Source organism: Oryx dammah, unplaced genomic scaffold (genome assembly GCF_014754425.2).
Source record: "Oryx dammah isolate SB20612 unplaced genomic scaffold, SCBI_Odam_1.1 HiC_scaffold_18, whole genome shotgun sequence".
NCBI lineage: Eukaryota > Metazoa > Chordata > Mammalia > Artiodactyla > Bovidae > Oryx > Oryx dammah.
The window spans coordinates 86,404,600-86,476,688 of record NW_024070202.1 but is presented as its reverse complement, the minus strand read 5'-3'; the positions used below and the strand labels follow the sequence as shown (position 1 = coordinate 86,476,688).

The following is a 72,089-nucleotide window of genomic DNA, read 5'->3' as shown; positions in this document are numbered from 1 at the left end:
TGCTCAATGTTGTGTGGCAACCTGGATGGGAGGAGAGTTTGGGGAAGAATTCATATATGTGTCTGTATGGCTGAGTCTTTTCTCTGTTCACTTGAGACAGTCACAGCATTGTTTGTTAATCTGCTGTACTCCAATAAAAAATTAAAGGTTTAAAATAATTTAAAAATGAGAAGAAGAAACTTTATGTCAATGACATTTTCCTCTCAACATATCAGCAGAAATGAAGTCAAAATGGCATGCCTTACTTTAGTGTGCCATTTATTAATTCAGCCTGCATTTTCTCACTGTCCTAAGGAAAGTATGTATACTCCCCTTCTTAGCTTGAAGATCATTCTTTGTTATGAACAACTGGAAACAAAATTAATTTGATGGGATCTTGGTGTCCAGCACCTTTTCACTTGAGGAAGCAGAAAATTGTGTCACAGAGAAATAAAATGGCTTGCCCAAGAGTGATATTGAGTCAATAGCCTTTTCTTTCTTATTTGTTAACATTACATCTTAAGCCCTGAGACTGTTTCTCTTTCTTTTCACTTGGAACAAGCCATGAGCCTCATCCTGTTCAGTGAGGACTTCAGTCTTCCTGATACTATTCATACAAGTTCACACTAATCTTTGGCTTAGTCTTGGTCATATGCCCACATTCCGTGGCTTGTTCTAGTTCCTTTTAGAAGATGTCTTTACTTGCTTCCCTCCTTACAATTTTAGGGCATCTTAAAGTGATTACTTAGTTAAAATTCTTTCCCTCCAGTCCATTCCAGATTATTCCTGTTATCACAGAGCCAATCTTTTTATAACAGCCTGTTTTTGCCCTAAATTTTTGAAATATATTATCTAAAATAAAAGTAGAAGTTTCCCTTCCCATACCTTACTGTTACTTGGTAATAATTGTTGTTACCAAGTCTTGTGTAGCACTGTAGCCTCTACCCAATGTTGCCATTTCCACATTGTCAATTTGTTCTTCAATGATGACTAAAATTAGGTAGAGGTGATGATAGATTGGGATTTGGGGACTGACATGTACACACTGCTGTATTTAATACAGATAACCAACAAGGACCTACTATATAGCACAGGGAATGCTGCTCAGTATTGTGTAATAACGTAAATGGGAAAAGAATTTGAAAAAAGATAGATCCATGTATGTCTATAACTGAATCACTTTGCTGTACACCTGAAACTAACAGAACATTGTTAATCAATTACACCTGTCTCGAGGGTTCTTTCCCATTTCTGATGTTTCCCAGCAATGCCTGTGATGGGGTGTGTAAATCTGTCTAAGTGTACAGTTCAGTACTGCAAACCTTCCCCTTGGATGCTGACATAACCCACATTCTCCACAATCAGCTTTATTGGTAATAAAGATGGTATATCTTTATATTTTTTCCTTTTCTATTTGTGTTCTCTGTCTAGCTCTTCTCTCTGTTAGCTCAGGCAGAGGACAATGGACATTAACACTTGAGTTCCATCAAACCCAACACCTAAGAACCATGTCTTGAAACACTGAATACAACTCCAATGCTTCTGGTAAAAGCTTGTTAGCCAGCCACTTTGATGTTCCTTAAAGATGGCTCTGACGGACTGTGTGGCCGTGAAATGAGGAAAGCTCTGTTGATGGAGAGAAGACGAAAAGGAGCTAGCAAATGAAGTAGGAAAGGAAGGAATAGATGGAAAGTGAGAGATGGTACAGGAATTTACAGATACACAAAGCATACAAGTTCTCCAAATAGCTTCAGATGTGTTATATATTGTGCATGTGATGATTTTGATGGTAAAAAAAATAAGAAAGATGAAAAGGTAGCCAGAAAGGCTATTAGGACAATAGATGCTCTAATCTTTTTTTTTTTTTCTAAGATAAAGGATATTGATAGAAGGAAAGAGTCCATGAAAGGAAGTATTTTTGTGTGAGTATGTTGTTGTGTGTGAGGGGGAGGGAGAGGGAGGGAGGGAGAGGAAGGGGAGAATCTTACATCAATGTTTATTAAGGTAATTTTTAAATTCAGATTCTTCAATAAGCTCAGGGATCTATCTGTATCTTAACACCTGTGAGTGCTAAACACACTAGAGATTAGTAACTATCATTTAAGTGTCTTGGAATGGGATGTAATTTTGTGTTTACTGGCAAGAGATTAGCTTTAGATAAGAAGTAAAGGCCCTCAAAATTCTCCAAGCCAGGCTTCAGCAGTACGTGAACCATGAACTTCCTGATGTTCAAGCTGGTTTTAGAAAAGGCAGAGGAACCAGAGATCAAATTGCCAACATCTGCTGGATCATGGAAAAAGCAAGAGAGTTCCAGAAAAACATCTATTTCTGCTTTATTGACTATGCCAAAGCCTTTGACTGTGTGCATCACAATAAACTGTGGAAAATTCTGAGAGAGATGGGAATACCAGACCACCTGAACTGCCTCTTGAGAAATCTGTATGCAGGTCAGGAAGCAGCAGTTAGAACTAGACATGGAACAACAGACTGGTTCCAAATAGGAAAAGGAGTACGTCAAGGCTGTATATTGTCACCCTGCTTGTTTAACTTATATGCAGAGTACATCATGAGAAACGCTGGACTGGAAGAAACACAAGCTGGAATCAAGATTGACGGGAGAAATATCAATAACCTCAGATATGCAGATGACACCACCCTTATGGCAGAAAGTGAAGAGGGACTAAAAAGCCTCTTGATCAAAGTGAAAGAGGAGAGTGAAAAAGTTGGCTTAAAGCTCAACATTCAGAAAACGAACATCATAGCATCCGGTCCCATCACTTCATGGGAAATAGATGGGGAAACAGTGTCAGACTTTATTTTTTGGGGCTCCAAAATCACTGCAGAGGATGATTTCAGCCATGAAATCAAAAGATGCTTACTCCTTGGAAGAAAAGTTATGACCAACCTAGATAGTATATTCAAAAGCAGAGACATTACTTTGCCGACTAAGGCCCGTCTAGTCGAGGCTATGGTTTTTCCTGTGGTCATGTACGGATGTGAGAGTCGGACTGTGAAGAAGGCTGAGTGCCAAACTATCAATGCTTTTGAACTGTGGTGTTGGAGAAGACTCTTGAGTGTCCCTTGGACTGCAAGGAGATCCAACCAGTCCATTCTAAAGGAGATCAGCTCTGGGATATCTTTGGAAGGAATGATGCTAAAGCTGAAACTCCAGTACTTTGGCCACCTCATGTGAAGAGTTGACTCATTGGAAAAGACTCTGATGCTGGGAGGAGTTGGGGGCAGGAGGAGAAGGGGACGACCGAGGATGAGATGGCTGGATGGCATCACTGACTCGATGGATGTGAGTGTGAGTGAACTCCGGGAGATGGTGATGAACAGGGAGGCCTGGCGTGCTGCGATTCATGGGGTCGCAAAGAGTCGGACACGACTGAGCGACTGAACTGAACTGAAAGGCCCTCTGACTCTAGATGGAATGAGGACAAGATAGAAATACGTTTAATATATGGTGAAGTAAAAAAAAAAAAAAAAGATATGTAAAAAGGTACAAGAAGACCTGTGTTACTTATGTTGCATGGTTTTTTGCTCTTATTATTCTTTTAAAGAGAGGAGTAATTTTCTCTGTGTATTAGTCCCTGTGCATATGTTCTCAGTCGTGTCAGCTCTTCATAACCCTATGGACTGTAGCCCTCCAGGCTCATCTGTCCATGGAATTCTCTAGGCAGGAATATTGGGTTGGGTTGCCATTTCCTTCTCCAGGGGACCTTCCCCACCCAGGGCTCAAGCTAGCATCTCCTGTGAACCCTGCATTGGCAGGTAGGTTCTTTTACCCCGTGAGCCACCCGGACAGTCTGTTAGTCTCTGTGCTTGGTACTTTGTGTACCACTTTGTGTTAGGCACTCAGTCATGTTTGATTCTTGGCAACCCCATGGACAGTAGCCTGCCAGGCTTCTCTGTCAATGGGATTCTCCATTCAAGAATACTGGGGTGGGATGCCATTTCCTACTCTAGCTTGGTACTTCTATTCTATGCCTTAATACTCAACTGTCTCTATAGAGTTGACATTATTTTCTCCTTTGTCTTGAAAAGAAACTGAGATTCACAGAAATTGAGAAATATGTCAGGATGACACGTTCAAGTACTAGTAGAACTGGGGTCTGGTTTCAAGTAAATCAGGCAAATCTATCTCCAAATCTCCAACTTCTTTAGTATAAGGCAAGGGTCATCAGACATTTTCTGTAAAAGGCCAGGGAGTAAAGGTTTTATGTTTTGTGGACAGTTACTCAACACTGGTACTGACTGCAAAACCTGCCACAGATAATAAGTAAATTGTGGGCATACCTGGTTTAAGAAAAGCTTTATTTGTGGATTCTGAAATTTATAGGAATTTACAGATATAGAAATAACACAAGTTCCCCAAATAGCTCCAGATATATTACATAACTGTGCAAGTGGTGATTTTGATGTTAAAAAATAAGAGAGATGAAAAGGTAGCCAGAAAGGCTGTTAGGACAATAGATGCTCTAATTTTTTTTTTTTTAAGGTAAAGGATATTGATAGAAGAGTCCAGGAAAGAGACTAAAAATGTCATGTCAGGAAGTATTCATGTAATTTCCATATATAACAAAATATTTTTCTTCTCTTCATGTTTTTTTCAACCATTTAAAAATGTTGAAACCATCTTAACCTTGTGGGTGGTACAAACCCAGATGGTGGGCCATATTTGGTCCATGGGCTTATCAGCTCCTGGCTTAAGGCTCTGGCTATCAGATGCATGCTCTCCACATCATTCTTCCAAACGCAGGATCTGAGATTATCCAATCAGAGCAAAAACTCAGGTTAATAGTGATAAGGAACTTTCTGAAATAATCATTGCTTTTTTGGGAGGAAAAACATGATTTTGTTAGTTCTGTATCATTTTCCATCTTTTGAGCCTGGATCAAAAAAAGAGAAAGCAGACTGTAATGGAGATTATGTTGCCTGTCATCTATTTGCTTTTCAGATTCTTTTCCCCCACTGCTCTGAGATGGAGGAGTCTTGTCTGTATGGATGCCTCCTTATTCTCTGGCTTTTGCATAGTGTTGGCCAACAGGAAGCCCTGGAAGGGAATGAAAGGGAGGGAGGAGAGTCCAGCTAGGATCTTCATTCATCTACTCCCTCCCTAACAGGCCCATGCAGTTTGGATGTTGGCTCTAAGGTCTCAGCTCCTTTTCAAGCATCTCTCTTTGTGGTACACCTTCTTCTCAGGGTCTAGAAACCAGTCTCCCCCTCTCTACTTCCAGTCTAGGAGGAGTTCTTGTCTCCTGCGCTACTACCCGGGGGGGGGGGCTGCACTATTTCTAAGGCTTTTCTCCATATCTTTCTTGTACCTTTGTATCCAGTCCTTTTATTGCTCTCTTCCTATGGTACACAATTTGATTGTGCCCTGTTCCTTGTGAGAAACACATGAGGTGAGGACCCTGTCTAATACACGAGATTGTGCTTGTAGCAATATCTGTTTAAGAGGCTTCTGCAGAAGGTCTCATCCTCTGCAGGAGAAAAAAAAATGACCATTCTTTCCTTTATGTCCACACTGTACCCTGTAATATATTTTTCATAGCTTTGTTGAAGTTTGACATACAATAAATTGCACATATTTAAAGTAAACATTTTAATGAGCTTTGATATATATGTGTACCCATGAAATCAACATCAGAATCAGGATAATGAGTACATTCATCACACCTGAAACTTTTCTTGTGTTTTTTTCTTTTTTTTTAGCTTGATCTCTTTCTTTATTGCTCTCCCTCTCCTGTTTGACCCCATCCTCAAGCAGTCACTGATCTACTTTTGGCTATTAAAAATTCATTCATTCTTTTAAGAATTATTTATATCTTAAGAATCATTTTAGTATGAATTTGGTTGTTTTTGGTCCAATCTCTTTCTCTTGACATAAGTGCTTCTTATAACATATTCAGTTGTCATATTACAAACTGTTTATTGCCTGTACATGCCAGCATATCTATTTGCCTCTATTTAGACTTCAAGTTCTTCAAAGTATGTTGCACTTGTCATTGTATCCCTAGAACGTGTCACAGCACTTGACATAGAGAAGATACTCAGTAATTAGGGAAGGAAGGAAAGGAGGGAGGTATGGGATGGCACCTAGCATCCATCCCCTGAGAGCTCTTTGCTTCTCTAGCAATGAAATTTCTTAAGTAGCTCTGTGGACAGTGTTTAATGATCTGTTCAGAACTGAAGTCTGTCAATAGGACTGGCTCCATCAGGAGATGAAGCAGATGACTTTCTTCCTCTTTTACAAGCAAGCTATCATCTTGCACTTGCCTTGTCCTTCCTTTCTCCAATCTCCTCTATAGAATCCAGAAATCTACCTGTCTGTTGTATGTGGAGGATGTACCCGTGATATCTCACCACCCAGGCCAGCAGGGGAGAGAGGAGGAGTGGAGAGGGGATTCCTGGGGAGGAGTGATAAGGTTAGACAGCATGGGATTCCAGGGCTGAAGCAGAAATGGTCTTACGTGTGTGGGGTAAGGGTGTGGATGACATACTCCTATATAGGTACTTCTCGAGAGAAAGGAACAGAAAATACATTTTCGTAATTTCTTCTGCTATCATTTTGGGCTAAATCTGTGGAGTCTGAAGGACCTGGATTGCCTTTATTGAGAGCTAAATAGTATGATTCCTTCCATTAAGTTTCTGAACTTTGAGACAACAAGATTGATTCTGCAGGAAAGCACAGGCCTTGAACAATCAGCTTTGGCCTCGGGCTACAGTGAGTACATGAACTGGTTTGGTTCAGTTCAGTTCAGTTCAGTCGCTCAGTCATGTCCGACTGTTTGCGACCCCATGAATCGCAGCACGCCAGGCCTCCCTGTCCATCACCATCTCCCGGAGTTCACTCAGACTCACATCCATCGAGTCCGTGATGCCATCCAGCCATCTCATCCTGGGTCGTCCTCTTCTCCTCCTGCCCCCAATCTCTCCCAGCATCAGAGTCTTTTCCAATGAGTCAACTCGGTTAATGGTCTGAAAATCCTGTGATAGAACCCTCTCCCCTCATTCAGATCGAGATGTCTATCTATGTTAGTCCATTCAAGTTCAGGCATAGCCTGGAAAACTCCTCCTCTATGTTCTCTTCTCCCATGGGTTTATCAACACTGTTAACATCATGCCTTTATTCTGGGACACAGATGAACAATAAAAGTCCTACAGGATTAAAAAAGGTAAGTAATTCCAACTGCCTCTTCCATCTTTTTTAAATGCTTCATGGTCTTCTTTCATCAGCCCCTTAACAGAGTCAAGACTGATTATTTACATTTTAGTGTGATTGAGTTCTATACACAAGCCCAGGCTTGCTGGGCTAGCAGCCAGCTTACTCCCAAGGCATCCTGGTGCCATGGAGTGTGTGTAACTAAAATCCCAGGCTATAGATTTCAAAAGTATTGCTTCCAATTCTTTACAGTTACATACATATAACAATTTATACAAGAATAAAATAGATTTATGGGTTACTCTGGAAACTTAACTGCCATGTGTAACATGTTATAGAAGTTTCCTTCTATTCCTTCTTTGCTAAGAGATTTCTTTAAAAATCAGTAACTATCTCATGCCAGTCAAAATGGCTGCTATCAAAAAGTCTACAAACAATAAATGCTGGAGAAGGTGTGTAGAAAAGGGAACCCTCTTACACTGTTGGTAGAAATGCAAACTAGTACAGCCACTATGGAGAACAGTGTGGAGATTCCTTAAAAAACTGGAAATAGAACTGCCATATGACCCAGCAATCCCACTGCTGGGCATACACACCAAGGAAACCAGAATTGAAAGAGACATGTGTACCCCAATGTTCACTGCAGCACTCTTTACAATAGCCAAGACATGGAAGCAACCTAGATGTCCATCAGCAGATGAACGGATAAGAAAGCTGTGGTACATATACCAATGGAATATTACTAAGCTATTAAAAAGAATGCATTTGAATCAGTTCTAATGAGGTGGATGAAACTGGAACCTATTATACAGAATGAAGTAAATCAGAAAGAAAAACACCAATACAGTATATTAACGCATATATATGGAATTTAGAAAGATGGTAACGATGACCTTGTATGCGAGACAGCGAAAGAGACACAGATGTAAAGAACAGACTTTTGGACTCTGTAGGAGAAAGTGAGGGTGGGATGATTTGAGAGAATAGCATTGAAAGATGTATATTGCCATATGTGAAATTAATCGCCAGTCCAAGTTCAGTGCATGAGACAGGGCACTCAGGGCTGGTGCGGGATGACCCTGAGGGATGGGATGGGGAGGGAGGTGGGAGGGGGGTTCAGGATGGGGAACACATGTACACCCATGGCTGCTTCATGTCAATGTATGGCAAACAATAACCCTGTATGTGAGACAGCAAAAGAGACACAGATGTATAGAACAGTCTTTTGGACTCTGTGGGAGAGGGAGAGAGTGGGATGATTTGGGGGAATGTCATGGAAATCTGTATAATATCATATGAGAAACGAATCGCCAGTCCAGGTTCGATACAGGATCCTTGGGGCTGGTGCACTGGGATGACCCAGAGGGATGGTACGGGGAGGGAGGTGGGAGGGGGGTTCAGGATGGGGAACACGTGTACGCCCGTGGCAGATTCATGCTGATGTGTGGCAGAACCAATACAATATTGTAAAGTAATTAGCCTCCAATTAAAATAAATAAATTTAAATTTTAAAAATGTATGGCAAAAATCACTACAATATTGTAAAGTAATTAGCCTGCAATTAAAATAAATAAATTAAAAAAAAATCAGGAATGGATGGTGCCTTTTTTCAAATACTTTTCCTGAGTCTTACTGAGATTATCCTGTTATTTTCTCTTTTGTTTGGTGATATGGGCAATAACACTGATGGATTTTTGAATGTTAAATCAACCTTGTATTTCTAGAATAAACTTTACTTGATTAACAAGTATTATCCTTATTTTTGTGGTATCTTTTTTTAAATTATTATTATTTTGCTGAGGATTTTTTCAGCTATGCTCATGAGGGCTACCCTCTGTGATTTCTGTTATGTTTATGTCTGGTTTTGGTATCAGAGTAATACTGGCCTCATTTAGAATAATTGGGAAGTATTCACTCATTATCAATTTTCTGGAAGAGTTTGTGTATAATGTTAACTCTTCCTTCAATGTTTGGGAAAATTCACCAGTGAAACTGTGCCCAGAGTTTTCTTTGTGGGAAGGTTTGTAACAAAAAACTTAATTTTTAAATGGAAATCTACTGTTGTGTCTTTGTGTATTTCTCATTGAAGTTTTGTTTTTCATTTCATGCAGTTTGAAGTTCTCTTACTATTTGTATAAATGTCTGGGATTATTATATCTGCTTCATTAACTGACCCTATTTACCAATAGGAAATGACCTTTTTCTGTATCTGGTAGTATTCTTTGTTCTGAAACTTACTTTTTCTGATATAAATATATTGATTTCAGCTTTCTTTTGGTTAGTGTTAACACAGTAAATCTTTTAACATCCTTATACCTGTAATTTGTGGGTTTTTTTATTTGAAGTGCATTTCTTATAGGCAGCATAGTATTATGTCTTATTTATTTATCCTGTTGGAAAAATCTCTGCCTGTTAATTGGGTGTTTAGACCATTTACATATTTTGTGTTTGTTCATATGATTTTGTTTACATTTATCATTTTGCTACTTGATTTCTGTTTCTTCCACCAGTTCTTTATTCCCTTTTCCAACATTTTCTGCCTTCTTTGGGATTAACTGAACACTTTTTGTGATTTAATTTTAATTATTCCATTGGCTGAATGGCTGTAAATCTTTGTTAATTTTAGTGGCAGCTTTAAAGGTTATAGTATACAAGTTTAGCTCATTACAGTCTACCTTCAAATGATACTATTCCACTTAATCAATAGTATAAGAACCTTATGGGATTTCCAGGTGGTACCGTGGTAAAGAATCCATCTGCCAATGCAGGAGACACAAGAGATGGGGGTTCAATCCCTGGGTCAGGAAGATCCTCTGGAGTAGAGTGGCAACCCAGTCCAGTATTCTTGCCTGGGAAATTTTCATAGAGAGAAGCCTGATGGGCTACAGGCCATGGGGTTGCAGAATTGGACATGACTAAGCATACAAATCTTATAATGTACTTCCATTTCTTCTGTACCAGCCTTTGAACTAACACTGACCTACATTTTACTTTTATATTTGTTATAAAGTCCGTGATACATGGTTTGTACTTTTGTTTAAACAGTATCTTCTAAAGAGCTTTATATAATCACACAAAGCTTCCTCATCGTTTACCCAAATACATATGAGGTTATGTATTTTCTGGTGCTCTTCATTCCTTGTGTAGATCAGATTTCCTTCTGGCATCATTGTTTTCTGCCTGAAGGTCTTCCTTAACATGTCTTATTGTGCACGTGTGTTTGTGATAAATTCTCTCAACCTTTGTATAATTGAAAGTTTTTATTTAGCCTTTGTTCTTTAAAGATATGTTCTGCATTTTTTTCTTTCAGCCTAATAAAGACATTTCTCTACTGTCTTTTTCACTTGCATTGTTTCTGGTGGATAGTCCTTATCTTTATTCCACTTACATGGTGTCATTTTTTTCCCTGACTGCTTTTAAGTTTTGTTGTTTTTTGTTTGTTTCGCACAGGTTTTAAGTAGTTTAATTATAATATGGATTGAGGTAGTTTTCTTCATGCATATCATACCTCAGACTTATGAATTCTTCAATTTATACAATTATAATTTTCATCGAATTTTGACTATTTTTAGGCATTATTTCTTGAAAAATTAATCAGTCCCACCCTCCAGCTCTTCTTCTGTGATTCCAATTAAGTGTATATTAGGCTGCTTAAGGCTGAGCACCGAAGAATTGATGCTTTTGAACTGTGGTGTTGGAGAAGACTCTTGAGAGTCCCTTGGACTGCAAGGAGATCCAACCAGTCCATTCTGAAGGAGATCAACCCTGGGATTTCTTTGGAAAGAATGATGCTGAAGCTGAAACTCCAGTACTTTGGCCACCTCATGAGAAGAGTTGACTCATTGGAAAAGACTCTGATGCTGGGAGGGATTGGGGGCAGGAGAAGAGGGGGACGACCGAGGATGAGATGGCTGGATGGCATCACTGACTCCATGGATGCAAGTCTGAGTGAACTCCGGGAGATGGTGATGGACAGGGAGGCCTGGCGTGCTGTGATTCATGGGGTCGCAAAGAGTCGGACATGACTGAGCGACTGAACTGAACTAAACTGAACTGAGGCTGCTCAAAATTGCTCCACAGCTCACTGATGCTTTTTCACTTCTTTGTTGATCCCTTTGCCCTAGATATTTCCTTGCTGATAGCTTTTATTGCCATGTCTTCAGTATATTACTTTTTTGCAATTTATTCTATCTAGCTTTTTAATTTTAATCTCTATAAATTTATGAGGGTCTTTAAATTTTTTAAATATCTTCCATGTCTACATACCTTTTGAATACATGGAATACAGTTTAACTGTTTTAGTGTTCCTGTTTGATAATTCTAACATAGATGTCAATTCTGGGTTGGTCCTACACAATGGAATGATTTCCTCTTTATGAGTCACATCTTCTTGCTTCTTTGGGTGCCTGAGAATTTTTGATTGACATTGGGAATTTCACTGGGCATTGTGAACTTAACATTGTTGGATGTAGTTTATGTTTGTATTTGTATAACTACTATTGAGATTTTTCTGTGATGTAGTTACATGTCTTGAGAAATTGATTATTTCAGGTGTTACTTTTAGGATTTTTTATGGACCAGAGCAGCACTCATTTTTAGACTAATCATTTTCCATCTTCAAAGTAAAAATCTTGTGTGTACTCTACTTACTGTCTCTCTATTTTTTACAGTTATTCAGTTTGGGAGGTGGCAACAGGCCCTATGCCCTGCCTTGTGTGAGCACTGAACATTGTTTTGTTCTTGTTTAGTCACTGAGTTATGTCCAACTCTTGAGACTCCATGGACTGTAGCCCACCAGGCTTCTCTGTCCATGGGATTTCCCAGGCAAGAATACTGGAGTGGGCTGCCATTTCCTTCTCCAGGGGATCTTCCTGACCTAGGGAACGAGCCTGTGTTTCCTGTTTGGCTGGCATATTCTTTAGAACTGAGCCACCAGGAAAGCCCCATAGGGCATTGTTACTGTTAGTTATTTTGGGCGGTTCTTTCATGACTCATGTAATTTCCTCAGTGAAATCATAGTTCAGCACACAGGTGAATACTTACAGGGGACAAATTACACATCACTTATGATCCTCTCTCTGTTTGAAGTTTCTCCCTTTGCTACTCTTTCCTGAGAACTCCAGATGCTTTGTTCTTTCCAGATGGTCAGTTTCATCTCCTCAACTCAAGGAGTGTCCAGTCTCCACCTGGTTTCTTCCTTCCTGCACTATGGTTTGGAAACTCTCAAGAATGTCATAGGGCTCATCTCATTGTTTCCCATCTCTCAGGGATCATTGTCTTTTCTTCCCTGATGTCAGTGCCTTGCAAGTCATGGTTTCATATGTTTTCAGTTTTTTGTTGCTTTGAGTGGAAGGATGGAACTTGTTCCTATTTCTCCATTTGGGTGTAGGCTGATGTCTGTAACGTTTTTATAAAGGGAAAATATATTAACAATTTAGAACAACTGACTAGGGATAAATTTGGAAGCATCAACTGTTTTTTAGTTAGGTATTGGCTATATAATCAGTTCTTTCAGAATTAGAAAAAAATGAGGAAGCTAAGATAACTTTCACTGTATTGAGCAATAAGATTTGTTTATAATGAGAACTTTTGATACTTAAAATAAGCTGAAATATCTTTTGAGATATCAAAAACATGTTAGGCTATTTTAGCAAAGTTTTACAGTTCCAAATTATCTTGCATTCCAATAAATAACTCATATTATGCATATGGTAACTCTCACTTAAAGAGGATGCTTGTATCATTTTTCAACTATTTAGGAGAAAGTCCAGCATGGATTATCCTAAAGGTTTTGATCATTTTATACTATTTTCTTACAAGTTTATTTTCTCTTCACTCTCAGCTCCTTCTGGGTGGCTTTTTTTTAAATTAGTATTAATTGTTAAAGCAAAGATCATTGTATTGAGTTTTAGATCTGGTAATTTTCCAGTTGCTCATATAAAAAGCTATATGAACAACTTGAAGATTCCTGGCCTGCTTGAAGCACCAGATTGTGTTTGGAAATATGTTGATGACAAAAGGAAAGAGATTAAATCTAAAGAAGATACCCTATGCCTGATATAATCTCATTTGAGGTCTGTTAAAATGGGATAGGTGCAAAGCAGAGTTATACAATCATAGACCATAGTATAGGGCCATATTCCTTAAAGTGCCAGTTCATGATAAAAAGCTTGCATGGGAATGCAAATAAACTCACTAGATCCTTTATTGGGAAAGTCTTTTTTAAGCCTGTATTGAATTTGTTGCAAATTTGCTTCTGTTTTATGTTTTGGTTTCTTGGCCGGGAGGCATGTGGGATATGGCTCCCTGACTGGGGATTGAACCTGCACCCCTTGCAATGGAAGGTGAAGTCTTAACAACTGAACCATCAGGGAAGTCCTGAGAAAGCCTTAATATGGGAAAAAATGTCAATGGAGCTAGAGCGTGTGCTTAGTAATGGTAACAGACTGAGTGCTTATTTTCCCCCGAATTGATATATTGAAATCCTAACCCCGAAGGTGATGGTATTAGGAAGTGGGGTCTTTGGGATGATGAAAATACAAGAGAAGAGCCCTCATAAACAGAATTGGTGCCCTTATAAAAGAGAAAACTCCTTTGTCCCTTTAGTTTATGTGAGGTTATAGCAAAAAGACAACTCTATAAGTGAACTTTCACCGGACACCAAATCTCCCAAATCTTGTTCTTGGATTTCCAGCCTTTAAAACTGTGAGAAATAAATTTATATTGTTCATAACCCAGTCTATGATATTTTGCTATAGCAGCTGTCAGGGAGGAAGAAGTTTTCTTCTACCCTTCTAGATGGCCTAAAAATTAAATTGGCATGAAACAGATTTATAGGGGGAAAATCAAACAAATGTTTGATAACATATATATGTGAGAGGGACCCAGAAAAACTGAGTAACTCACCAAAATGACTGAAATCATCTTCTTAAAATACTGTCTTCTGCAATAGACAAAATATGTTGAAGATAATGGTTTGGGACTTCAAAGGGAGGGAGTCAGTTGACATGGAGAAAGAAAAGCAAATGTTTGATAAGCAGATGTTTGCTAGGCTATGCAAAGACAAGGAGATACAGAAAGAAATTTTAACAAAGAGGCTTTGCTAGGCTTCTTGCAGTCTACAAAGGAAGTTGACTATTGTCAGTTTTCATAATGTGGAAGCTGACTAATTAATGTTAAGAATCGAAGTGTAGAATAAAGCTGATACCCATACTCAACATTGTAATTTGCTTTTAGTTACAAAATTGTTAGAATTTCTTTTCCTAAAATGTTCACAATAGAGGTATTCATTTCTCTTGCCCATTTTACCTCTAAATACCACCACAGTCACTGAGATTGTGTGAAGTAAAGGAATAAACCCAATGGGTATTAACCCAACGTGGCAATCCGGAATTGTGATAGAAGTTACTTATGGCATGTCTTGCAAAGTGCTTAAAACTCAACCTAGGACCTTACATAAGGCTAAAATCACTAATCACTCCCATCCTGGAACAGGGCCTCTGCATTCATCAGGCAGTTAAGAGGAAAATCAAAGTTTCTTCCTGAATCTTTTGGGCCTTGATTGTTTTCAGTGCAGAATAATTTGCAGGTCAAACAGACATTTTGGGGTGGCAAACTTTTCCTCCTCTCAGTCCCCAAACAGACTAAAACAGTGACATCCATGGTTTACATTATGACACAAGTTGCTTATTGCATTACACACAGCTAACAAAACAGTTCACAGACAAAAAACTGATCTACTGCACTTTGAAGAGCATTCGTGTGAAAAATTCTATGGGAAATTATCTCTGACTCTTGACTCTGCATGGTATGCACAAATCTGGATATTAAGACTTTAACAATGACCTTATCAGCAGTATTGAAGAGGGAGGAGTTTCTTCTCCATCAATGCTAGGAAGGTAGACGCGTTAGAAAAAAGATCAGGTTACAATGGTAGAGGTAATGTATAATTGGTAGAACATGCCTGGTATGAATCAGAGCATACTTAACTATCAGGTACCTTCTAGCACAGGAGAAAGTGTGATGACCTGAAGAGGTTAAAGTGCTGGACCTCACACACTGTATCTGTGTTAAAGTTTTAGAGATTCAGAATGTAATTAGGGGACTATGGAAAGGGAGACTGCACGGTATGACAGTTATGTGTGTGACTATATTGCTGCACTGCCTAGGTTAGAAAGCTAGTGACCACATTTCCCAGCTGTGAACATTCACAGGATTAAGACAACCTCACTAAGCTTCAGTTTCATTATATATAAAACAGGAGCAATAGTAATCATACCTACCACAGAGTTGTTGTTTTAGTTGCGAAGTCTTATCTGACTCTTTTGTGACCCCATGGACTGCAGCCTGCCGGGCTCCTCTGTTCATTGGATTTCCCAGGCATGAATACTGGAATGGGTTGCTATTTCCTTCTCCAGGGAATCTTCTTGAGCCAGAAATTGAACCCATGTCTCCTGCTTTGACATGTGGATTCTTTACCATTGAGCCACCAGGGAAGACCCCTATAGAGTTGAAGTGAGGATTAAATAAAATATTCACGTAGAGCACTCAGCATGTACCATGCTCAATACATGTTAGCTCTTATAGTTTTTGTATCAAGCTAAAGTACTTTATATAGTATTTGACCAAAGACTAAAATAAATCATACATATTATGAAGTAACAGGAAGAAGATGTATGTTGTGGGGGAAAGGATCACTTCAAGTTTCAAAAGTTATATCACAGGAGGATATACATTTATTAAAGGTGATAAAATTCTGTACCTAGCTTTGGCCAGCTGAAAACAGCAGAGTTGCACACCAATGTGTTTAAGACTCAGTGAATCCTGAAGATTTCCAGAAACAAATATTAGGTCTTCCTTTGAAATTTTCTACTTGACTGTGCAGGAGTCACCTGGTAAAAATCACTTACAGGACATTCAACCAAATCCACACCTGGATGCTTTTCTAAAGGTGAAACTTTCAGGAAAACAGTCTATTTATTCACAATAATTTCTACCGTATTGGAGGACACTCTTACTTTAGATGCTAGTAAAACAGCACTCACTGAAAGAGACAAAGTATATAATGTCATTCAAGTCAAGAGGTTGTACCATGGAAAAAAGTATCCTTAAACATAAATCCCATGATATCAGAGCCATTCTTGGTGCTCTGAAAGAATACTCATTCAAGGGCTTAGCATGAAATGAATAATTGCTGAACAGCAAAGAGGAAAATACCAACAACATGAGCTAACTTTTGCTTGGATCTTTTGGGAGGATTCTAATTGGAACCAGCCTTAGGCAGATTCAACAGGTGCACTAAGGTCTTAACTGCCACACCTACACCCACAAAGAGAAATATGGTGCCCTCTTCCTACCATCCGGGGGCTCCCAAGTCTGGCTCTGGTGAAGGAGTAGTGCTCAAAGAGATCAGCTCTTGGGGAAAGTACAAAGTGTCAGCAGCATCAGAATGATACAGAAATCTCACTTAGGATGCAAAGCCTAGCCATGTGCTACTGGGAGGGGTCAGCTTGCTATCAATGGGAGAGGGTATCATCACATAACACCATCTCTTCCTCACTACCTTTTCATTGTGACTTACCTTGTAACCATCATGCCTTCAATTATGTATTTTATACCGCTTACTCTGATAATGTTTCACTGTGGTCTTGCTATGTTGTTAAAAAGGCACCACTTTGGGACTTCCCCAGTGGTCCGGTGGTTGAAACTGGACTCTTATGTTCCTAATTCAGGGGGCCGGAGTTCAATCCCTGGTCAGGGAACTAGACCTCACATGCCGTAACAAAGATCCTGTGTGCTGCAACAAATACCCAGCGCAACCAAATAAATTTTTATATTAAAGGCATTGCTTTGAGAGAGTGTACTCTCAGGAAATACACTCTCTCGTTTTATTCTAGACTCTGCCTGCATGTCACATTGTTGAGAACCTCTCTGGCCACCCTCTTGAATGACACCCTACCTTCTTGCTCACTCTAAATCCTTTTCCAACTTTCTGTTTCTTCCTAAAATGTCAGTACCCTATGTTATTTCTTGTCTATCCAAACAACTCAAGTCACCTCTTAAAAAGTACCAATTCTACAACACAAAGATTTATGACTTCAAGATCCAGGGCTTTTAAATCTCCTGTTTTTTCTTTAAATGTGTTTCTTCTGTGAACTGTGTCTCTTCCTCAGATATGTGTCTATGACTTCCTCTACTACCTTCTTGTAACAGATGTCTTACTATAAATAAGGTCAGAGGAGGCTTGGAAAGGAGACTGTGTGAGTTTCTGGGTCAAACGCCACAACTACTAGTGATTCAGGTTCCTACCACCTTTTATAAAAAGCTGTTCTATCCAGTTACATAATATTTGGAAGCACGTGTCTTCTAGAGCTGTTGACAGAGAAAAGGGTGTATGGGCTGGGAGCTGGCCGCCTTCTTCAACTAAAATTGCCCAAATGGCACTTTCTGATGAGTCACAGAGTCTACGGGCAGGGTGCTCCATGTCATTACCAAGGTAACTGCAGCGCTCTACTCTCCGAACACATTTTCAACAGGGCTGGTTCTACAAAGAAACAGACAAGGCAGTCATTTTTTTCTTTTTTTTAATTTGAGGGCCCTCAAAAGGCTAGCCTGAATACAAATTTTATTCATATTTACTTGATCTGAAATTCCTAGCATAGTCATCTTCTAGAGATACCCATCTCCTAAATAAATGAAGATTTTTTTCCTCTAGAGTTACAAATGAACTACTTGATGCATCAGCAGGGGTTAGTCACCTGATCAATATTTCATCATATCTTTCTTCAGTCAGGGGGCTCAAGTACCCGACAGGCAAATGAAGTGTGGCAGTTGATTATGAGAATTAAGATATTGTATTAAGACACTAAACACTTAGAAGGTGCTGAAAAAATAGTAGCTCTCATTACAGAGGAAAAACAGGTTGAATAAATGATTCCTATAAACCTACTAATAACGTCTTTATGATATTGTTCCTCAGATTCTATGTAATTGTTAGGAGAATTAGAAACATTACTTCCACATATGCTCCTGCAGACCCAACATCTCTGACAAAGAAGCCCAGCCTGTTTTCTCTTGATCATTTCCACTTCTGAACTATTCACACTGAGATATAAATGATTAATATCAAATTAATCCTCAATATGGAAAAGAGAACACCAAAATGTCAGGTAACTTACAAGAGACAGGTGTGCATCAACAAGTACAGTACTGGTTTCTTCTTACTTCAGTTTCAGACAACCCTTATTCTCTTTTCAACTTAGCCTCATGTTTTTCAGTCACTGAGGGCCCTGCACACTGTCTTGGTAAACTCTGAATTTCCTGAATGCTAACATTTTCTCAGATGCTGGCCGCCTGAAGACTCCAGCTTACTTCTTATGTTCAGAAGACTCCTCAGTTTCCTCATTACTATGATCATTTCTCCCCAGGCTACCTATTTTCTTAAGTGAAGACACAGTAGAATAAGTAAATCAAATGCTTGAACAAATGATTTCATAGGTATCAATAGGGGATTTGATTTTTCTTTTGGCTTTTGCAGACTTGAGGTAACAACATTGATCCACAGGTTCTAACCTTTCTGGAACTATGATGTTGATGCCCAGCAGGCTCCCCTTATGTAGACTTTGTGATCAAAAGGGTTAACAAATGTATGCTATTCATAAGACTCTAATTAGAGAAGGAAAAATAGTCTCATTTCCTATGAAAGGCAAGATCTAGTTTCCTCTGGAAAATCACCAAAGCAAACTTCCTCCATCAAATCTACTGATGCCACATGTTCTTTAGAGTTCTTACAGGGAGTTAGGAAGCTAGGTTCTTTTCATCTCAAGCTCTTGCCCCTGGCCAATCTCTCAACCTCTGACACTTGGTTTCCTCAGTAAAATGAACATTCTGTCTACATTAGTTACTCTACCATTGTTAAGAAAATCAACTAAGATAATATATGAATTTTTATTCAGGAAACATCATGGAGCAAGGTGTGTCAGATAATCTCTGGGACCCTGCAAGTATAACAATAAATATATAATAGCATAGTCCCCTCCGTCAGCTGGGAGTCAAACAAATGAATAATGAATGCTCATCATAATAAGTATGATATGAAGATACAACAGAAACCCATTTACCTATGAAGTTCAAATTGATAGAAGACTTGTTATCAAAAAAAAAAAAAAGAATTTAAATGGACTATCTGGAAAATCCCATCAACTGAAGAGCCTGGCGGGCTACAGTCCACAGAGTCACAAAGAGTCGGACACGACTGGAAGAACCAAGCAGCACATGAGCGATACACATAGAACTTTAATGTACCCATATAAATATAAATTTATTGGTCAATCTTTTAATATTCCACATAATTCTTTTGAATATGGGTTTACTGATTGAAGTTCTAATTTCCCTTTCTTCCATAAACCATACCTGTAAGACATTCTGTATAATACTCAGTTAATTATAATTTGCTTAAAGCAGAATGAGAGCTTGAAGTCACTTGGAAAACAAACTAGTAAAGACATTTATAGAATCCTGTTATATTTTTAATGATTTTTTTCCCCTAGTCTTTTATTATCATCTAACCAATATCTTGCTCAATAGAATTTTTCTTAGAAGTTTGCCCACACGTATCTTGGTTTTCATTTCATTTATATTGTGTTGGCTTACATATTAAATAAATAATGAAACTATTAAATACAAATGGCAACTGTCCCTTGGTCAGCATAGAGCTCACAGGGCAGTGGAAAATGACACCCTGCCCTGGAGATAGACTGCCTGTCAGGAGCTTTGAGCAGCTGTGGCCAACAGTCTATGTGCTTTTACGGGGAGTGGAAAGGGTGTTCATGAATTCAGTACCTGTGGCATTTGTTCAGTGAAGATTGGTTAAAACTCCTTTAGCCTATGTATCAGTACAAAGTGCTAGGAGAGCAGAGTAGAGCTACCTCTGCTTGGATTTCATCTGAGATGGACATCACAGAGAACATGTTATTTGCATCCAGATCTTAAATGAGTCCAACAGGTTAACGAAAAAACTCAGTTGAGGAGTTGACAAAAGGCAGGAGGGCTTTCACAGTGAGGAAAGAGCTTGTGGAAACCAGAGAGGGAGGAACCATGGAAATATGTTCAGCCACATTTTTCTAGTGCCCATTTGGGAAATGTGGCCAAAGAATGGGGTACCAGAAATGAAGTGAACAGAGAGGTATGATTTTCATCGCTATGTTCAATTTTTCAATGAGTCCACAATATTCATCCTGGAACATCTAAGCTCTCTGAACATTCAGGTCCTTTTCATGTAACCTTGCTAAAGTTTCTGAACAAGTTCATCCACTAAACATCCTTCTGTTGATGGGAAAGAAGGGAGGTCAAGAAGAACATTAATATGGACACTGTCCTGGCCTGTAGGACCCCCAGGGAGACTTCATCACTGGTGGACTGAGAGGATCAAAGATTCATTTGTACCCAGGGAAAGTGCAAGCTTCCACCAGTTCCCCCCGCTGAGTAATTGTGATTACAAAGAAGTGAAGTTGCTTAGTCATGTCTGACTCTTTGTGACCCCATGGACTGTAGCCTACAAGGCTCCTCCTTCCATGGGATTCTCCAGGTGAGAGTACTGGAGTGGGTTCCCAAAAGAAGGTGTTCCAAAACACCTTGTAACATTAGGAGGTTGACCTTTACCCACTAAACCTTCCTTTAGGGATCACTCATTACCTAATGCAAATCTTACTCCTTTTCCAGTAGGTACTCAAATGCCACCTATTCATGGACAGTGTTTCCTGAACACTGTCCCATTGCCTCTTAGTCTGATAACATTACTCATCCCTTTGCCCTCCATGCATACTTCTTAAACCTCTGTTAGAGAGTTGCTGTCTATGGGGTTGCACAGAGTGGGACACGACTGAAGCGATTTAGCAGCAGCGGCAGCGGCAGCAGCAGCAGCAGAGAGCTTACTTCATCCTGCTTTAAGCCAGGGTCTGTTGCATGTGTATCTGTCACTGTTAGGAAATTGTGAACTTCCTGGAACTGAATCTTTACTTTCAAGATTCTATTGTCCCCAACAGCACCTTCTACAATGTAGTCATTACGTTCACAGTAAGTACTTACTTGCTCACCTGAAGAAATGAAGATATGAATGAGAGGTCTTGATAGCCTGGAAGAGAAGTACAGTTGCATTTATGGAATATGCCCCTAGAAATAAACGATGGCAAGAGTTGGGAAAAATAAAGAATTTGGGAGAGGTCTAGTGCTCAGGTACAAGCATATTAGTGGTCTGGAGAAATAGGATCTTTGAGAAAAGTTCAGAGGAACTGGGGTAGATTAGCATGGAAATAAAATTTAGGGGAGCAATCAGAGGCTTTAATTATATACATTAAATAGCTAAGCAAAAGAAGATTCCCAGCTGTCTTTTGGCTCCGCTGAGGATAAAAACCAAGAGGAACACAATATATTTTATCTAATTTTCTTTCACATATTTCTTAACATCAGAATCTTTTCTTTGTCCACAATGTTACTGTGTAACTCTGTAAAAACAAAGTAAGCAATAATACTTTATTGTGCTGTATGTGAACATACTGGGTTGGTCAGTGTGTGGGCCTCTGTCCATTTGTCTGAAATTCATTTAAACAATAGTATGGCCACCTCATGCGAAGAGTTGAATCGTTGGAAAAGACCCTGATGCTGGGAGGAATTGGGGGCAGGAGGAAAAGGGGACGACAGAGGATGAGATGGCTGGATGGCATCACTGACTCGATGGACGTGAGTCTGAGTGAACTCTGGGAGCTGGTAATGGACAGGGAGGCCTGGCGTGCTGTGATTTATGGGGTTGCAGAGTCGGACACGACTGAGCGACTGAACTGAACTGAACTGAACTGATGTGTTGATTCCACTTGTCAAGGCTCTCCCAGAGTCTGCACGCAGGACCCCACCAATCTTTCATGGATGTGTGTTGCATGTGTAAGCGTGTCTAATGGCCATGAGGAGACTGGGCCCTGGGGTGCAGGTCCTCTATCCTGATGACACTTTATGTTGGCACTGGTCTAAATGAGGAAAAGAGAAATCTCATGGAGTACTGCACAATTATCCAGGATGTGATAAAAGAAACTTGAGAGCTTTCTCCAGTTTTCAGAATGAGAAGGCTGATGGCTTTCCCTCAGAAGAGTGGGGAAGCAGGTGGGGCCATCACCTATGGTTAGCTCTTTCAGCAGCCTACACTGGTACCCATAGAACTGGACATTCCTTGAAGAATCACTGAGACCATAAGGTGAAAGTTATTTTTCACGTGAGAATTAATTATATCTTAAGAAGTGATAACTGTTATCAAAACAGAAGGGGATGCAAGCTTATTTGTGCAGTTGCTTATTTGTGTCTGTGAACTGTGGGTTTACTTGTTATTGTCCGCAGGCAAAGCTTCACAGCTGAAAAGAGATGGCCTGACCCTAGGGCTAGCCAGTGCAGAAGGAAATCATTTGCATAAATAGTTTTCTCTCCCCTGGGGCAGACCTGCAGCTCATCACTACGGAGCTGTAGTGGGGAGGATGAGGAGAGGGAGAGAGGACTGTTTCTTTCACTTCTGCAGTTGATTGACCTCACTTTTCCCTTGAATAAGTGAGTCTGTGGTGCTGCCAGCATTCATGCTTTTCCACAACCTAAGCTGTACAGAGAACCACAGCTATTTTCAGTGGACTCAGACCCCAGCTGAGTAGCATTCTGCCCTTTTACTTTTTTTCCCAGAACTGAAAAATACAAAACGATCTGGCACTAGACCCTAAGAACAAACGCTCTTCTCTAATTCTTTATTTCCTCCCCCAAGCATACTAAGGGTGATAACAAGAACAACCCGCTCCGTCTTCCTTCACTTGAGACTCACTGAAGCACACCGTTTACCATCAGTGTGATTTACAGATCAGTTTGGTTTCTCAGATGGCAATTCAAATGAATTCTGGTAATTATTCCCTTTTAATGAGAGTGAGCACTATCTTTTTCTGATGAGAATCTCAACAAGAACAGAAAAACAAATCAAAACAAACAAACAAATGCTCTAAACATCCTGGACTGATGAAATTAAACAAGAAAACAAGCCATGAGCCCTTCTTGATTCAATTTGAGTTTTGAAAATAATGAACGGTAGTCATGTTTTAAGCTTCACACAAATGCATATTTTAATAACTCTGAATGCATACACGAATTTCTCTTTTATTTTTGCCTTTTGAAAACAGTAAAACTGAAACTGTCTTGCCTGGATTTAAAGAGATATTAGCTTTCTCCTCACATATTCTGTCTGGCCTTGGGAGAGTGGCCCATTGTACTCAAGGACAACAGTTTCTTTGCAGTGCTGAATCTTAGACACTAAAGACAGCCTCTCTTCAATGGGGTTACTACAGGGGAAAAAAAGAAAATTTCAGTGCATCATAGCAGGGACAATCTAATCCTCTTTGCTGGTACATCTGCTCTGGCAGTTTTGCTCTGCAAATCAAAAGGCAACCCATCAATTAAAGTTCCTTTCCCTTTCATTTTTATTCAGCTTGTGAAATGTGACCAGTATTCACCAAAAAAAAAAAGTTTCAGACCACTTTGCTCACAAATATCCACCCCAAGGGTGTGCACTTTGATTTGTTGTCTGGTTTCCGCTGACAGTTCTTCCTCGTTTTTTTTTTTTTTAAGAAGGAGCCCTTCTGCTTTGGCAGAGTGCAATATATTCAGAGAGCTTTACAAAACAAAGCTTTCAGCTCTGAGTCAGCAACAAACTCATCTTTGTTCGCGTGGTTCTATTAAGGAAAGAAGGCCAATTTTCTGCAGGTTTCTATGGCTGACTTCACAAAGGCATCTCTCTGTGTGCAAGCGCTCTGGCAGGAACCGCCGACTCTGAGATCATCGTTTTCCGTAATGACCAGCTGCAAGGATGGGAGAAAGAAAATCATAAACTGGTTTATAGAGTGATTTTCCTAAGGAGCCTGAAATACAGATGCACTCACTGGGAGACACGAAATAAAGGCAGCTTACTGGTTGCATTCCCATGTACAGGCCAAGGCCTCCTCCACATTTTCCTTTATCTCCACACACGCTTTGATGGGATATTCAGGTCATTTGTCTTGAGGAGGAAGTGAAGCTCATTTGCATTTCCCTGGGTTTCCCAGGGAATTCCCAGGAATTCTTGCCCTTCGTTCGATGGTGTTTTTTTTGTGTTTGGCATCACATTAAATTATAATCTCACAGTGTCTCCAGGTATGGAACTTTTGTTTACCTCTGGAGCTAGAGCTGGGCTTCCCAGGTAGCACTAGTGGTGAAGAACCTGCCTGCCAGTGCAGGAGACACAGCAGATCCCTGTGTCGGGAAGATTCCCTGGAAAAGGAAATGGCAACCCACTCCAGTATTCTTGTCTGGGAACCCCATGGACAGAGGATCCCAGTGGGCTGCAGTTCATGGGGTTGCAAAGAGTCAGATATGGCTGAAGTGATTTAGGACGCACGCAGAATTAGAGCACTGTTAAAATCTCCAGTTGGCCCATGAGGAATAAGGTAAAATTCAGAATAAACATAGTAGTCTCAGACTCCTGAATCAAGGTTTTGCAAAACCATCAACATAATCCTACTTGTCATGAGGTTTAACAGAGTTTGCAGATATGGAATTGTGTTAGTGCTGCTTCCTTAAAAGTGTTCTAAGGATGACTTTATACATATTTGGATTTCAAAGAACATTTCCAGATTTTAAAAATTTGAGAAATGCTGGTCTTAACAAAATGAAACTTCTTTTTACTGAAGTCTTAGCATATTAAATATACTAACACACACTGTCATTTTCTAAGAAAAATACCTTTCCTCTACCCTCATCCCCATGGGAATATCTGCTTATAATAGTACTCCAAAGATTTCAGGGTTTCCCAGATGGTCCATTGGTAAAGAATCCACTTGCCAGTGCAGGAGACACAGAAGACTGGGCTTTGATCCCTGGGCAGGGAAGATCACCTGGAGGAGGAAATGGCCTGGGAAATCCCATGGTTGGAGGAACCTGCTAGGCTATAGACCATGGGATCGCAGAGAGTCAGACATGACTGAGTGACTGAGCATAGACGCACATATGCCAAAGATCCCACTTTGGTGGGAATAAATGCTGACCAAATCCAATGGGATGACTGACAACCAAAGGCTTCCAAAGCTTAGTCTATCCCAATGAAGTCTGCAAGAGGAGTTTGAGGCATTTGTTTTAATTTGAGTATATCAAATATTTATAGTCAGATGTTATCTGAAACTAGCTATTGAGACATCAATTACAGTGTGAAATAAGAGAGCACTGGACCTTTTTTCCTTCCAGATGCTATCTTTTCACAGGCAGAGTCTTAGGAGATGTCTATTGGTTTATAGATATACTGGTTGTATGACTTCCTTGGCTCTAGGTTGTAGAAAAAGAGCTTTAATGAAATGCAGTAGAGAAGCTGGGGCTGTGTAAGTACATGGAAACCTTGCAAGTCCCATGTTGTTCCTTCTCAATTCATGGCTACCATTAAAGATTCTAGAAAACATATTATCACCATATGAAAGCATGCTGTATTTTTTTGTCATTATATGAGAATGGTTAGCAAAGACTTTAAATTCTTCTTTTAAATTATTTCAAATGAGAAATATTTATGGAGTGCTTACTATACAGGTACAGTGTACAGTACTTGTATACTTACTTATTGTACCAGGTACAGGATAAATTAAACAAACACGATCCTTGCTTTTCTGGGGCATACTAGCTAAAAAAGAGAAATGCCATGTTTTATAATTGTAGTCATGTGATGATTTGTTTTGTTCATTTTCCAGAAAGGATTTCTGTGAATTTAAAACTATGTGGATAGGGCAAAAATTACTGATATTTTGAAAGAATGTGGTTAGTCACTCTGAGTCATGTCCAACTCTGCGACCCCATGGACTGTAGCCCATAGGCTCCTCTGTCCATGGACTTTTCCCAGCAGGAATACTAGAGTGGGTTACCATTCCCTTCTCCAGGGGTTCATCACATGACTAGAATCATAAAACATGGCATTTCTCTTTTTTAGCTAGTATGCCCCAGAAAAGCAAGGATCGTGTTTGTTTAATTTATCCTGTACCTGGTACAATAAGTAAGTATACAAGTACTGTACACTGTACCTGTATAGTAAGCACTCCATAAATATTTCTCATTTGAAATAATTAAAAAGAAGAATTTAAAGTCTTTGCTAACCATTCTTCTATAATGACAAAAAAAGTACAGCATGCTTTCATACGGTGATAATATGTTTCCTAGAATCTTTAACGGTAGCCATGAATTGAGAAGGAACAACATGGGACTTGCAAGGTTTCCATGTACTTACACAGGAATTGAACCCAGGTCTCCTGTATTGCAGACAGATTCTTTGCCATCTAAGCCACTAGGGAAGCCCCCTGGTGGATTCATCCTGAAACTCGCCTGACTTAGAGGGATCGTCTCATGGGCATCAGACCTACACTGTGTTGTTGCAAACCCTTTGCTTTTAGCATGACTCTATTTGGGGTTAGAAGTTCAAGATGCAGGGGATGGGCCTTCTGAATTACCTGCCCAGCACTCCTGAACAACTGTTTCTGTTTTTCTGTGACTCATGAGTCACAGTTCAGAGGAGAATATAATCAGTGTGTCAACTGTAAAAAAATGAAGCTGAATTCTACCTTGGAATCTCTGAAACAAGTCTAAACTTATCTCAAGTTGGAAAATAAGTCCTCAAGGGACATATCTTAGAGCTTGATAAACTATAGTGCATAAAGGATCTTTCTGTACTCTTGAAGCAAGTTGGGACCTGGTTAAATGGTGTTTTTGTTTTGAAAGAGGGAAAGATAATGGCTGAATTCTGGAACAAGACCATGATAGGGAAGCTGCGATAAAATGGTTTTAAGAAGTCATAAAACTTGCAAAAGTCATGCGTGCGTGCTAAGTTGCTTAAGTCATGTGTGACTTTGCCACGCTATGGACTGTCATCTGCCAGGCTCCTCTGCCCATGGGACTCTCCAGGCGAGAATACTGGAGTGGGTTGCCATGCCCTTTTCCAGGGGATTTTCCTGACTCAGGGATTGAACCCGGGTCTCCTGCGTCTCCTGCATTGCAGGCGGATTCTTTACTGCTGAACCACTGGGGAAGCCCCACAAAAGTCATAATGTACATGAATTAAATGTAGCTACCACATAGGGAAAAACATTACTGAATTGAGTAGTATAAACTTTGAGCCAAGGAAATTATATTAACCAATTCAGAATGCAACTAGAATATATATTGTCTTAGATTCTAGCTCCCGAGTGAGTGTACTTCAATGTATGTCGCTTCATTTTTTTCTATTGTAATAAACTAGTCATTTGTATAATGTCTACTGTAACTTTTAAGGTTTGTCTCTGCTGTCTTTTGGGCTTTCCACATGGGGCTAGTGGTAAAGAATCCTCCTGACAGTGCAAAAGATACAAGAGATGTGGGTTTGGTCCCTGGGTTGGGAAGATTTCCTGGAGGAGGAAATGGCAACCGTTTTCAGTATTTTTGCCTGGGAAATCCCATGGACAAAGGAGTCTGGCAGGCTCCAGTTCATGGGGTCACAAAGAGTCAGACATGACTGAGTGACTGAGCACATTTACTAAACACTGAAGATAAATGTTAAAAGAATACTCTTATATGTTACTTTAAAAAATTGTTTTTATATATATAATAAGAAATATCATTATCTATATACATATCAAAATGATGTACATTTTATATTATGTATTCTATCAAGTAGAGACTATTTCTTTAACTTTTACAACTTTATTCCACCCACTTACTATATATCAAGTGTTAACAATTACTTATGCCACACAAATGACTTTTCCTCCCTTACTTTCCAATCTCCTTACATTTCTGCACAGGCTATACTGTCAATTGTTTGAAGGATTTTAAATGAATCAAAAATAAACATGACTATAAAAATATGAAATCTTTATATCATTGCCAACAAACATTCTTTGAAATCAAACAAATAATACACCATTTAATTACTGAAAGAGGAAAGGCTGTTAAAATGTTGAAGATTGCAGCAACTCATTCTGCTTAACTAAAATTGATATCTTGAGTTAACTGCACATTGATTCATTCATTCCCTTCTATTTTATGTGCATGATATGTTTGTATGTGTGTGTGAGAGAGAGAATTTAGTACTTGTCAAGACGTGTACTATCAGCTGGGTGTACAGCAGTAAATGAAACAGACAGAGGTGCCTGACTTTGTGGAATTTAATTCTAATGGAGGGAAAGCTGTGATAAAAGGCTAGGTTGTGCTGTTTCAGAGATGTGCTGTGACGAGAACTGAAGGAGTGTAAGGGAAGAGAGGACCATGGACAAAAAGTGTTTGATGTGCTGAAGAAAGATGGCCTCTCTGATGAGGCCACACTTGAGAATAGACTTCAACTAAGTTTGGAGCCAAGATTTCCCCAGAGATTTCAGCTCTTTGGGAAAGAGCATTCCAGAAAGAAGGACCTGTGAGTGTAAGGGCTCAGAGGCAAAAGCACACCAATTATGGTTGAGTATACAAAATACCCCTGGAGAAGGAAATGGCAACCCACTCCAGTACTCTTGCCTGGAAAATTCTATGGATGGAGGAGCCTGGTAGGCTACAGTCCATGGGGTCGCAAAGAGTCAGACACGACTGAGCGACTTCACTTCACTTCACTTCACTTCACTTCATACAAAATACAGCCCACAGGAGTAGAAGGAGGACAAAGGGAGTGGTAGATGTATTAACTGAACTAGGAGGCAGCTCACACCTAACATACATGGGACCAAGGGCAAAAGCCATGGAGACCTCTGTGATTCAATGCCTAAATAATTACAAATTGAGCCAATATACTCTTAAATAAAATATGTTCTCATTCCCTTCTTTAACCTTTATAACACCCAGGGGGCCAGATGTAAATGTAAAACTCTTGGACTCATGATTCTAGGTTGATGAATAGGAAGTTGTCCCTGATCCCTGGTCTGCCCCCTGGTCTGCCCCCTTCGCTTTCCCCCTTCAGTCCCATTCTGTAGTGTGAGTGATTATACATATATATGGATATCCCAGATCATTTTATCCAAGATCCACGTGGATTCAGCCCTTCCAGCAGCTGCTTCTTGGTTACCTCTTGGGTCTAGAGTGTGCACAGCTGCAGTAAGGTCTGTCCTTAGAGAATCGGATCGTATGGAATAGATTGCAGCCCTGGAAACATCTGGGCAGGGAATATTGGAGAACAAGGGCACATTCTATAAGTAGGCTGTCGACTCCAGTTGTGCATATTCCAGTGACTTACTTGTAGACTGCTCATCTGGTGGCAGGTGTGTAGTGCAGTTGGGGAGAGGTGAAAACTGGGCCCTGAAAAGCACTTGCTCCAGCCTGACTTCTAAGAGTAGTACCAGCAGGCTTTGTAGATCTTGGTAAAGATTTGGCTCTTAATGAACAAAAATGGGAAGACATGGAAGTGTTTTGATTTGCGTTTTCATTCTCACCTTGACTACTTGTATGGAGAGTACCCTGGAATAGAACAAGAATGACAGGAGGGAGCCCAGTTCAGAGGCTGTTGTATTAGATGTTCAATGACAAATGAATGGATAAAGAAAATGTGGTACATATATACAGTGGAATATTATTTAGCTACAAAAGGAACAAATTTGAGTCAACTGAAGTGAGGTGGATGAACCTAGAGCTTGTTATACAGAATGAAATAAGTCAGAAAGAAAAAAACAAATAATGTATATTAACCCATATATATGGAATCTAGAAAAATGGAACCAATGAACCTATTTGCAAGGCAAGAATAGGGATGTGGATGTAGATAACAGACTTGCGGACACAGTGGGGGAAGAAGAGGGTGAGATGAATTGAAAGAGCATCATTGACATACAAAATATTCTTGAATATCTGGAAGATGGGCTTTAGCAGAGACCTCAAGATTAAGATTCTCTGGATCTGCCCAGATGCAGAGTCTTCTGAAGGATATTGTTTCATCTCAAGATCATCAGACTGAGCAGATGACTAGGTGATATATATATATACATCTATCTCTAAATCTATAGATAGCTTCCACCCAAGATCCACAGTAAAAGATTGTGGATTGTAATGTTTTAATCTCATTATTTTGTTGTTTATTTTTCTAGATATTTTATTTCTTCTTTTGCTGAATTAAGACTATCTTTTTAAAAGATGTTTTTTAATGTGGACCACTTTTAAATTCATTTATTGAATTCATTTATTGAATTATTTATTGAATTCAATATTGTTTCTGTGTTACGTTTTTGATTTTTGGCCACAAGGCATGTAGGATCTTAGCCTCCAAGGATCGAACGGGCACCCTCCCCACACATTAGAAGGCAAAGTCTTAACCACTGGGCTACTGGAGAAATACCAAGAGTTTAACTATGTTTTTTTTAAGAATCCTATTCATAATTTTAATGTTTGCTTTCTTAGTCACTCCATTGTATAGCTCCCATGCATGATTTCAATTTATTAGTACACTAAAGCATATAAATAAAGCAGAAAACATACCTTCCTTTGGGAGCCACTGAGCTTTTCTTGGTACCAAAGCCTTATAATAAATCCATTGGTTGCCTGGTAACTAACTGTATTTGACTGTTAATTAACACTGTAGATTGAAAAAGCCTACAGCAGACCAGACAGTGAGAAATCTGAAACCCCATATCATATTGTACTTAGAAAAGGAGGTTCCTGTCTCCACTGAAACAACATTCAGTGATCTTTTGTTGGGTCTCACTTTTGAAATGGAGCTTACACAAAAAATAGAACTGAGAAGAGGATTATGGTTCAAGTGGTATATATTTGAAGGCCAACTAACTTTGAAAGATTTGAGAAAGAAATGCTGTTTTTCTTCTGACTTAAATCTGCTTATGGATTTTGATACTGTAAACTTCATTGCCTGGTGCTGAACCATTCTTGACAAGTGATGCCAAAATTTACAATGCTATTTAACAATCCACAAGGGTAGATTGTCCAAAACATATTACTTACTGGATTCCAATGACTAGTATTGGATTTGTGTACAAAGGACCACTGATTTCTACTTGCCAACTGGACAGGAACTTGTTATATTGGTAATCTGATTCCTATCTTCAGGATAGTCTGCATCCCAGGGACCATTTTGGCCCATCTAATTTTCCTTTTAGAAAAAGTCCACCCAGTGCTTTAGAATAGGCCTGGGGAGTAGGAAGAATCCTACATGCTGCGGTTCACAAACTAACAAAAAAGCTGGAAAGTGCCACCTAGAGAAGTGTCACTTGAGAAACTCATGAAATTGGACAGGTGCTGGTTCAGAGCAGAATTTCTTTAGATATAATACTGACCACTTAAGAGGAGTATGTGTTGTTTCAGGGGAAGAATTGTGCTTTCCTTCTTGCAGGCTTCTTTAGTATCTTTAACATCACCAAAAAGATTTGAGAGGGAAAAATCCATCAGTTTGGCTAATAAACCAAACTGGTATGAAACTCTTTGGGTTGAGGCTGTGATCTATTCTAATTTGGATGCCTTGATTCCTGGTTGACAAGTGAATTACAAACTCTAGTCATAACTCTTCTCTTAGTATGTCTGGTTGCAGCGTTCAGATATGTGATCCCCAGATAATTTGAACATTGCTATGTAGCCACTGTGCCGCTGAATGATTCAGCAAATGACCATCCAACAGAAAGAATAGGAAAATATGACACTTGTGGAGGTTAAAACAACCATTTCTGGATACACGATACATGATCATGACAAGTCGTCGGATGACAGTTAGATTTGACCATGTCACCATGTTAATGGATGCTTTCTTATAGCCCATGTTAAAGAATGACTACATGACAAGACAGTGAGAACTGAAACCTTCCACATGCATTCTGCTTATGGTCTCTATAATGATGACTTTTATTATTTGGCTAGCTTCATTAATATGACTTTATTGCTCTTTATCAACATGAGTTTAATATTCCAGGAAACTCTTGTCTAGAAAAAGAGAAGATGAAAATAATTTTGTTTATTCCCAGGACTTCCTAAAAAAAAACAATTACAGGATTTCCTTGGTAGTCCAGTGGTTAAGATTTCATGCTTCCAATGCAGGGGATGCAAATTTGATCTCTGGTCAGGGAACTAAGATCCCAAATGCCAGATGGTGTGGCCAAAGATAAAAAAGTTTTTAAACATAAAAGACCCATTAAATAAACACCAAACTGTTCAACTGTTCAGTACAGAGCTTATGACAACTGTTTACTTCCCTGAACTCTCTGAAACTCACACTTTAAAATCTTCATCATGCTGTGTCTGTCAGTCCTAAATTGTAACGCTCCTTACCAATCTTAAGCTCTGCACTGAATATACACCTTGAATCAAATTCCCAGTCTTCACAAATACCATGATTTTGCCATTTCTTTCTGAGATATTATTAAAATCCCTTGAGATTGTGTTCTTCTTTACTGTGGGAAGAATGCAGTCAACTTTATGGTGTCCATAGGAAATCTATATTTCTATCTATACATTTTAATTCTTAAACCATATTAGTAGGCTAAATGTTATCCCATTTTGATTTTAATTTGCACTTTTCTGATGACTATTGATATTAAGATCCTTTTCATGTACTTATTAAAACCTAAATCAATACAATTATAAAAGTCCAAACAATTTATAACAAATATTTTAATGGTGATTAAAATCAACAGTAATATAGAATTAAAAGCAAAAAAATAATAGCAAGTGAATCCTGTAATTTACAAAAAGCTTTAATGAAGTACACAATAATAGTATACAATTCTACTGGAAAACTTTAGAAATTTCAACTATCTGAAGAGATGTGCCCAGTAGGACTTTACAACATTGTAAAGCATAGTATGCCAGCCAGACTTCATAACAGAATGCTACTTTAAAGCCCTTAGAAAATTCTTCTAACAGTAACTTTGGTTTATAAATGGCAAATAATGAACCTTTATAGCTCACTTAATAAGTTTCTATTTAGTGAAGAGGACCTTCACAGTAGTCCTTGGATCACACTTTGAATATCACTGATCTAAGCATTGGTTTCCAAAAGGAAAACCATTGTGATATTTTCTCAAAGAACAGATTTATTAATATGATTTCCATATATATATTAATAAAGTAGAATTCCAAAATGCTCACTTTGGAAAAAAATGTCCTAAGTTGTCTAATAACAATATGTGTTTAGAAGGTATTAGTTATTTGTATCCTATGTGTACTACTAAGAATGACATGGTTTTATATTTGTGCTGTGCTTAGTCGTTCAGTCATGTCCAACTCTTTGTGGCCCCATGGACTTCAGCCAGCCAGACTCCTCTGTCCATGGGGATTGTCCAGGCAAGAATATTGGAGTGGGTTGTTATGTCCTCCTCCCAGGGTATCTTCCCAACCCTGAGACTGAACCCAGGTTTCCCACATTGCAGGCAGATTTATATTTAGGAGGTTTATTCAAAAAGTAGTGCAAAGAAAACAATAATGACAAATGTATTATCAGTTATTATGTATAGATTCTCACTATCTAACAGATAGTAAGGGATTGATCCATTTGGAAATATACCAGAACGTACCTGCCAAAGTGAGCATTATTCTCTTGGGAGGCTAGTTTTCCTAGCACATTTAGCTGCTAAATAATTAGCAATATATTTGCATAAGAGAATTTTTTAAAAATTCATTAAATAATTTCCTTAACAGAGCTGTAGGTTGTAAAGCTTGACTTCTAACAAAGACAGCTGAATGTTGTTTTAAATTCGCTTTAAAATTACTAAAATTGAGGCAAACTAAATTTTTCTTAAAAGAAAATGTATATGAATAAACTATGACAAAAACATCCAGTAGTTTCTAAATGAGCTTCAATAGAGTTGTCCAAAATGAACTGCCAAAGATACTTTCAGGAACTAGAAACAAACCCATAGAGGCCAAACTTCCTGTCTGAAGCTTTGCCCCAGTTAGTATTCCTAAAGCCTGATATAAAAATATCAAAGAAAAATTTATTTTCATTATCCTTAGGAGATAATCCCCAATAGTAGCCTAGAATTGCGACTTATAGCTCACTGAGAATTCAAGATCTCCCAATTAATGGTGTGTTTAAAAGTGCCATTTATGACCAGAAAACGAACTTTTGGCCTAAAACATTTTGTAAATTTGTAAATGAAAAGAAGATAACGTGGTTTTTGTGAGACTAGAGTATTTTATAAGCGGCCCTATGGTTTTCTAGCTAGAAGATGTAGGAAAATGCTTTGTTTCTTTTTACTGTCTGAAATTTCTTTTTGAAATCTTCCTTGTTGGCTTCAGTAATTAGTTTGACTCGTCCACTGCACTGCAGGTGTCCCAGAGACAGAGGATTGGTCCAAGAACTTAGCACTCTCCACTTGTTTAGTCCAGAGAGGATGTGGCCCTGAGTGTCATGCTGATGGTGAAAATGGAGAAGCTCAAGAATGTTAGGACCAAACAGGTGCCATGACAGGCTTCAGGGGGCCAAGGTAGGCCTAAGTCTCCTTCACAGAGGGGCTGAGTTATTGCCAAGGAGGAACTGAGATCATCTTTTGCTGGCGCCAGGGCTCGACCAATCAGTATACTCCCTGTAGCCTGGTTCAAGCCTATCAGGATGAGGATGAAAACCCCCTAAGAAAGCCTACGTGCGTGAAAATCTAGCCAATTAGTAGATGCTAAAGAACCCTTGCAACCAATCTGCCCCTGCCAACTCCCTGTCTTTGTCCTAAACCTATAAATACTGCTGTAATTCAGGGCTCAGGGCCCTTGCTCCACTCCACTGCCCTGGATGTGACCTGGGTCCTAGCTCGAGCTAGCAATAAAGCCCTTTTTGCTTTTGCATTGCCAGGGATGTCCTGTTTTCTCAGCTGTGGGGGCTCAGACTGCGGGCATAACATTTGGGGGCTTGTCCGGGATCCCCTGGCTGAGAAGAACAACACCTTCCAGGCATAAGGGAAGCCTCACTAGGAAGAAGTAAATCTGGACGCCAGCATCAGGTCAGGGGGTGAAAGAGTCGCCCGGCCAGCATAAGTCCGAGGCCCAGCATTCAAGCTGGAAGGCAGCTGGTTCTGTGAGCCATTCTGTAAAGGAATGGGGGAAAACGTTTCTCCCGATCCTGAGTCTGGTGGGCAGTGGACGCCCTTCAGTAAGGTAACTTTGGGGAACAGGATGACAGCAACCCGTGATAAACCTAGTTCAGTGTTTTCGGCCGATATTTGTTCGTCTACTGTCTGTCGCTTGTCTCTGTGTGCCGGCGCCGTGCTTGCTTTTTGTGTTGCTTATTGTGGGTGTTGCCGTCATGGGTCAAAGTTATTCTACACCACTATCTGTAATGACTGACCATTTTTCCGATTTTAAGTCCAAGGCTCAGAATCTATCAATGCTAGTAAAGAAGAGCAAGCTAAAAACCCTATGCTCATCTGAGTGGCTGACATTTCAGGTTGGCTGGCCGCTGGAGGGAACTTTCGGCCTGCCGGTCATCCTGGCTGTTAAAGAAAAAATAATGGCTCCTGACCCTCGGGGCCATCTGGACCAAGCTTCGTACAACCTGGTCTGGAAAAATCTAGTAGAAAACCCTCCAGTTTGGCTGAAACCCTTTATTCACAACCCCTCCAGTGCTTCTGTTCCACAGGTCCTGGTCGTGGAGGCCCCCAAGGAAGAAGACCGTGAGGCACGGGAGAGCCGGAAGAAACCGATACTCCAGGAATCTTCCCTATACCCTAGCCTGATTGATTTAGACACTGAAATCCCGCTTCCCCCATATATCCCGCCACCCTTGCCCCTGCAGGTACCTCAGGTGTTGTCCGGAGAACAAAGAGGGGACCCAGAACCCTCGGCTCTGCAGCAGGAGAGGGGCCAGCCCAGGGAACTCGCGGAAGGACCCGAGGGGGCGGAGACTTGTCTGACTACGGGAGCCGAGAGGCATCTTCGTCCACCGTTCGGGCACTTCCTTCTGTGTTGGGCCGACAAATCCTGACGGGGAGTGGACCTACTAATACTGGCCCTTCTCTATGAGTGACTTATATAACTGGAAAGCTCAAAACCCCTCTGTTTCTGAAAAACCCCAAGGCCTTATTGATCTTTTAGATTCTATCCTGTTTACTCACAACCCTACTTAGGATGATTGTCAGCAGCTGTTGCAGGTGCTTTTTACCATGGAGAAGCAGGAACGAATTTTGTTGGAGGCACGGAAACATGTCTTAGGAGTGGATGGAAGGCCCACAGTGCAGCCCCACCTGGTCGAAGAAGGGCTCCCTTTGTTGCGACCGAACTGGGATTTTGAACGCGCTGAAGGTAGGGAGCGTCTCCGAGTGTACGGCAAGACTCTGATGGCTGGCCTCCAAGCAGCCGCCAGGAGACCAACTAATTTGGCTAAGGTAAATCAAGTAAGGCAGGAGCCGAATGAGAGCCCGGCAGCCTTTTTAGAGAGGTTAATGGAGGCTTTCAGGCAGTATATGCCCATGGACCCTCAGGCTGATGAGTCACGCGCAGCAGTCTTGCTAGCCTTTGTTAATCAGGCAGCTCCGGATATCAGGAGGAAGTTGCAGAAGACAGAGAGGCTGGGAGAACAGTCAATACAGGATCTGGTAAGGGCAGCTGAAAAAGTGTTCAATAACAGAGAGACCCCTGAGGAGAGGGAGGAACGAATTAGATGGGAAGAAAGGGAATATAGAGCTGAGGAGAACCGGAAGAATCAAAAAGAACTGGCTCAAATCCTTTTTGCGGGGACGAGAATGGGGCCCGATTCCCAGAGAACTAGAGACACCCGGTCAGGAGGAGGGGAGAAACCAGCTAGACAGGCCCTAAAGAGAGACCAATGCACCTACTGCAAAGAGCAGGGACATTGGAAAAATGAGTGCCCCAAAAGAGACCTGAGGAGAAAGACTACCAGAAAGGAAGACTCTCCATCGGGGACTCACGTCTTATATGCAGGAGAAGATAGTGACTAGGGAGGTCAGGGCCCGGCACCCCTCCCCGAGTTCTGGGTAACTATTAATGTGGAGGGGAAACCAGTTGGCTTCATGGTGGATACGGGAGCTCAGTAGTCGGTTCTCAATCAAAAATTTGGGCCGATGTTCAAAAAGACTAGCTTGGTCCAGGGAGCCACCAGGACAAAAAGATATTACTGGACTACTAAGCGAAAAGTGGACTTGGGAGCCCAACGGGTGTCCCACTCATTTCTGGTGATCCCGGAATGTCCGGCTCCTTTATTAGGAAGAGACCTATTGGCCAAAGTCAATGCGCAAATCCACTTTGACTCTGGGGGGATATCAGTCACAGAAGGGCTTGGACAACCAATCCATGTTTTATCCCTGGCACTGAAAGATGAATATAGACTATATTCACCAAAGCCCCCTGCAACAGTGGATCCTGCTATGCAACAGTGGATTCAGAAATACCCTCTGGCCTGGGCAGAGATAGCAGGAGTAGGACTGGCTAAACAAAGACCTCCCATTGTTGTTAAATTAAAAGCAAGTGCTACTCCTGTGAGGGTGAAAGAGTATCCCATGAGCCAGGAGGCCCGGCAAGGAGTTATGCCACACATACAGCGCCTCCTGAAGGCAGGAGTTCTCAAAAAGTGCCAGTCCCTATGGAATACTCCCCTATTGCCTGTGAAAAAGCCCGGGGGAACAGACTTTAGACCAGTCCAAGATCTTTGTGAAGTCAACAAACGGGTGAGTGACATTCATCCCACTGTCCCTAACCCATATACACTCCTGAGCAGCTTGCCACCAGACTATGTTTGGTATACAATCTTGGACTTGAAAGACACCTTTTTCAGCTTGCCTCTGGCTCCCCAGAGCCAGGAGATCTTCGCATTCGAATGGACTGACGAGGACGGCCAAACTGTGGGGCAGCTGACCTGGACTCGCCTCCCACAGGGATTCAAAAACTCACTGACGTTGTTCAATGAGGTTCTAGGCGAAGATCTCTGAGTATCGAACCAGCCACCCTGATGTCGTTCTGTTGCAGTATGTAGATGACCTAATGCTGGCCGCTACTACTAAGGAGGTATGCCTAAAGGCAACAGGCGATCTCCTCCAGACTTTGGGGACATTGGGGTACCAGGCAAGTGCGAAGAAGGCCCAAATTGCTAAACAGGAAGTCATTTATTTGGGATATAAAATAAAACAGGGACAAAGATGGTTGACTCAGGCTATGAAAGAGACTATTCTATGGATCCCCAAGCCAACGACTCCCTGGCATGTGAGAGAGTTTTTAGGGACTGTTGGGTACTGCAGCCTATGGATCATGGGGTTTGCTGAAAAGGCCCGGCCTCTATATGAAGGAAGCAGAGAAAATAAGAACTGGACTTGGACTAAATCAATGAGGCGGGCATTTCGGGAACTTAGACAGGCGTTACTAGAAGCCCCAGCCCTTGCTCTCCCTGACCCAGCTAAGCCATTTCAATTGTTTGTGGATGAAAAGCAGGGAGTGGGGAAGGGACTCCTGACGCAGCAATGGGGACCTTGGAGACGGCCTGTGGCATACCTTTCTAAATGACTGGATCCAGTAGCTGCGGGATGGCCACCCTGTCTCTGTATCATCGCGGCCACTGCTCTCCTTGTCCATGATGCTGACAAGCTGACTTATGGACAGCGTCTCCTGGTCTACACTCCTCATGCCATAGAGAGGATCCTCAAACAGCCACCGGGTAAGTGGATTTCTAATGCTCGCTTAATCCATTACCAGGCCCTGCTGCTGGATGCTCCCCAGATACACTTTCAAACACCTTGTTTTCTGAACCCTGCCACTTTGCTACCCATCCTGGAGGAGGACGAGCCCCTCCATGACTGTGTTGAAGTGTTAGCTGAGGTAACCACCATACGAAAAGACCTCAGCGACTTGCCATTAAAAAACAGTGAGCTGGTATGGGTCACAGATGGGAGCAGTTACATAAAGGATGGACAGAGAAAAGCAGGGGCAGCCATAGTAGATGACACTGGGAGGATCATCTGGGCTGAGGCTTTGCCCCCTGGAACATCTGCCTAAAAAGCAGAACTGATAGCTATGATACAAGCACTAGAGAGGGCAAAAGGAAAAAGAGTCACTATTTACACTGACAGCCGATATGCATTTGGCACTGTGCACATTCAAGGCCCCATATATAAAGAGCGGGGGCTCTTGACAGTGGAGGGAAAAGAGATTAAAATGAACCTGAGATTCGCAGACTCTTGGCAGCGGTCCACTTGCCCCGGGCAGTATCCATACTGCATGTGTCCTGGGACACCAGGAAGGAGAGGATGCCAGAGCCCGAGGCAACCGTGCTGCCGATGCAGCAGCCCGTGAGGCAGCTGCTGGAGACCACGAGGCCCATATACTGACTGTGGGATTGCCACCGCCGGGGATGGGAACACTTCCCCCAAGCCCCATATACTCCCCCTCTGATTTGAGCTGGGTGCAAGATAATACCACCCGTCCTGCTGGTGAAAACGGATGGTATTGTGACCAAGATGACAACCTGTTGCTTCCTGCTGACCTGGGCAGGCATCTCTGTACCCATTTACATCAAACCACCCATTTGGGAGAGAAAAAGACTTTGACACTCCTACAAACAGCACAGCTGCAGTTTCCCCAACAAAAGAAAACCATACAGGATATAGTCCGCACCTGCAAGGCCTGTCAGATGATGAGACCAGGAAAAGGACAGCACACAGGTGTAAGATATCGGGGGGAAAGGCCAGGACATCATTGGGAGATAGATTTTACAGAAGTAAGACCAAGCAAGTATGGGTACCGTTACCTGCTAGTTTTGGTTGATACGTTTTCCGGGTGGGTAGAAGCTTACCCCACTAAAAAGGAGACAGCGATAGTAGTAGCTAAGAAGCTCCTAGAAGAGATTATACCTAGGTTTGGGCTGCCGGCATCTATTGGCTCTGATAATGGACCTGCATTTGTGAGTAAAATTGTTCAGGGACTGGCCTCAGCCCTGGGGACCAAATGGAAGTTACATTGAGAATACAGTCCCCAGAGCTCAGGACAGGTAGAAAGAATGAATCGGACCCTAAAAGAAACTTTAACAAAACTGGCAATAGAGACTGGCAGGGACTGGGTGACCCTCCTTCCCTTCATGCTTTTTTCAGGCATGAAACACCCCCTATAAACTGGGTCTGACTCCCTTTGAAATTGTATATGGACGTCCGCCCCCCATTTGTCCAGTGTTTGAGGGAAAGACCAAACCACCTGTCTCGCTATGTGCTTTCCAACAGGAGATGCTAGCTTTGAGTAAGGTGCATAAACATATCTGGTCATTGTTACGGAAAATTCATGAGGGCCAAAATGAGGGAACGATCCTGTCTCATATTATAGGCCCAGGAGATTGGGTTTGGGTTAGAAGACACCAATCAAGGACCTTAGAACCAAGATGGAAGGGCCCTTATGTTGTTCTTACCACCCCTACTGCCCTCAAGGTAGACGGAATTGGACCCTGAATACATTGCAACCACATGCGACAGGCCACTCCAGAAGAACAAGAGAGGGCTCAAAGAGAATGGAAGTCAACACTGCATCCCTCCAATCCCTTAAAAATGAAGCTCGTCCGACAGCAGATCTCGGATGGATCACTCTGACTCTCCTGATGATGGCCGCCCTCCTCGACCCTGGGACTGCCAGCACTGACCTGCATCAACCTGTCAAGATCACCTGGAGACTTTGAAATGGGCTGACGCGAGAGGTACTCAATACGACCACCGAGATACATCCTCCGAACACCTGGTGGCCTGACTTATACTTTAACCTCAAGGACTTAGTGGACACCCCTTGGTCAGCGTCTCTGACCCGATATAGAGGTTTTGGGGCATGTCCTAGTCATAAAAGTAATGGGGAAACTTGTGGGGGTATACAACATTATTTCTGTAGGTCATGGAGCTGTGTTACTTCAAATGATGGGGCATGGAAATGGAAAACTAGCAACCGAGATTTAGTCAACTTCTCCTTTACTCAGCCTTTGCCAAGAGATGAGACCGAATTCTATGATCAGGAAGATAAGATACCTGAAAATGAGATTGCTCAGGTAAAATTAATGTTTAACCAAAAGTTGGCTCTGCAGGAAAAGTCTTGGGTGTCTGGATTATCTTGGGGCTTCCGACTACAGGCCGAGTGGTTCACTGTAAAACCTGGGGGAATCTTGATTATGAGTCAGATCATAGAACCTATCCAAACCTAAAGTGTAGGCCCCAATCAGATCGAGAATCCAGGCCCACAAAGAGTGTTTAAGGCAGATCCGACTCAGAGGGCTACAATTCTGAGCCCTACACCCTCCGTTTCCTGACCAGGAGACCAGCCTAATGTAACAGAGGCCCTCGACCCCTTGTCCCCCACCTCCAACCTAGAAACGTCGGACCTGTTATGGGATCTAGCTAAAGCAGCCTTTAAAGCCCTAAACCATTCTAACCCCAGAGCAACTCAATCCTGTTGGCTCTGCTATACTCTTCACCCTCCCTTTTATGAAGCAGTAGGCTTAGATGTTTCTTACAACCTGTCCACCAGCTCAGATCCACCTCAATGTCACTGAAGAAAACATAGGGTCGGTCTCACTATGAGAGAAGTTTGGGGAAGAGGACTTTGCTTAGGTAAAGTTCCACTTGAAAAGACTCCCTTGTGCGCCCAAACAGCCAATCTCACAGAACTGGATCAAGTAGAATGGATTGTGCTCGAGGCAGGGGGATGGTGGGTCTGCTCACATACCGGGCTGACTCCGTGTCTACATGCATCGGTCTTTAATCCGAATAGAGAGTTTTGTGTATTAGTGACTGTAATGCCCAAAATCTTATATCACCCTGAAGAAGCTATGTATGACTATTGGGCCAAGGAGACTACAGACCAGTTGGGGAAAAACAGAGTTAAGAGAGAGCCTATCACAACCATCACACTAGTGACCATATTTGGTTTCAGGATTGCCGGGGCAGGGACAGGAATAGCATCCCTAACTATGCAAAATCAGGGATTCACTTCCCTACTAGCGGCAGTAGATAAAGACATTATCCGTATAGAACAGTCAATCAGCCACCTTGAAGAATCCCTAACTTCACTGTCAGAAGTGGTTTTGCAAAACAGAAGGGGATTAGACTTGATCTTCCTACACCAAGGCGGATTATGTGCGGCCTTGGGAGAAGAATGTTGCTTTTATGCAGACCACACTGGGGTGGTGAGAGAGTCCATGGCAAAAGTGAGAAAAAGATTAGCACAGCAGAAGAGAAAGTGAGAAGCCCAGCAGGGATGGTTCAAGTCCTGGTTCCATCAATCTCCTTGGCTAACAACACTAATTTCTACCCTACTTGGACCGCTCATTATACTCCTACTCATTCTAACCTTTGGCCCATGTATTTTAAATAAATAATAACCTTTGTAAGGGAGCGAATCAGTACCGTTCAGGTAATGGTACTGAGGCAACAATATCAGGCAGTGTCTCAGAATGGAGAGGAAGACTCCTCTCAAGGATAAAAAGACGGGGGGAATGTTAAGACCAAACAGGCGCCATGACAGGCTTCAGGGGGCCAAGGTAGGCCTAAGTCTCCTTCACAGAGGGGCTGAGTTATTGCCAAGGAGGAACTGAGATCATCTTCTGCTGGCACCAGGGCTCGACCAATCAGTATACTCCCTGTAGCCTGGTTCAAGCCTATCAGGATGAGGATGAAAACCCCCTAAGAAAGCCCATGTGCGTGAAAATCTAGCCAATTAGTAGATGCTAAAGAACCCTTGCAACCAATCTGCCCCTGCCAACTCCCTGTCTTTGTCCTAAACCTATAAATACTGCTGTAATTCAGGGCTCAGGGCCCTTGCTCCACTCCACTGTGCTGGATGTGACCTGGGTCCTAGCTCGAGCTAGCAATAAAGCCCTTTTTGCTTTTGCATTGCCAGGGATGTCTTGTTTTCTCAGCTGTGGGGACTCGGACTGCGGGCATAACAAAGAAGATAAAGAAAGCAAACAAAAGGTTGAAACCCTTGGATGCTGGTCTGGATGAGGCAGACTGAATCTGGGGGAGCAAAAATGAGGGGTGCATGGTTGTCATGCTGATCTCCCCTGCAGGATGGGAAACAAGAGAAAACGGTGACTGCTTTGTAGAGACCCTTCTCCAATAGTCCCTGGACACCATGTTGTGCATCCTAAATACTGTCTTAATTAATAAAGATGATCCCATCATAAGAAACCCAGAAAAAGCCAGAAGCTTAATTGGAGAAGGCCAAGACTAGGATAGAAGAAACCATGTAAAACAGTATTAAGGTTTTGTTTGTTCATTTGTTTGGTTTAACTATGCAGAAGTAAACTGACATCAGTTTTGTTCAGTTCAGTTCAGTCACTCAGTCGTGTCTGACCCTTTGCGACCCCATGGACTGCAGCACGCCAGGGCTCCCTGTCCATCACCAACTCCTGGAGTTTACCGTACAGCTTATCAACTAAAGCTTCAGGTTACCTTACCTGTGTTCATGCTCAGTCGTGTCCTGCTCTTTGTGAACCTATGGACTGTAGCCCGACAGGCTCCTCTGCCCATGGAATTTTCCAGGCAAGAATACTGTAGTGGAGGGCCATTTCCTACTGCAGGGAATCTTCCTGACCCAGGGATTGAAACCAAGTCTCTTGTGCCTCCTGCATTGGCAGGCAGATTCTTTACCACTGTATGTATTTTAGTTGCTCAGTGGTATCTGACTCTTTGTCACCCCCATGGACTGTAGTGTGCTAGGCTCCTCTGTCCATGGAATTCTCCAGGCAAGAATACTGGAGTGGGTTGGCATTCCCTTTTCCTGAGGATCTTCCCAACCCAGGGATTGAAACCAGGTCTCCTGCATTGATGGCAGATTCTTTACTGTTTGAGCCACCTGGAAAACCCATTTCTGGGAGTTACTGTGTGTGAGTTTTCGATAGAGGGGAGAATCCAGCTTGGTATCAGGAAGCATTTCTCTGTATTTCTGGTAAATGGCTCAAAAAATCTCTGAAGAAAAGGACCATGCGTCTGTAGTAACTTCGATGGTTGATTTTCTTATTCTAAATAAGTAATCGCTTTCATGATTGTGCACAACCTTTTGCTGTCCTGCATTTCTGTATTTCTTCTAAAGGGTCTCCCAATATTGTATACGCTTCAGGCCCAACAAAATGTGGATTGGTCCTTGATTTTGTTTTATAGTTAGTTCACAATTTCAGACAGGCAGTTGGACACTTTCCTGACAATTTAGAAACATATATCCTGTGAACAGATGATTTATGAAATATCTGTAGTGTTTGCTACTCATGTCTGAGTGATCTTCTTGGAAAGACTCATCTCAGAGACAAAGTCACTAAGAGAGGAAAGGGTCTCCAAGAGGAGACTGCCTTCTAACAGTTTTATTAGAAGTCTAAAGAAGTTATTTAGTCTTCTTCCAACACATAGCTATTAAGAGATGAAAAAACCTGGTCATCATATATATTAGGTATGAAAAATGGGACATCACATAATAGGCGGCAGCTGGAGCCATTTGGGTCACTGACACGTGTATTTGTTATTATTAAATTTGGAGAGTAATTTTAGCGCTTCTGAAAGCAAGAATTTCACGTCCTTGTGTACTTTGTCAACATTTTTCATAATATAAAGTATATTTCCTCTAACAGAGGATACAAGATAACAAAAAATTCTCCTCATCATGGAGTTTATTTGTGTAAGCTTTTAATGCCTAGTAGGTATTCAATAAATACTTATTGAATGAAGAAATTATTTCAACCCTCAGATAATGACTCCTAGATATAAAGGGTATATATTTAAATTACCCAGTGATAATCAAACTTCAAAAATGACTAGTGCTTGCTCATGGACGGGAAAACAATTTTTAAGGAATTTTTCAAATAATTGATTGTATTTTTGTTTTAAAATACATATCTTTTCATTTCTAGCTGCTAGTATTAATTGCTAACATGTGGTAGATGCTCAATAAATGTTTGTTGAATTCATGAATGAACTAGGCATATTAAGGGTTAGTTTATCAATCTGAAATTACACATAGTTTGTTTACATTTAACCTGACAATTTATTTGAAAAATGATGTGGAATTGTCAGCAATATATAGAAATTACATCTAATGACAGCTATGCATGAGACCCCCCAAGGAAAACTCAAAAATAGACTAGATGAGAAGTAGAGAACATTTTTTAGTCTCAAACTGACAACCCTGCGGTAATTATATGGTTAAAGATAGTAAGGAGGGCCAGTAATAAGCATGGTCCAGTAAAAAGGACAAAGGTGGAAATTTGAGGTTGTGAAAAAAAAAAAAAAGCAAGTAAGGGGGATGATTAAGATATATGCAGGAACTGATGGTTTACTTGATGAAGCTAAAGCAATAGTATGTTAAAGAGTAATGAGATGTTTGTTTAGAAAATTTGGGTACTGTGGGCCCTGTTGATGAAGGGCCTTAGATGCCAGCCTCAGGGATTTAGATGAGATGCCAGTCAAGAAAAAGTGATTCTAAGAGACTGGCATGATGAAAACAGTGTTTGAGGAAGATAATCCTGGCAGCTGTGTGCAGGATAGAATGACAGGCTCTGAGGCTAAAGATTTAGCAGATAACTGGGGGCTTCACAATAATCCTAGTAAGAAGATGAAGTTCTGCTCTTGGGAGGTTTCTAGAGAAAGGAAGAGGAAAATAGAAATGCACAAAGAGGGGCAGGGCCAACATTTGATTGACTAGGGGGAGACTTAGGATGCCAGTTAAATGGTGGGGTCCTTTGACTGGGTTTAAGACTTACTTACATGTCACGGACTTCACGAGACATGCTGTCTGACATAGCTGATGGAAAAGTATGAAACACTGAGATGCAAATTGTAAACTTTGGGAACTACCAACATGCGTATGGTAGCCGAAACTGCACAAATGGGCAAATAGAATATACAGAAAGAAGAGAAAAAAAAAAATCAAAGTAAGCTTTATGAGTTAAGAATAGGAAAGGAAGGACTTCCCTGTCGGTCCAGAGGTTAAGACTCTATCCTTCCCATGCAGGGGCCACGGGTTCAATCCCTGATAAGGAGGGGAGGGGGAAAGGGGAGGGGAGGACAAAGGAGATAGAAAAGAGGGAAACCACAGCTGAAGAAATAGGAAGGTCATGTTTTATGAGGAAAAGGAAAATTCCAAAGAAACAGTGACCATCGGGACAACTATAGTCAAGGAGACTCAGTGAAAACTTAGGAGGGTTATTCATTCATCTGGGGGAAGAGGAGGGAGAAGAAATTGTTTCCTTCTTTTTAAATAACTTTTTCATAATTACCCAGAAAAATATGAGAATTGTATTACCAATGCTTTCAAAAAGATTAATACAAGTTTTAATATAAAGGATTACATACTGATGTACAGACTTGATTCAATGTTGCTGCTGAAAGCTATACAGTGAAAAAATTCGGTGATTTTCATCCTCACAGCTGAAGATAAGCAGTTCAAACCAACTCCTAAATGGAAGAATTAGATATACTTGTAACTTTAGGGTGGATGAGTCATATTTTAAGCGTTCTTTGCTGGACTATTCTTAGTGACTAGATGCAGAGGCTGGTGGATATGTTTCTGTTCTCTCGCTTAGTTTTCAAAGCACTAGAAATAGAAAGGAGTGAAGAATTTAACCTTGTGGAAAACATTAACAAACGCTTATTTCTAAACTTACTGAAAATCTGTGAGAGATGTGAAAACAAGTCAAAAGTTGAAAGGAAACTGAGATGCATACTCCTGTCTCTATGACTGTGATATTTACAAAGGGAGTAAAACAAAAAATGGACTTCTCTTTTAAAAGATAAGGGTCTATATGTATTTGATAACAAACAGTAAATTATATTTAAGTACATTTTGTGATACATGGTAAAACATGATTTCCTATTAAAATGAGTCTATGTGGTCAGTTTTCTTGTGGTGTGTGCTCCAGTCATGTCTGACTCTGTGACTATTCTTATTGGTAATGTAAGGCTGACAAGGCTGAAAGTTATTTACAGTTAATTCTTTGTGGTACTGTTGTCAAATATGTATGTGATGGTGCTCAGTGCTTATATAAGTAACTGGTTTATTAGGCAGTTTCATCCTGGTGGGGTATAAAGTGAAGTGAAGTGAAAGTTGCTCAGTCATGCCCGACTCTTTGTGACCCCATAGACTATACAGTCCATGGAATTCTCCAGGCCAGAATTCTGGAGTGGGTAGCTGTTCCCTTCTCCGGGGGATCTTCCCAACCCAGGGATTGAACCCATGTTTCCCGCATTGCAGGCAGATTCTTTACCAGCTGAGCCTCCAGGGAAGCCCAAGAATACTAGAGTAAGTAACATATCCCTTCCCCAGCAAATCTTCCTGACCCAGGAATTGAATCGGGGTCTCCTGCATTGCAGCCAGATTCTTTTCCAGCTGAGTTACCAGGGGTTTAAGTATGAAATAAATTTATTTTTTTTCCAATTGCTACTTTCAACCATGCTCTGTTAAGTCATTCTTTCCAGACCTCATAAAATTATCTTAGATTGTTTCCATAACTTAAAATTTAAAAAAAATTGGGATATAGTTGCTTTACAATGTTGTGTTAGTTTCTGTTGTACAACAAAGTGAATCAGCTTTAAGTAGACATATGTCCCCTCCCTCTCAGACCTTCCTCCACTCCTTTATCCCACCCCTCTAGGTCACCAGAGAGCACCAAAGTGAACTCTCTGCTCTGTAGAGTAGTTTCCCAGTAGCTATCTATTTTACTCATGGCACTGTATATATGTCAACCTTTCATCCATTCTAAGATGTTGAAAAATTGATTCCATTCTAGGATGACATAGGTTCAACTACATGCCAAATTATCCCAGTTTCCCTCTGTGTCCTGTGCTTGTTTAAAGGTCTGAGGAGACTGCACTGTGAAGTTATGGGTCCTGTTGTTTAATTTCTTCTCCCTTTATAATTCTGTCCCCTCCTTTTCTGGGTTTACTTTTCTCCTCTTACAGCAGAGCCTGGGAAGAGAAATATGAAACAGGTCAAATGTTTACACCTGCATTCCAAAGCTGGCTTTCTTATCTGGGATTCAAGTATGAATTATTAAAGACTTCTACTCAGATTCTCACTCTCGGGTACCTTCCATAGTCTCTTGTTGCTGTACTCTTGTCGTTTGTGATATTAGTAAGGCAACTCCAGCATGAACATTCTACAGTTTCTATCTGGCTAAATAGTGGGCATGCAGACTGCTCCAATAGAGCCTATTTACCACTGACTGTCACCAGTTCAACTGTTTTAACCAGGTAGACACAGAAGGCATATCCCCAGCAGTGTTGTCCATGGGAAATTAGGTGCAGTTTCTCCTTTGTGCAGGTAACCCCAAATTCAAAAGAATTCTCTTCACTTGACTTGTGGTTGCTCAAGGGATAGAATCATCATCTTTTCCCTTTTGCCTTTCAGGCAAATGATAGCTCCCAGCCTACTGTAACCAGCACCCCAGGTCCTTAATCATCACCTGTTGGCTGACTTCTCTTTATTAACTGTCCGCATCCTGTGCATTGTTCTTTTACTAAATTCTCTTCAATAATCTATTAGAATATGTCTTGCGTTTCCTGTCATGACTCTAACTAAAATGAATGATAAACACCATCTCTGCAACTGCATACCATGTATATTTTAAGGTGAAAATGTGATTTACACATGTTGTCTTATGAGCTATTCATATCCAAATTTACTAGAGAGAGAACTTTGGAATATGCCAATTTGAATTAAATCTCAGTTCTAACATACACAGACTCATTTGTAAAGTAAGTATATACATGCCTGCTTCATGAATTTGATGTGAATATTCATAGAGTTGAAGATTCAATGAGATAAAGGTGATAAAGGATACCACCCACATGGGTCATATTCAGTATTCATTCAGCATCTACTTGATGCCGGGCTCTATGTTCTTCCTATACTGTAAAATGTTTTATAAATACAAGTTAATGTAACTCAGTCTGATAGAGGAGAAAAACTTGAAACCATGAAAGCGCCCTTGTTTGTGTGGAATGAGGAAGACCAGCCTGGAGAAGATATACTGGCTCTTCCCTGTGCCCTTCATTTGATTCTGTTACTGTAGCATCAGTGTCGTCATAGATACCCAGTTTTTAACCCTCTACTAATGCCCTGGGATTTCTTTGGAGAGAATGATGCTAAAGCTGAAACTCCAGTACTTTGGACATCTCATGCAAAAAGTTGACTCATTGGAAAAGACTCTGATGTTGGGAGGAACTGGGGGCAGGAGGAGAAGGGGACGACAGGGATGAGATGGCTGGATGGCATCACTGACTCGATGGACGTGAGTCTGAGTGAACTCCGGGAGTTGGTGATGGACAGGGAGGCCTGGCGTGCTGCGATTCATGGGGTCACAGAGTCGGACACGACTGAGTGACTGAACTGAACTGAACTGAATGAAATTTAGGAAAGCAAAATGTTTTAAAATATTGAAATTGCCTGGGAATTACTTTATATATGAGAGTAACAAAAGTGAAGGGAAAAATTATCAAGACAGTGCTACGATTACTAAGTGGAAATACAACAATAAAATTGAGTCCCCCTAATTTAAAACTTTTAAAGTAAATTTCAAATGCTCATAATTAATGTATGAGTAGATTTTATTTCAAAAAAACCTTGTTTAAAGAAAGAATGTCATGCTGAGCATTAGCAAGTTTGGAATTTGGATCTATTTCTGCCATTGACTGGCTATTGCCCTTGGACAATAATTTAACTCTTAGAGGTATTATTTCTAGTTCAGTGGTTCAATTAAAATATTATTAACATAAATTTATAAGTAACATGGTTAGTATTCCCCAAATTAGTGATTCAGTATAGTTGAGAAAAATATGTTAGACTCCTATGATGTGAAAAGCCCTCTGCTAGGTACCCCTGTGGGAAGATAACTGAACAAAGATCTCGACCTGACCTTAGTGAGACAGAGGGAGTAAAATGGCAATGGCAGTAAGAACTACATACATCTATAGCCAAGATTAATAAAGTATTTAATGAAAATGCCAGAAGGAGCCATTTTTCATGTGTGAGGGAAGAAATGACACTGCAGAGTAGACAGCTTTTATAAATCAGTAATTCTAACTGAAAATTATCTTCAAGAGAAGTCATGCATTTAAAAAAAAAATAGTTCTCAAAAGTATTTGCATCTTTTTTGTGGGGATGAAAAAATATCAAACTTCAAAATTACTGAAAAAAATTGATATTGAGTAAAAATGAATATTTGTTTTTCTTTTGGTAGATTTTGGCCTAATGCCTAACAAGACCACTAACTCATTAAAATAATGCTTTAGAGTCAACACCAAAGTGAAGGCTTCCGTTTTCCCTATTCAACATTTCATCACGGATCCCATCTCTGAACAAATACAGGGGAAAACATGGTTTCTACACAGTCACCTGATAAGTTTGGTGATATGCTAAGATCTCTAATGATGACGAAGATAATAACCTTTTAAAACTCTCAAATATTACTATGTCATTGTGATAGGACTTTGAATATACATTATAACCAGTGGTATCAGGGGTTCTATACCATAGTCATCTGTATTCTTATACATTCAAATATGTGATGAAATTTCAATGTTTAGAAGTTTCTAAGTCCCAGAAAAGAAGATGATTCTATAACTATGGGAATTCTTTAAAGCTCCATTTATATGGGTCAAGTATATGAGTGACTGTATGATACATATATTTATAGATGAATCTCTTCGAGTTGCAACTCAGTTTTGTTATTACCAGTGTTTCTGAAGTCACAGATATATTTATTCTATATCTGGAATTAAGTTATAATTTTATCAGGAAAGCAATCTACTTGAAGGAAATATATGAAGTATCCTATGTAAAGTGAATAATAACGTATAATTTGATTTTGACTAATGAATATTTTTGTACATTACTTTTTGTTTAAAACAAGGGCACACTGGCATGGTCATTAAATTTCAGGGCCTTAAAAATCTCTGATAAGGAGTTTCTCCTTTGATATATAGGCCTGGGCAAAAGTGAGGGGATTTCCCTGGTGGTGCAGTGGTTAAGACTGTGCTCTCACTGCACCGGTGCTCACTGTGTTCTCAGGGCACCGGTTCGATCCCTGGTCAGGGAACTAAGATCCCACATGCTGCATGGCATTTGTTGTTGCCGTTCAGTCGCTCAGTCATGTCCAACTCTGTGACGCCATGGACTGCAGCACGCCAGGTTTTCCTGTCCTTCACCATCTCCCAGAACTTGTTCAAACTCATGTCCATTGAGTTGGTGGTGCCATCCAGTCATCTCATCCTCTGTCGTCCTCTTCTCCTCTGCCTTCAATCTTTCCCAGCATCAGGATCTTTTCTAATGTGTCCTCTCTTTGCATCAGGTGGCCAAAGTATTGGAGCTTCAGTTTCAGCCAATTCATTCACCAATGAATATTCAGGACTGATTTCCTTTAGGATAGACTGGTTGGATCTCCTTGCAGTCCAAGGGACTCTCAAGAGTCTTCTCCAACACCACAGTTCAAAAGCATCAATTCTTCAGCACTCAACCTTCTTTATGGTCCAACTCTTACATCCATACATGACTACTGGAAAAACCATAGCTTTGACTATATGGACCTTTGTTGGCAAAGTAATGCACAGCATGGCCAAAAATAAAATTTTAACAGTGGTAGTGGGGTGTGTGTATGCAAGTGTGTGTGTTTTGGAGGGGCAGTAATTAACAGCCTTCCTTTTTCCATCTGGGAAAGAACATATGGGTTTTGCCATCTCATCTTGTTTCCCTCTCCTGCCCTCTAAAAGGAGAAGAGTGCAGGTGTATTCTCCTGAGTACAGTTGTCATAGAGAATGGCTAATTGCATTTCCCCAGAGGGATGAGTAGGTGGAGGGAATTGTGATGTGCTGGGAGCATAGCAAGGGAGAAGCTTGGGGTGAAGAAGCTAGAAATGATCTAGAAAAGTAGATCATAGAAAAGAGAGTGAGTTCTTTTGTACTAAGGCTATAAGAAGAATCTAGGCATTTCAAGGTGTTAAAAAAGAGAGGATTCTAATTAGCATTGCACAAATTCCATGCTGCATTGCATAAATGTTTTTAAAATATGCAAGAAATGATTGTTTATGTTTGAGCTATGCTGTTCTAAAGCAAAATGGGTCATGAAAACAATCATCTATGTAAGATATATTCTCTTATAATAGGTAGGGGAGGTTACTTGATGTTTATGGTATACAGTGTTTTAGTCAGTCATGTCTAATTCTTTGTGACCCTGTGGACTATAACCCGCGTAGGCTCCTCTGTCTATGGAATTCTCCAGGCAAGAATACTGGAGTGGGTTACCATTTCCTTCTCCAGGATATCTTTCCTACCCAGGGACTGAACCCAGGTCTCCCACATTGCAGGCAGATTCTTTACAGTCTGAGCCACAGAACTCTATAAATGTTAGCAGTTACTGTCAAGGATTTTTTTCAAGGAGACAAACATACACGTTGCAGGATACCTGTAGAAAGAATCTCTGAGAAAGGATTATTTCATTTCCTTTATAACAAACACTACTTAAACCAACAAACAAGCTTTTTGTGTTTTCTGATCTATTTGATTTCTCATTATTTCAAGTAACATTCTATACAACAGTATTGTAGAACAATGAGATAATTTGAGCAAACTCATGGAATTTTCTGAATTACAATTTGTTCTAAAGCAAAGGAGAAAGAAGTGAACGAATGGGTTCTGACCCTATGTGATGGGGAAAACTATGACAGGCTTAATCATAAAGAACCTTACACTATTTAAACTTTTCACAAGTATGGCTTAATTCTAACCTCTCGGTAGATCACAAACCCATTTAGAGCCCACAGACTCCTTTGAAATCCCCACTCAGTGCTATCCTTTCCACACTTTAAAAAAATAATTATTAATTTTCTCTAGAATGTATTTACCTTCCTGTGAAAGATGTAAACAACTTAAATGATAAAAACTGCCACAGATATAGGACATTCATAAAATTCAGTGCTGCAAATATGTGGGGAAATTTGCACATTATCTGGAATATAAATTAGAAGATTTGAATGATGGATAACCAAAGTTTTAAAATGGTACAAATCTTTTGTGTAACAATCAGGTTCTAGAAATTTATCTTAAGGAAATAATCAAGCATGAACTTAAATATTCTACAGTAATCAAGATGCTCTATGATTATCACTAGTAAGAAAACTTATGACAAGAAACAAGTAACAGATTAACAAATGTATTAGAAATATGTGTGTGTGTGTGTATATATATGCATATATACACAGTATAATTCAGTCATTTAAAAGTATATTATGGGTAATTTTGCAATTTTATGTATGTAAATAATACATGAATAATTTAAGTGATAGATGGCATAGAGATAGAATAACAAGTTAAAGGCCTAGATTGCTATTTTCAGTAATTGTGTTCTAGATAATAATGGCCAACCTTCCCACTAGAGGCATCTATGAAGCCAACAAAACATGTTTTACAAGAATTTAAAAGTATGAAAATACTATCAAGATGGTAAATCAGCTTCAATATGGTTTCAATAAAGAAAGCACACCAAAGACTGTGATTAAAAAGAAATGTACTGACATAAGGTAATTTCTGAGTTTGAATTTCATACTGAAAGAAAAAATCCTCCAAAATAGAGGCATAAAAAAGACGATTTCAAGAGAAGTTCTAAAAATCTACTTTGGGTGAGGAAAAATTATCCCAGATGGAAGTCAGAAGTCTAAGAAGGAAAGAAAACAATAATAATGGCAAATTGACTATATGTAAAAGTAAAGACGATCTGATGATTATTAACATAGAACTAAAATAAGTTTTAAAATAGCAATAAATGAAGAGAAGAATAAAAGATAATTACTGTAAGGAATATGTTCAAGGAATATGAAAAAGAATTAATTTTAAGGTATTTATAAGTTCAGTTCAGTCGCTCAGTTGTGTCTGTTTCTTTGCAACCCCATGGACTGCAGCACATCAGGCTGCCCAGTCCATCACTATAAACTAAAATAACAGGAATTGCATACATAACTTCCAAAGAGAGAATAAATTTAAATAATAAAACTTTATTTTAAAAATGTAAGAAATGAGAAGTAGAAAAAACTGTGATAAATGGAAACAACAATTAAGTTAGTAGACTTGAAGTCACATTATATACACCCCGTTAAATGAAAGGAGACTGAATGCGCCTGTGAAAAGATTAATGTCGTCTGACTATATATTTTTAAAAATACAAGTATTAGATTAAATCTTACTAAATTGCCAATAATCATAAATTTTGACCATGGGAATTATAATTTCATATGATTCAGCTAACAGTGTTATTTGGAAGAGATAAATATAAAACACCGAGGGTACAGAAACATTGAAGTTAAAGAAATGGAAAAAACACCAGCGCAAACACTAACCAAAATAAAGTTGATTTCAGTTCAGTTCAGTCACTCAGTTGTGTCCGACTATTTGCGAACCCATGAATCGCAGCATGCCAGGCCTCTCTGTCCATCACCAGCTCCCGGAGTTCACTCAGACTCACATCCATCGAGTCAGTGATGCCATCCAGCCATCTCATCCTCTGTTGTCCCCTTCTCCTCCTGCTCCCAATCCCTCCCAGCATCAGAGTCTTTTCCAGTGAGTCAGCTCTTCACACGAGGTGGCCAAAGTACTGGAGTTTCAGCTTCAGCATCATTCCTTCCAAAGAAATGCCAGGGCTGATCTCCTTCAGAATGGATTGGTTGGATCTCCTTGCAGTCCAAGGGACTCTCAAGAGTCTTCTCCAACACCACAGTTCAAAAGCATCAATTCTTCAGTGCTCAGCTTTCTTCGCCGTCCAACTCTCACATCCATACATGACCACAGGAAAAACCATAGCCTTGACTAGACAGACCTTTGTTGGCAAAGTAATGCCTCTGCTTTTCAATATGCTGTCTAGGTTGGTCATAACTTTTCTTCCAAGGAGTAACGTCTTTAATTTCATGGCTGCAATCACCATCTGCAGTGATTTTGGAGCCCCCAAAAATAAAGTCTGACACTGTTTCTACTCTTTCCCCATCTATTTCCCATGAAGTGATGGGACCAGATGCCATGATCTTCATTTTCTGAATGTTGAGCTTTAAGCCAACTTTTTCACTCTCCTCTTTCACTTTCATCAAGAGGCTTTTTAGTTCCTCTTCACTTTCTGCCATAAGGGTGGTGTCATCTGCATATCTGAGGTTATTGATATTTCTCCCGTCAATCTTGATTCCAGCTTGTGTTTCTTCCAGTCCAGTGTTTCTCATGATGTACTCTGCATAGAAGTTAAATAAGCAGGGTGACAGTATACAGCCTTGACGTACTCCTTTTCCTATTTGAAACCAGTCTGTTGTTCCATGTTCAGTTCTAACTGTTGCTTCCTGACCTGCATACAGGTTTCTCAAGAGGCAGGTCAGGTGGTCTGGTATTCCCATCTCTTTCAGAATTTTCCACAGTCTATTGTGAAAGTCAAAGGCTTTGGCATAGACAATAAAGCAGAAATAGATGTTTTTCTGGAACTCTCTTGCTTTTTCCATGATCCAGCAGATGTTGGCAATTTGATCTCTGGTTCCTCTGCCTTTTCTAAAACCAGCTTGAACACCTGGAAGTTCATGGTTCACGTATTGCTGAAGCCTGGCTTGGAGAATTCTGAGCATTACTCTACTAGCATGTGAGATGAGTGCAACTGTGTGGTAGTTTGGGCATTCTTTGGCATTGCCTTTCTTTGGGATTGGGATGAAAACTGACCTTTTCCAGTCCTGTGGCCACTGCTGAGTTTTCCAAATGTGCTGGCATATTAAGTGCAGCACTTTCACAGCATCATCTTTCAGGATTTGAAATAGCTCAACTGGAATTCCATCACCTCCACTAGCTTTGTTTGTAGTGATGTTTTCTAAGGCCCACTCTACTTCACTTTCCAGGATGTCTGGCTCTAGGTGAGTGATCACACCATCGTGATTATCTTGGTCGTAAAGATCTTTTTTGTACAGTTCTTCTGTGTATTCTTGCCACCTCTTCTTAATATCGTCTGCTTCTGTTAGATCCATACCATTTCTGTCCTTTATTGAGCCCATCTTTTCATGAAATGTTCCCTTGGCATCTCTAATTATCTTGAAGAGATCTCTAGTCTTTCCCATTATGTTGTTTTCCTCTATTTCTTTGCATTGATTGCTGAGGAAGGCTTTCTTATCTCTTCTTGCTATTCTTTGGAACTTTGCATTCAGATGCTTATATCTTTCCTTTTCTCCTTTACTTTTTGCCTCTCTTCTTTTCACAGCTATTTGTAAGGCCTCCTCAGACAGCCATTTTGCTTTTTTGCATTTCTTTTCCATGAGGAGGGTCTTGATCCCTGTCTCCTGTACAATGTCACGAACCTCATTCCATAGTTCATCAGGCACTCTATCTATCAGATCTAGACCCTTAAATCTATTTCTCACTTCCACTGTATAATCATAAGGGATTTGATTTAGGTCATACCTGAATGGTCTAGCGGTTTTCCCTATTTTCTTCAATTTAAGTCTGAATTTGGTAATAAGGAGTTCATAATCTGAGCCACGTCAGCTCCTGGTCTTGTTTTTGTTGACTGTATAGAGCTTCTCCATCTTTGGCTGCAAAGAATATAATCAATCTGATTTTGGTGTTGACCATCTGGTGATGTCCATGTGTAGAGTCTTCTCTTGTGTTATTGGAAGAGGGTGTTTGCTATGACCAGTGCATTTTCTTGGCAAAACTCTATTAGTCTTTGCCCTGCTTCATTCTGTACTCCAAGGCCAACTTTGCCTGTTACTCCAGGTGTTTCTTGACTTCCTACTTTTGCATTCCAGTCCCGTATAATGAAAAGGACACCTTTTTTTTGGTTTTAGTTCTAAAAGGTCTTGTAGGTCTTCATAGAACCATTCAACTTCAGCTTCTTCAGCATTACTGGTTGGGGCATAGACTTGGATTACTGTGATATTGAATGATTTGCCTTGGAAACAAACAGAGATCATTCTGTTGTTTGTGAGATTGCATCCAAGTTCTGCATTTCAGACTCTTTTATTGACCATGATGGCTACTCCATCTCTTCTATGGGATTCCTGCCCACAGTAGTAGATATAATGGTGATCTGAGTTAAATTCACCCATTGAGATGGCTGGATGGCATCACTGACTCGATGGACGTGAGTCTGAGTGAACTCCGGGAGTTGGTGATGGACAGGGAGGCCTGGCATGCTGCAATTCATGGGGTTGCAAGGAGTCGGACACTACTGAGCGACTGAACTGAACTGAACTGAGTCCGTTTTAGTTCGCTGATTCCTAGAATGTCGACATTCACTCTTGCCATCTCCTGTTTGACCACTTCCAATTTGCCCTGATTCACGGACCTGACATTCCAGGTTCCTATGCAATATTGCTCTTTACAGCATCAGACCTTTCTTCTATCATCAGTCACATCCACATGTGGGTATTGTTTTTGCTTTGGCTCCATCCCTTCATTCTTTCTGGAGTTATTTCTCCACTGATCTCCAGTAGCATATTGGAGATAAAGTTGATTTATCTACATTAATATCAGAAAATAAGATGAAAAATAGAAAGCATTAGCAGAGATAAAGAGGGTCAATTAATAATGATCAAAGTTTCATTTCAGTAACATACCACAATTTGTAATTTTTGAGCATTTAAATATGGTAGTCTTAAAATATAGAAAACCAATAATGGACAATAATACAAAAAAAATTTGACAAATCCACAATCATAATAAGTTAGTTTAGTGTGAATTTCTCAGTGAATAAAAACAAGATAAGGGAAAAAATCAGTAAAGAATTCTTGTGCTAAAATCCTTAGATTTGAGCAATAGAATTAGCAAATAAACTAGGGATGGATATAGAACATTGAATTTAACAACTTCTATATAAACACTAGTGGTAAAAATGGGAAAAAAGGATTCATGAACTTAAAAGAGATCAATACAAAGAAAGTTAAAAAAAAAAAAAACAGCTGGCACATAACACCAGAAACAACCTCAAAGAATATACAAATAATAGAACATAGAAAAAAAAAAAAGAGTATACTATAAATGTAGAATATACAAACAGTCATATCATATATTAATAAAACTCCAGAAGAATATTTACCAAGGAGTTAACAGATTAACAATAGATAATAAATATTGTTTAATTTCCCTTTCTTTTTCCATGTTGTTAAATCTCAGTAAATATTTAAATGCTTTTTATAAATAACTTATTTTTCATCCGTCAAAATAAGGAGAGAATATTCTCATAATTAAAGTGAAGCAGTATTTTCCAATGTGAGGCAGAGGTAATCTGTACAATATCATCTCAGTTTTCTATTTTAAAAAGATTCCCAGGCTCTATGCCAGACCTGTAATCAGAATATTTGGAGGGTATGCCTGGAAACCTGCAGGTTAATCTTTTAGCATTCACGTTAGAGAACCATTGAAATTGAAGGAAAGTGGAGTTGGTCTAATACAGGAAAGCTAGCAATAATTTCAATGATTGACAGTTATAATAAATGCCAGATAGATTTCCTTCTCTGTAAGCAACTTGATATGGCAGGATGAGTCAACTGTGGATATAGAATCTGTTATTTTACTGTCATATTCACATTAGAGCTTGGTTTTGTGATTTGAGAAATAGAACCCCTTAATGGAATTAATTTTGACATTCACAAATACTGGTGTTTCACTTAGCTTTACCTTACATACTTCTGAAGTCAGATTTCAAAAGGTTTTTTGTTATTATTTCAAGCATAAAGGATCAAATCCTTAAATGCACTCGGTTTAGATGTACCTGTATATTCCTGCATGTACAAAGCTAAAGACTAAATATGCTTTTAAGTGAGTTGGGGGGAGGGGATAGTAGTTTGAACAGAGGCTCTAAAGAATAGGCACTAAATAAATTATGTCTTCAATTCTTAAAAAAATAAGCCCAGCAATTTGATAAATGTCTATGAAGTTAGATTTCCTTTCATCCCTTACTAAGGAAACTTACTCACAGTCCAAATGGTTAATAACTTTTATTTTGCTAGAATTTTATATAATTCAAGCAAAATTCAAATATATTTGAGTTGATATTCTACATTTATAGTATACTCTTTTTTTTTTTCTATGTTCTATTATTTGTATATTCTTTGAGGTTGTTTCTGGTGTTATGTGCCAGCTGTTTTTTTTTTTTTTTTAACTTTCTTTGTATTGATCTCTTTCAAGTTCATGAATCCTTTTTTCCCATTTTTACCACTAGTGTTTATATTTGAGCCAGATTCAAATATAGGAGATGAGACCACCCACAAATATAGTATACTATATAGCAACAGTATAGTATACTATATAGTATACTATATAGCAATATAGTAAGAACACTAGTGCTGAAATCAGGCCTGGGTTCAGGCTTAGTTCCTGCACTTATTTGTGTAATATTGGGTGTGCTATTTAACCTTTTTAAGCCTCAGGTACTCATCTGTAAAATAAAGCTTGAATTATTGAGCTCAAAGGAACGTTTATTTTCTAGAAGAGTGTCTGGTAAATAGTAAATGCTCAATGAATTATTTCTATTATAATATCAATAAACATTAGCATATCTGTATTAGGGTTCTCCAAAGAACCAGTATGAACCTACAGAGATATAGATACATCTGTATTAGTCGGAGTTCTCTAGAAAACCAATATGAACCTATAGAGATATAGATATGAAATATATAGATATGTGTGTGTATGGAGGGGGGGAGAGAGATTTATTGCAGGAATTGGCTAATGCTATGACAGAGGATGCAAAGCCCCACAGTCTGCTATCTAAAGCTGGAGAAACAGGAAAGCCAGTAGTGTAACCTAGTCTAAGTCCATGAGCACGAATGTCCAAGGAAAGGAGAAAATGGATGTCCAGCTCAAGAAGAGAGCAAATTCACTCTCCCTATATCTTTCTGTTCTAGTCAGGCCCACAACAGATAGGGTAATACCCACCTGCCCTGGTGAGAGTGATCTTTACTCAGCTTACCAGTTTAAATTCTAATCTTTTTTGGGAAACATTCTCATGGATGCAGCCAGAAGTATGTTTACTAACCATCTGGGCATCTTTTAATCCAGACAAATAGACATATAAAATTAACAATCACAAATTCATATTCCCATTTTCCTTCTAATGAAAGTGCGTTTATATCTGTGTTAATTTTTCTTAAATATCTTTCTTAAAGTTTTATTTGTCAGAACTCATGAAAGTTCTGTATATGTTAGAAGAAATATTTTGATAAGCAGCTTGAGTGAGAGTATGAGAACTTTAGGGGGTGTTTCTGAAAAATCTCTTGTCCCCCAGAATTCTATCCCAATATCAATCACTTCTACCATTTTCTGTTCATTTCTCTAGCCATATCAGCTCCATCTTTTTCCTGTTTTAAGCCTCCCCTCAAGTTCTCCTCTTGGCATGTGAAGTGAAGTGAAATTTTGGCTTCTATAAATTTTACTTTCATATTCATTACCAAATATGACATATGACAAAGGTTTGTTCTTGGATTCCACGCCCTTTAGAATATGTGGAAGCATTAGAAAGTTTAAATAATTTTGTCACATGTAGTATGTATAATATACACATTAATGTTTGTCTACATATATATAAAATTATATACACCCACCCACTAAACAGTACACAGGCCAAGAAGCAACAGTTGCAACCAGACATAAAACAGTGGACAGCTTCAAAATTGGGAAAGGAGTACGTCAAGATTGTGTATTATCACCCTGCTTAGTTAACTTATATGCAGAGTAAAAAAATAAAGCGAAGTTGTTCAGTAATGTCTGACTCTTTGCAACCCTATGGACTGTAGCCTACCAGGTTCCTCCATCTATGGGATTTTCCAGGCAAGAATATTGGAGTGGGTTACCATTTCATCATGCAAAATGCTGGGCTGGAGGAAGCACAAGCTGGAATCAAGATTGCCAGGAGAAATATCAGTAACCTCAGATATGCAGATGACACCACCCTTATGGCAGAAAGTGAAGAGGAACTAAAGAGCCTCTTGATGAAGGTGAAAGAGGAGAGTGAAAAAGCTGGCTTGAAACTCAACATTCAGAAAATTAAGATCATGGCATCTGGTCCCATCACTTCATGGCAAATAGAAGGGGCAAAAATGGAAACAGTGACAGACTTTATTTTCTTGGGTTCCAAAATCACTGCCAAAGGTGACTGCAGCCATGAAATTAAAGGACACTTCCTTCTTGGAAGAAAATATATGGCAAACCTAGACTGCATATTAAAAAGCAGAGATATCACTTTGCTGACAAAGTTTGTACAGTCAAAGCTATGGTTTTGCCAGTTCAATTCAGTTCAGTCACTCAGTCATGTCCAACTCTTTGTGACCCCATGGACTGCAGCACACCAGGCTTCTGTGTCCATTACCAGCTCCCAGAGCTTGCTCAAACTCATGTCCATAAAGTTGGTAGGTTTTTCCAGTGGTCATGTACAGATGTGAGAGTTGGACCATAAAGAAGGCTGAGCACCAAAGAATTGAAGCTTTGGAACTGTCATGCTGGAAAAGATTCTTGAGAGTCCCTTGGACTACAAGGAGATCAAACCAGTCAGTCCTAAAGGAAATGAGCCCTGAATATTCATTGGAAGGACTGATGCTTAAGCTGAAGATCCAATACTTTGGCCACCTGATACAAAGAGCTGACTCATTGGTAAAGACCCTGATGCTGGGAAACATTGAAGGCAGAAGGAGGAGGGGACAGAGGATGAGAAGGTTGGATGGCATCAACTTAATGGACATAATTTTGAGCAAACTCTGGGAGACAGTGAAGGGTAGGGAAGCCTGGAGCGCTGCAGTCTATGGGGTCACAAAGAGTTGGATATGACTGACCAACTGAACAACAGCAACCCACTATAAAAATGCTTACATGGCCTTAGAGGCACAGGATAAGGTACGTAAACTTAAGAGGGCTCTGTAGGGTAAAACTTTGTCCTGAGCACTCCAGGGAGCCTCCTGATACAGGACACTGGGACTGCAGCGATCGATGGAAGAATGAAATGTCATCAAAACAACAGTCTGTAAAATCCTATCCTTTTGGCTCCAGTTTTCTTTCTAACATACTTTATTGTCTGAAGTTTAATAGTTTCCATTAAAGTTGATGCTGCTGATTAACTGTAAGAAAGTAAAACAAATCAATCAGGATTTTCTTTCCCACTGAAAATGGCATGAGATGGCATCACTAAACAAGAACACTTCAAAGATCCATACAGTTGACGAATTAAAGAAAGAGCATAATTTACTGCCACAGTCAAAGTGTAGCTGTTCATTGTTCAGCCCACATATGCAAATCATGACATTTGTGACTACCAGTTTCTGCCAATTGTGAAGGAATGGCAAGGATTTATTGATGTCAGCATCTCTCAATCAGTGAGCTGTATTACAAGTAACAACATCCTTTCCCTTTCCTCTTGTCCTCTTCGTAGGCTCTAGAAGGGCCCTCCTGGGAAGGACATGAGGCACTAAGTAAAGGAAACAGAGAGAAGGAGCCTCAGCTGTGGAGCTGTGGATGTGGAGGTGGGAAGTTGACAAAAAGTATGAACTTCATTCTCTGTGGGACCAGCCCTAGCCAAGAATGTGCAAATAACATCATTCCTTGGGAGGAATTAGACTGTCTCAAGGCTACTGTTAAGACAATGTATCCTAGCTCAATTTCCAAGCCTCAGCCACCATAGCAGGGTTATAAAGAGCCGAGGGGGCAACCCCCACGGGAAACTGTATCCTTCATATCAATGTCTTTCCGCTGGTGTTCCTCTGATCACACATTTTCCTGTAACATGATATCCACTAAACAGTACATTCATAGCCTTTTCAAGTGTGCGACTAATCCTTAGGAAAAAAAACGAGGAGTTAGGGTTGTTCACCAGACAGTTTTATGACATTAACAGCTCCTTGTCAATCCATGTGTGTCTCAAATGTGCTCCTGTTGCATCTAATGGCCTCTGGAAACCATTTTGAATACCTCTACTCAGTCCTGCTCATTATGACCTGCCTATTGGCCATTTCAGTCCCTTACTTCGGATACCCTTGTTGTGGCCCTGCAGTCTCCTGGGACAAGAAGTTGGATTTCAGTCCCTCTTTACTCAGCAACAGAGGTCAATGGAAGCTACTGAATCTACAGTCTTGTGCTTTACATTTCTTAACGTTTCCCTGGCTGAGCCTTCATGTTGATAAACATATCCTACTGTCTCTCAAGTTCATGCTTGTTTGTGTGACTTGAATTAAAAATCCTTGAATTTTGACTCAGAAGATGTATGTTCTAGTCCTGTATCTTCTACTTACCTACAAAACACCTAAGAAAGCAATATATTAAGCCTCAATTTCTACATCTGTTTAAAATAAAGTGATGGTAATTGTTCTCTTTTTATTCATAGAGTTGTCAGGAAGCTAAAGCTAAATGTGTGTGAAAAAAAGTGATAAATTATAAAACACTGTACAGGGGATTTCCTGGTGGCTCAGTGGCAAAGAAGCTGCCTTGCCCATGCAGGGGACACAGGCTCAAACCTTGGTTGGGGAAGATCCCAGGTGCTGCGGGGGAACTAAGCCCGCGTGCCACAACTATTGAGCCTGTGCTCTAGAGCCTGTGGTCCACATCAAGAGACGCCACCTCAATGAGAAGCCCAAGCACTGCAGCTAGAGAATAGCCCTCACTTGCTGCAACTGAAGAAGGCCTGTGTGCAGCAACAAAGACCCAGCACAGCTATAAATAAATAAGTCTTTTTAAAAAATGAAAAATAAAAATAAAACATTGTACAAATACAAGGAGTATTGTGGTGGGCTGATTCCTAGGTGTCCTAGATTCCTTTACCCAAAGAGGCTGTTCTGTGCACACACACACACACAAAAAACAATATTTATGGGTCCATTATTCTATTATTAAGATGTGCAATAAAAAATTAAAGTGAAGCCTATATAAAAACTTCTGATTGTTATATTTTAGTAGATTTTGGCTATTTCTATTTTAGAAAAAAAAAATTCTCCATTCAAACAAGGAACTATGTTGGTGGGATCATGAGCAATGAAAAAAAGAGTGGAATTTGTTAGAAAAAAACAGGTGGGGGAGCTGAGAATAAAAGAATATAGACATAGTGATGCTGTGATTCTGTTCTGTTTGTTTTACTGAGTCCTATCCTTGGAAGATGAAAGGCTGCCTGAGGCTCACACTTGATGGAAGTCATTATGTCAGGGATCACAGTCTCATGCAAGTGTATGCAGGTTTTTCTTTCCACTTCTCTCCCAGGCTTCAATATTAAATTATGCTGAAACTACTGTACTTCAGGACTGAATTAAGCCATTATTTCTTCATTCCAGTTTCCTTGACTGAAAAAGCTAGGGCACAGTTCATGCTTCCATTATTGCCTGATGGAAGAGTTAAGCTCCCTGGGCCACCTTTGAAGAAAAGCTATGGCTAATGTTCTCATACAGATGTTTGCCTTGAGTCAAACATAGAACTTACGTAGAATTATATATGGGCTAGTGGTGAACATTCCATTTATAAGATAAGGAATCATTTAACATTATTCTCATTTTACTTTAGTGGTTGGGATCATTTTATCCCAGCAAAAGCACTTGACTCTGAAAGACCAGTGATAAAAATCCAAATATTAAATGCCCCCAAAATATAATATTTTGACCTCTAGGAAATTCATCCAAAAGTAGAAAATCATATTCAGAATCAAACATTTCCTTAAGCAACTATATTATCACTATATTTTATAAAATTTTCAAACTTACTTTGTAATGGCTGTGCAGTATTATTTTTAAATACACATTTAATGCAGCATGTGATTTAGAAGTTTTTATTTTTAAAAGAGTAAGGTTCCATTGAACAAATTAGTAATAGAAACCAATGGTAGGTTTCTTATCACAGTAACATCACTTTAATAAATTTCAGTGGGAAAAAATCAATAAAATATGATATGAGTTTTCTACATCTGTATGTTATTCCTTCTTTCACTCAGACCTTTGCATTGCTGCTATCTTTAGGACATTAAGAAAATTATTAATTTCTACACATCTTAGTTTCTCTTTCTGTTAAATGTGGTAGTTTTAAAGATCAAATAATTTACTGTACGTGCATGGTACATAGTAAGTATTCCGTAAATATCAACCATTATGATTATTGGATATAAGTAACTTTTAATTTCATGTCTTAGATAGGATAATTCTGTGGTTTTAACACAGCATAAATGTCAGTGCAAATAATTATATTTTTATAATCATTATTGAAATGTTTCACTTTTGCCAAATACAATATACTTTTCAATTTGAAATGATATTTCCTATTGCCTTTAGTTTTAAATTACTTGGTGTTAAAAGTGTAGCCAATCAATGTTTTTGTAATGTCTGCTGTGAATCAGGTACACTCCAAAATTCTTTGGGAGATTTAAACATTTAAAAAACACCTTCAATTCCCTAAACCATTTAGAATTTGTTGGCAGAGACAGATACATTAACAAGTTAACTTTTAGTACAAAGCAGAGTGGGAAAAAATGATTTAAAAGAAAAATAGATTAAAATGTTCAGGAAAACAGACAAGATATATAATAGGCTGTATTGTTAGAATACATAAAAACCAGATATTAGTAGAATTTTGGTTCAGGAAAAACATTTCAGGCAGAGGAAAAAATGAAAGTAAAGACATTAACACATGAATATGGATAACATACACAGAAAGTAAACACTAAACATTTGACCTTGAATCATGGTTGGGACACATCTCAAGACTGGTCAAATCCAGATGTGAAAGAATGAGGGCAGGAATATTAAGCTCATGACAAGCAAGTGGGGATGGAAGGGTGGGGCAGGTGAGGGAAACTTTGTAGAGGCAGATGTAGTAGGTTTTCATAACTAATTGAATGTGAAGATAAAAGATCACCCTGATTATCAGGTGGCGTTAGAGGTAAAGAACCCTCCTGCCAATGCAGGAGACATAAGAAATGAGGGTTTGATCCCTGGATTTGGAAGATCCCCTTGAGGAGAAAACGGCAACCTACTCCATTATTTTTGCCTGGAGAACCCCATGGACAGAGGAGCCTGACGGCTTGCAGTCCATAGGGTCGCAAAGAGTCACACATGACTGAAGCAACTTAGCACACACGCACATGCCTGAAATAATAATAAAGTTGTTACTAAGAAAGGAACAAAGGAGATTTGGTGTATGCATGCCAACTTTAGCCATGTTAAGTTTAAAAATCACTCTTAGGATTTTTTGGTGAAGACAGTTGAGAGTAGAAAAACTGGGTTTGGTATTCAGGAGAGTGGTCAGTCATCAGTGACTTGAGTGTAATTGGCATAGAAATGATAGTGATGCTTTAAAAATAAATGAAGTTTAATTTTTTAAAAAAGCTATTTTGATGGTTAAAATTACTAGTCAAAAACTACCTAAAAAAGAATAAATGAATTAAAGTTCATCAATAATTCCAGCAACCTATATACTGTAGGCAATTTGATCTCTGGTTCCTCTGCCTTTTCTAAAACCAGCTTGAACATCAGGGAGTTCACGGTTCACGTATTGCTGAAGCCTGGCTTGGAGAATTTTGAGCATTACTTTACTAGCATGTGAGATGAGTGCAATTGTGCTGTAGTTTGAGCATTCTTTTGCATTGCCTTTCTTTGGAATTGAAATGAAAACTGACCTTTTTCAGTCCTGTGGCCACTGCTGAGTTTTCCAAATTTGCTGGCATATTGACTGCAGCACTTTCACAGCATCATCTTTCAGAATTTGAAACAGCTTGCCTGGAATTCCATCACCTCCACTAGGTTTGTTCATAGTGATGCTTTCTAAGACCCACTTGACTTCACATTCCAAGATGTCTGGCTCTAGATTAGTGATCACATCATGATTATCTTGGTCATGAAGATCTTTTTTGTACAGTTCTTCCGTGTATTCTTGCCACCTCTTCTTAATATCTTCTGCTTCTGTTAGGTCCATACCTAACATATATATTGTCACCCTGCTTATTTAACTTATATGCAGAGTACATCATGAGAAACGCTGGACTGGAAGAAACACAAGCTGGAATCAAGATTGCCGGGAGAAATATCAATAACCTCAGATATGCAGATGACACCACCCTTATGGCAGAAAGTGAAGAGGAGCTAAAAAGCCTCTTGAAAGTGAAAGAGGAGAGCGAAAAAGTTGGCTTAAAGCTCAACATTCAGAAAACGAAGATCATGGCATCTGGTCCCATCACTTCATGGGAAATAGATGGGGAAACAGTAGAAACTGTCAGACTTTATTTTTGGGGGCTCCAAAATCACTGGAGATGGTGACTGCAGCCATGAAATTAAAAGACACTTGCTCCTTGGAAGAAAAGTTATGACCAACCTAGATAGTATATTCAAAAGCAGAGACATTACTTTGCCGACTAAGGTCCATCTAGTCAAGGCTATGGTTTTTCCTGTATGGTCATGTATGGATGTGAAAGTTGGACTGTGAAGAAGGCTGAACGCCGAAGAATTGATGCTTTTGAACTGTGGTGTTGGAGAAGACTCTTGAGAGTCCCTTGGACTGCAAGGAGATCCAGCCAGTCCATTCTGAAGGACATCAACCCTGGGATTTCTTTGGAAGGTATGATGCTAAAGCTGAAGCTCCAGTACTTTGGCCACCTCGTGCGAAGGGTTGACTCACTGGAAAAGACTCTGATGCTGGGAGGGATTGGGGGCAGGAGGAGAAGGGGATGACAGAGGATGAGATGGCAGGATGGCATCACTGACTCGATGGACGCGAGTCTGAGTGAACTCCGGGAGTTGGTGATGGACAGGGAGGGCTGGCGTGCTGTGATTCATGGGGTCGCAAAGAGTCGGACACAACTGAGCGACTGAACTGACTGAACTGAACTGATATACTGTAGGGGGCTTCCCTGGTGGCTCAGCTAGTATAGAATCCGCCTGCAATGCAGGAAACCCCGGTTCAATTCTTGGGTCGGGAGGTTCCTCTGGAGAAGGGATAGGCTACCCACTCCAGTATTCTTGGGCTTCCCTGGTGGCTCAGATGGTAAAGAATCTGCATGCAACATGAGAGACTTGGGTTTGATCCCTGGGTTGGGAAGATCCCTTGGAGGAGGGCATGGCGACCCACTCCAGTATTCTTGTCTGGAGAATCCCCATGGACAGAGGAACCTGGTGGGCTATAGTCTATGGGGTCACAAAGAGTCAGACATGAGTGAGCAACCAAGCACAGCACAGCTTACACTGTAGATAAATTCCCTTTTTAAAAATTGGTTTAATTCTTAAAGTCGTATTATTATTTCAATTGCTGCTTAATGATTCATGAGTTCTTATTTATGTGTGTTTTATTTGTAATTTATGATTTTAAACTTTTTAAAAAATTTTTTATATTGGAGTAGAGTTGATTAACAATTTTGTGTTAGTTTCAGGTGTATAGCAAAGTGATTCAATTATACATACACTCAATATTATTTTCATTTGTCTCCTTCTGTCTCTTATCTCTCTCCCTCCATTCCTTCACACTAAATTTCTTTGTTCTTTCTGATTCCTTTTGACTTTCATCTTCTAATGTAATAAGAAATGATTTTCTAATTTTTGGACTATTAGTCCATGACATTCTGTATGATTAACTAAAATGCTTTGAAAGTCAGTTATGAAAATATGGAAATGTATTAACATATTTTTGAATGATACCTCCAGAAACCTACAATCTAAAACCCTAGCCAAATTTACACTGAGGAGGTAGCTCTATTTCTGGATAAGCACAACCTAGCTTTTCTCCTTAGAGATAACATACTCAGCAAACATTCATTGTGTACTATGTTCCAGATACTAAGGATTTAAACTGAAGAGCACATAGTCATCTTCTACAAGTAGCTCACAATGTAATGGCCTTCCACGACAGAATTTGCTTTAAATTGTTTTCTTCCCTAGGGCCCTCATTTCAAGCATTAGTGTTGGCCAATCCATTGCATGCAAATGTATTTAATTCTACAATTAAAATTGTTTTCAATTCATCATCTGTGGTTTGCTGCTTGTTTGGTCAGGTTATTCTTGAAATGGATGACCATACTTTATGTTTTAAATGATTCAGTAAGTATAACCTTATACAACTCAGAGATCATGAAAATGATCAACACGTAGAAATTTAAATTCTTGAAAATTTTCTTCTTGTATCCTTTTATCTTAACCACAGTGTTTCTGAAGTTTCTTCTTTGGTACCTGATATTACATATTTAGCGGCTTTCTGTTTGATCATCTAAACCATCATTTAAATCATCGTGCTGGAATTTCAAAGAAAGAAATGAAATTCTGACGTCTCTGCATTTTTGAAATCTTTACAAGAAATAAAGTAGGTGTGCAGAAAAACAGGCTTTATTTTGTTCAAAAAAGTCAATGTGAAATGTGCAGAACAGAGCTTTTTGTTTTCCTTCAGCTTTTGTAGGTCCTGGAGGCAAAGATGCAGTAGTGCTTATTATGATCAATAGAAAGTGGTGTCTGGGAACACAGATTCCTGCCAGGGTGAAGTTCTCAGGCCCCTACATTTGTACTTGGCCATGTGCACCTAAGAGTCTTTTCTCACTAAGAGTCTCTCCCCTGCAGCTACCAGTGGTAGGGAAAATTGATTCAGGCATTACCCCCTCATCTGATTTTTAAAAATGTAAGGATTTAAAATATTGCATTTAATTTATAACCGTTATATTTAAAATCTTTTAATATATTTTTGTTTGTTTTATTTTCCTTTTAAATCTTTTGGATTTGAGGATAGCCACAAAGAAAATGAGGAGAAAGGAAAAATTATGACAAACTATAATAGTTTGTAACTTTCTTAAAATACATAAAACTTGAGAATCACCAATTATGCTGTGAAATGATACTTGGGAAGAAAATCGCTTTTCACACTGGGTACTAATCCCTGCTGCCAGAAAACCTCGTTATTAGTAGTTAGTTTTAGCCAAGTTGCTGTGTTGTTTCTTTGCCCATCTAAGAAAGACCTCATCCTTTTTTGGTCCTCCTCCCAGATAACAAGCATTTGCTTGGCTATAAAATTTGAGAATGGATGTAAGGATGCTGACTAGACTACAACTGATTTTTCATTTTTTCCCACTTATCTTGCTACATGCTTCTCTCTGTTACTAATTAGTGTAATATTCCCTGTCATTTTGAACTTGGGCTTCCCTGATGGCACAAGTGGTAAAGCGTTTACCTGCTAACACAGGAGATACAAGAGCTGTGGGTTCAATCCCTGGATCGGGAAGATCCCCTGGAGAAGGAAAGAGCAACTCACTCCAGGATTCTTGCCTGAAAATTTTCATGGACAGAGGAGCCTGGTGGGCTACAGTCCATGAGGTCACAGAGTTGGACATGATTGAGCACACGGCACAGCATATTTTGAACTTGAATTTGATTGTACTTTGATGAGATATATGCTAATTTTTTTTTTTTAATTAGAAAGTCAACGTGATATATTTAAGAGAGAACAGGATTTAAAGCCAGGAGGCCTAGTTTCCACTTCCATCAATTCCATTTGCTGTCTGTACGACCATGAACAGATATTTTAAACCTTCTGAATATCAATTATCTTTAAAAAAATATGAATCATAATAATTATTCTACTTCCCTTATAGAATTATTGGATGGGTCAAAAGACAATGTATGTAGATGTATTTAGTAACCATATGAAAATGATTGTTAATACTGAGTTAGAAAGAATACTTTAGACTATATTCAGAATTTGAGATTTGAATTGGAGCTCATGTTTAATTGTACATTGTTTATAAAGAAAAAGGTAAGAAGAAAGGAAATTAATTAATGTAATGACAAAATTACAGAGGAAACATTTTGTCTAAAAAAAGACCATTTTTAAGGACTTTGCCACGTTAATTACTACTAATTTATACATAATGCTACTGCTGCTGCTGCTGCTAAGTCGCTTCAGTCGTGTCCGACTCTGTGCAACCCCATAGACGGCAGCCCACCAGCCTCCCCCGTCCCTGGGATTCTCTAGGTAAGAACACTGGAGTGGGTTGCCATTTCCTTCTCCAATGCATGAAAGTGAAAAGTGAAAGTGAAGTCGCTCAGTCGTGTCCGACTCTTAGCGACCCCATGGACTGCAGCATACCAGGCTCCTCCGTCTATGGGATTTTCCAGGCAAGAGTACTGGACTGGGTCACCATTGCCTTCTCCAACATAATGCTACTAAGTCTAAATAAATTTCTAAGTTGAAATAATGCTTGCATATAATTTCATACATCAGTTTTTAGTGTAAGAAATCTAAACAAGAGTGGAATAAAGCTTAATCTAGGATATTAGAAACTTGGTCATTTGTTTGTTTGTTTATGGTCTGTTAATTTCATTTGTTGGCCGTTTGTTTCATTGTTCTCTGACTTACCAGCAGAAAGATTCAAGAGACAAGAAGTTAATTTTTGAAATGTTTCCATTTATGATGAAAATAACAGTGAATTTAAGATAACTAATGTAAAAAATTCTAAAGACCTCCATTTCCTTGTCTGTAATAATGATTAGTCCTTCTAAAAATTCCATTAACTTGGTACTTCATGCTTCTAGTTCCTGGAAAACTGGATGTGAATGGTTTGAGATATTTGTTAAAATGTACTTTGCTCAGACTTACTGAATCATAATCTTTGAAAATGGTGGCAAGAATACCATCATCTTTCATGAAAGGCAGGATTTCCTTCTTTGTAAAGGTTGAATAATACTCCACTGTATGTATGAACCACATTTTCTTTATCTGTCTGTCTGTCAATGGGCACGTGGTGCTGCTGTACTAACACTGTGTCTTTAGTTGACAGGCTTGTGTTGTACACTTAAAACTTCTCAGAAGAGAGGATCTCATCTTCAACCTTTTTACTGCAAAACAAAAACCAGAAAAGCACAAGCACACTTTTGAAAGTAATGGATATGTCTGTTAATCAATTGCAATGATGGTTTCACAGGTGTTTGCTCATTCCAAACTTAGCACGTTGCATATATTAAATATGTGTGGGGTTTTGTAGGTCAGTTATACCCCCAATAAAACTTAAAAAGATATCAACATTTGTCATACAAACAAGTACGGTGAAT

The 72,089-nt window shown here is 39.7% G+C and overlaps 1 protein-coding gene across 1 annotated transcript; it reads left to right on the top strand.

Annotated features, from left to right (window-relative positions):
- Positions 1–36,120: 36,120 nt before the first annotated feature.
- On the top strand, positions 36,121–40,468 carry LOC120877533. The gene is given in 6 exon segments (XM_040259884.1): positions 36,121–38,042; positions 38,044–39,257; positions 39,260–39,333; positions 39,336–39,550; positions 39,670–39,844; positions 40,421–40,468. Coding segments are annotated over 6 exon segments (3,648 nt in total).
- Positions 40,469–72,089: the final 31,621 nt, after the last annotated feature.